The sequence below is a fragment of the Benincasa hispida genome, chromosome 6 (assembly GCF_009727055.1).
Source record: "Benincasa hispida cultivar B227 chromosome 6, ASM972705v1, whole genome shotgun sequence".
NCBI lineage: Eukaryota > Viridiplantae > Streptophyta > Magnoliopsida > Cucurbitales > Cucurbitaceae > Benincasa > Benincasa hispida.
This window is the reverse complement of record NC_052354.1, coordinates 268,686-340,774: the sequence shown is the minus strand read 5'-3', so window position 1 is coordinate 340,774 and position 72,089 is coordinate 268,686. Positions and strand designations below refer to the sequence as shown.

General features: G+C 32.3%; 4 protein-coding genes and 2 non-coding genes across 6 annotated transcripts; 3 read left to right on the top strand and 3 right to left on the bottom strand.

The window, feature by feature from the left end:
* Window positions 1-9,347: 9,347 nt before the first annotated feature.
* TRNAQ-UUG lies at window positions 9,348-9,419 on the bottom strand. Its single transcript has one exon. It is a non-coding gene; the product is annotated as a tRNA-Gln (tRNA).
* Window positions 9,420-17,125: 7,706 nt separating this feature from the next.
* LOC120080302 (putative UPF0481 protein At3g02645) lies at window positions 17,126-18,876 on the bottom strand. The gene has a single exon (XM_039034938.1). The coding sequence runs from the start codon at window positions 18,814-18,816 to the stop codon at window positions 17,200-17,202; it is 1,617 nt and encodes a 538-aa protein (XP_038890866.1). The 5' UTR covers window positions 18,817-18,876; the 3' UTR covers window positions 17,126-17,199.
* A 13,772-nt stretch (window positions 18,877-32,648) lies between these two features.
* Window positions 32,649-34,435, bottom strand: LOC120080096 (putative UPF0481 protein At3g02645). Its single transcript, XM_039034652.1, has one exon. The coding sequence runs from the start codon at window positions 34,386-34,388 to the stop codon at window positions 32,808-32,810; it is 1,581 nt and encodes a 526-aa protein (XP_038890580.1). The 5' UTR covers window positions 34,389-34,435; the 3' UTR covers window positions 32,649-32,807.
* Window positions 34,436-53,908: 19,473 nt separating this feature from the next.
* Window positions 53,909-60,742, top strand: LOC120080299 (GDSL esterase/lipase At1g71691-like). The gene is made up of 5 exons (XM_039034928.1): window positions 53,909-54,226; window positions 54,993-55,111; window positions 58,098-58,337; window positions 58,517-58,766; window positions 60,226-60,742. The coding sequence occupies exons 1-5, from the start codon at window positions 53,944-53,946 to the stop codon at window positions 60,450-60,452; spliced, it is 1,119 nt and encodes a 372-aa protein (XP_038890856.1). The 5' UTR covers window positions 53,909-53,943; the 3' UTR covers window positions 60,453-60,742.
* Window positions 54,579-54,650, top strand: TRNAC-GCA. Its single transcript has one exon. It is a non-coding gene; the product is annotated as a tRNA-Cys (tRNA).
* A 3,111-nt stretch (window positions 60,743-63,853) lies between the features above and the next one.
* LOC120080044 (GDSL esterase/lipase At1g33811) lies at window positions 63,854-67,190 on the top strand. Its single transcript, XM_039034584.1, has 5 exons — window positions 63,854-64,169; window positions 65,102-65,226; window positions 65,328-65,576; window positions 65,709-65,970; window positions 66,781-67,190. The coding sequence occupies exons 1-5, from the start codon at window positions 63,899-63,901 to the stop codon at window positions 67,002-67,004; spliced, it is 1,131 nt and encodes a 376-aa protein (XP_038890512.1). The 5' UTR covers window positions 63,854-63,898; the 3' UTR covers window positions 67,005-67,190.
* Window positions 67,191-72,089: the final 4,899 nt, after the last annotated feature.

Here is a 72,089-nt window from a genome sequence, read left to right as displayed (position 1 = left end):
GATGAGCATTAGCAATCGCAATTCCTTTTAGTTTGGCGCTTTCAAACATAATATCGCCTATTTTACCATCGCTTTCTCCCATTGTTTTACTAATTTGAGCTGTAATAACTTGTATTTCTACCAGTTATCACTATGGTGACAGATGGCGACGTTGAGGATCCGTTGTCCTATAAAGGCAATGGAGGATATTGACCGGGATGAATGGGTCAAAGCCATGAATATCGAGATGGAGTCGATGTACTTCAACTCGATATAGGATCTTTTAGATCAGCCTGATGGGGTAAGACCTATAGGTTGTAAATAGATCTACAAGCGCAAACGGGGTACTGTTGGGAAGGTGCAAACCTTCAAGGCTCGACTTATGGCAAAGGTTTATACCTAAAAGAAGGGAGTCGACTATGAGGAGACTTTCTCATTTGTTGCCATGTTAAAGTCGATCCGCATCCTCCTATCCATTGCAGCTTATTATAATTATGAGATTTGGCAATTGGATGTCAAGATAGCTTTTCTGAATGGCAATCTTGAGGAGACCATTTACATAGTGCAACCTGAAGGATTCATTGCCCAAGGTCAAGAGCAAAAAGTTTGCAAACTGAATTGGTCCATTTATGGGCTGAAGCAGGCATCTCGATCTTGGAATATTCGGTTTGATGTTGCGATCAAATCGTATGGCTTTGACCAAAACATTGATGAATCTTGTGTTTACAAAAAAAAATTAGTCAACAGTTCAGTAGCTTTCTTACTATTGTATGTAGACGATATACTACTCATTGGGAATGATGTAGGTCTATTGACTGCAGTTAAGAATTGGCTAGCGACCAAATTCCACACGAAAGATTTGGGAGAGGCTCAATTTGTTCTGGGTATACAGATCTTTCGGGATCGTAAGAACAAAGTGCTAGCGCTGTCTCAGGCATCATATATTGACAAAATCTTGCTCAAGTACTCAATGCATAACTCCAAAAAGGACCACTACCATTCAAGCATGGAGTCACTTTGTCTAAGGACATGTGTCCTAAGACGTCTCAAGAGGTTGAGGACCTGAGATGGGTCCCATATGCATCTGTCGTTGGCAGTTTAATGTATGCGATGCTCTACATTAGACCAGACATCTGCTATATTACTGTTGACGCCGAAGGAAATAGAATTATTGACAACCCAACGCCCAAAGAGCAAAAAGAAGTATTGAAGGTAATAGCACTACCTGAGATAAAGTGGACAGTCTCATCAAAAGGGGTAAATACATTGTCGCCACACACCCTAACGTTGGATGCTTACGTGTGGTTTTACTTCATTAAGAGAAAGTTACTCCCCACAATGCATGATCACTCGGTCTACAGAGAAAGGGTCATGGCAATCTTCTGCATCATACGGCTAATCTCGATCAACGTTGGTCTCCTGATTGCAAATTAGATTTGGGCCTTGTTCTCTAGACCAAGGGGGCAGCTCTTCTTCCCTTCACCCATTACGGAGCTATGCGTGGCTCAGGGGTGATTTGAAGAAGAAGAAGATTTGGCGGTGAAAAGCACATTGACAAAAAAATCTCTTCACCGCCTGATGAGGTTGCCTGCACAAGAAATTCAACCTAAGTAGCAGGTAAAGCGAAACCCTCAAACTCAGTCTACCCTAGAGGCATCCCAGTGCAAGAAGAGGAAAGTGTCTATCGCCTCAAAAATTGAAGAGCAAATAATCCCGTCGCCTCAATTAAGAAACTCCTCACTACATCAAAACCTTGAAGTTGTCGAGGTTGGCGTTGACTTCAAACTTTGCCCACCAACGCTTGAAAAGTAAGCACCACTAGCCCCAGAAGATGAACCACTTTTAATCCTTCCTCTTGCATCCAGACCGCAAAGCCCTCCACGTTTCACTGCTGATGACACAAACCTTCCAGTGCCTAGGATTGAAACAAGCGTTGGATCTGGCATTGGCGAGGAAAGTGAGCGCTAACCTGAAGAAGCGCAACAAGAGCAAACAAACGACTCCGAAGGAATTGACCCTGAGGCAGATGAAGGAACTTTTCTCAAAGAGTACCTATGAGCGGAAGCAAGATCATTCCAAATTCATTGTGACAGAAAAACAAGCATTCACAAATAAACAAACAAGTTATGCATTTTAGAACAAATTATGGCATGCTTTCAACGAATTAATACAAAGGAACAAGAGACTGACCTTTGAAGAATGTTTCTTCTCTTTATCTCTCGCTCTCACTTGGAGCAGCACCTCTCACCATCGCTCCAACTCCAAGCCAACTGTCTACTCAAATCTCCAAGCTAAACGAACTATCTTCTACACGAACTGTTGGGGTTTGTGCCCTAAAGTCTCGTGTCCAGTAGTTTGTAAACAAATTTGTATGAACACTCGTGATGTATAATATAAATGATATTTACTTCATTACTTGACTTTGCACATTTAGATTTTACCAAAAACCTATAAACTTAATATCCCTATTTATCTGTATGTAACTTAAGCATGTATGTGGTGACATACAAGTGGATCATGTCTTGAGTGATAACCAAAATGGTCTGTAGTATATGGATATAGAAGGGAAACCTTATCCTAGTAACGTGTGGATGCGGCCCGCTTTATGGAATTTTCACAAGTGTTGTGACTTGTCACATATGGTCTGATCCTAATCATTCATAGGGGACATGTGAGTGGGGTGTCCTATGCAAAGAGTTTGTATAAGACCTGACCACAAAGTGTTAACGTCTCGTTATATAAAACCATTCATAATTGAGATTTCACTTCACTAGGATGACCATAGGTAACATGACCTCAATCCTGAGTGAGTTGGGAACTCCTGCCATTAAGGACGGTCCTTTGATTTTCATGGGTGCAAGTGGCTGGTCAAAGGCTCTTATGCGATGAACGCAAGTGGCTGATTACCGCAACACCCATGCGTTGATCGAATGCATTCGCCTTTGCGATGGAGAGTTTCTCTACATGCGGTAGTCCGGCTTCCGTGTTTGCGTCCACTTTCTGCGTTAGCTATAAAAATAGATAATTTAACGCATAATAACGCATAATAATGGGTTAGCTGAGATTCTCAATGATGAACGCCGCAAACTCATTTTCTCATGAATTCCCAACATAATTGTCGCATATTATGCTTAACAGCCCTCATAATTCTAAATAAAAGGCCTAAGATGACATGCATTTCTGCATGTCATCAGCGACCTGGCCACTCGCCCCATACAAATCAAAGGACCGCCCTCATTGGCAGAAGCTCCCAACTCACTCAGGATTGAGGTCATGTTACCTATGGTCATCCTAGTGAAGTGAAGTCTCTATCATGAACTGTGTTATATAACGAGAGGTTAACACTTCGTGGTCAAGTCTTATACAAACTCTTTGTATAGGACGCCCCCGCTCGCATGTCCCCTACACGAATGATCAAGATCAGACCATCTGTGACAAGTCACAACACTTGTGACCATTCCACAAAACAGGCCACATCCGTAGCGTTACCAAGATAAGGTTTCCCTCCTATATCCATATACTACAAACCATTTTGGTTATCACTCAAGACATAATCCACTTGTATGTCACCACATACATGCTTAAGTTACATACAGATAACCAGGGATTTTATGTTTATTGGTTTGTGGTAAAGCAAATAAAACATACAACTGAGCAAAAAATAAGATGTGAAGTAAATATCATAGATTATAGAACACTAGGGTTCATACAAACTGTTTACAAACTACAGGACACGAGACTTTAGGGCATCAACCCCAACAGAATGGACTTCTAAGCGAGTTAAAAGAAAATTCTTTATTTGTGTGCGAGTCATGCCTTAAAGAAAAGATGACTAAAAGACCTTTTACTATAACAGATTATCGGGCCAAAGAATCTCTAAAGCTAGTACATTCAGACCTTTATGGTCCGATGAATGTGCGAGCCAGGGGAGGCTATGAATATTTCATCACTTTTACTGATGATTATTCGAGGTATGAGTATGTTTATTTGATGCAACATAAGTCTGAGTTCTTTGAAAAGTTCAAAAAGTTCAAGGCTGAAGTTGAAAATACATTAAGTAAAATGATTAAAATGCTTTGATTTGATCGAGGTGGAGAGTTTTTGGATTCTAATTTCCAAAACTATATGATAAAACATGGAATAGTTTTTCAACTCTCAACACTTGGTATACCTCAGTAGAATGGTGTATCAAATAGGAGAAATCGGACCTTGTTGGACATGGTTCGGTCGATTATGAGTTACACTTCCTTACTTGACTCATTTTGGGGTTTTGCAGTAGAGATTGCAACTTATATCCTGAACTATGTTCCCTCTAAGAGTGTTGCCATAACACCTTTAGAGTTGTGGAATGGTCGTAAAGCTAGTTTACGTCATTTCCAAACATGTCTAAGCCCACATCTTTTATTGTGATAATAGTGGTGTTGTGGCAAATTCTCGTGAGCCTCGGAGTCATAAGCACAGCAAGCACATTGAGCGAAAATACCATCTCATCTGAGAGATTGTGCATCGAGGGGACGTGATTATCAAAAGATAGCTTCAGAGCACAACATTGCTGATTTGTTTACAAAGGCCCTCACGACTACAATGTGTGAGGGTCACCTGCAGAGTATGGATCTATGGGACAGACCACGGTTGGACTAGGACAAGTGGGAGATCTTATACTGGGTTTGTTTATGCCCTAGTTTATTGTTTTTTGTACTTGTAATTTGATTATCTTATACACCCCACTAAGTTTAGGAAAAGTGGGAGATTGTTGGGGTTGATGCCCTAAATCTCGTAAGGTTCTATAGTTTATAAATACTTGTATGAACAAACATTTCAGTGATTAATAATATTTAATATTTCATTCACTTTTGTCTATGAAATATATAATATTTTAGTTGCATTAACCACAAACGAATAAACTAAGATCCATGGTTATCGTTGTAACTTAAACATGTATGTGGAGATATACAAGTGGATCGTGTTTAAGTGATAACCTAAATGGTCTGTAACATATGGATAAAGCTGGATACCTTATCCTGGTGACACTATGAGTATCGCTCGCTTTATAGGTATTACAAATGTTGTAAAGTGCTATAAATGATCTGATCTTGATCATTCATGTATTAAACATGTGAGCGAGGATATTCTATACAAAGGAGTTTGTATAAGACCGAACCACGAAATGTTTAGTCTCGTTATATAACATCGTTCATAATAGAAACTTTCATTTCACTAGGATGACCATAGTAACACAACCTTAATCCTAAGTGAGTTGTGAACTCCTGCCTATGAGGGTGGTCCTTTGATTTGCATGGGTGAGAGTGGCCAGATCGTCGACTCAACAAGCCTATCATCTTGGGGATTCATCTGATTGGGGAGCTGGGAACTCAGCTACACAAGATGGAATTCACTCCTTCCCCGAAGCAGGGGTAAGTAGATAAATTGCTCCCTTAAGGGCTGAATCTGGGTCTTGAACAATATGGCACCACACCCTCTCTTGGCCCAAAAGGGGTTTAGTCATAGTGGGACCATGATCTATTATTCATTAGAGGGATCAGTGGTACTTAAAGAGTTAGATGTAAATACAGGAGCAAAATAGTAATTTGGCCCAACTGTACTTACGAGCGATTTGTGAAGGGTCATCGTACTGTTGATTAGTTATATCCAATGGATACAAAAATATATCTGTAGTGCGAAGAGTGCAGCTGTCGGTCTTAGTGGAGCGCCTAGCAGTTAAGCATGCAATTCAAAAACATAATTATACAGGGAAGAAATCTTACCTTGCAAACCTTTTGACAGTAGAATTTCTCTATTGGAAATTGGGATTAGTGGGGCACCACCACTTGAAATCCTCCCTATTCTTGCAGAAAAATTGAGGAGATGAGAATTATGGGATTCTTTTTTTTTTTTTCTTTTGGAATTGGGAGGAAGAGGGTGGAAGAGGGAAGACAAAAAAAAAGCACAGAGTTTTTTAATATCGATCAATTGATCTTCTATGCTTTCTTTTCTTCTTTTGTTTTGATACAGAGAGAATGAGAGATGGAGTAAAGTGAAGAGACGTGAGATTCATCTCTAGTAACTCCTCTACGTGAGGAGTTACATTTTATTTAATTAAGATTAAATAAAATTATTAATTTAATTTAATTAAATAAAACTATTTATTTAATTTAATTAAATAAAACTGTTAATTTAATTTAATTAATTAAATAAAAATGTTAATTTAATTTAATTAATTAAATAAAAATAATAACCATTTAAATCATATTTAAATGGTTTTCTCTCATATTACCTATAATTTTAATGCGCATCTAATGTGCATTAATTTTAACTTATAGTTTTGATTTAATCAATTTAATTAAACTCAAAACTCAATTAAATTAAATAATTAATTAATTCTCCAATTAATTAATCATCCAATTAGATATCACATATTTAATTTAAATTTCTCATTTGAATCATATTCAAATATATTTCTTTCATTTAACCTATAGTTTTAATGTGCATCTAATGCGCATTATTTTTAACCTATAGTTTTCAATATGAATCTTATTCATATTAAATTAATATTTGAACTCCTTTCAAATATTTCGTTCTTTCATTTATTAATTTTGAATCATATCCAAAATTAATAATAAAGTCTAAAATTAAAATTTATATTAAAATGTATCAACATACATTAAAGAAATCTCAATTCTGAATTTGAACATCTCAAATTCAATCTAATAATAAATTACCACAATACCCTTTACAAGCTAGGAATGTGACCTAATGGATCTACAAATCAGAAACTCCAACGATGTGAGATTAATTGGCTAAACTCATTAACCAAATTAATCAATATTCATTAACTGTGGATACACTCTACTAAAGACCCAGAATTGCACTCTTCTCACTAAAGATATGTTTCTGTATCCATGGATATAGACCAATAACAGTAAGTTAGTCCTTCGCAAGTGTTTGTAACACCAACTTGGTCAAATTACCATTTTACCCATGGGTTACCTCTACATCCTTAAGTACCAGTGTTCTTCTAATGAACAACCTATTTATGGTCCAAACATTAAACAGAAATCACTCTCAAACCAATGAGAGGGTAGGGCCCTTTATTCAAGTCCCGGAGATACCACTTAATGGAACACTCATCTACTTACCCTAAAGTCGGGAAGGAGTGAAATTCATCTTGTATGATTATGCTCCCAGCTACCCACTCAGTCTTATCCCCAAAATGGTAGGCATATTGAGTCAGCAAACTAACCACTCTTGCCCATACAAATCAAAGGACAATCTCTCATGAATAGGAGTTCATAATATACTTAGGAGTAAGACTAAGTTGCTTAGGTCATTCTATTGAAATAGAAACCTAACTAGTTAATGGAGTTACATCTAGTGGTTACTATTTCACAGTCCAAACTTGTGCAAACTCATTGCCCAGGATACTTCCACTCACGTGTCTCCTACACGAATGCATTGGATCAATGTGTTTGTATCAAATACAAAGTGGGTCATCTCCATAGTGCTATCAAGATAAGATACTCAACCTTACCCCTATACTATAGACCCTTTAGGCTGTATCTTGAACATTGATCCCTATATGTATCTACATACAGTTCAAGACTCATAAGACAGCCTAAGATGTTAGTTTATTGGATTTTAAAGTCAATAAGACAAAATTAAATAAAATATCAATAACACTTACTAAGAAAAACATAATTTTTTTTAAATTTTAGGATGTTACTAAATCAATAATTAAGGAATACAAAAAACGTAAAAAGAATAAAGAATTGACACACAGATTTATATGGTTCACTAACAGTGTGTTAGCTACGTCAAGGGGCAAAGGAAGGATAATTTTATTAGAGTGAATGTTACGAATACAGAAGAAAAAATTGATGCATCTAGAGTTAGTTTATATAATGCACATCTCTAAATCCTAAGATAATAATTATAAATAATGCGGAATACAAAGATTTGTACCCATCAGAAAGATCAGGCATATCTGGATCAATTATTTCGCCAAATATTTCATGAGGACTAAAGAAAACGAAAGAAACAGGGGAAATAGAGTTACCGAAATGGTATAGCAAGACAGACAAGCAGCTTATATTAGGAGAGTTGGGTTGCAAAATGGATTTGAAGACGACAAGTGGAATTCGATTCCCAGCTTCACTACATCATTCAGCAACAAGTTTTGGTCATCAAAGTTTAGTAAAGGAAGAGTAGGAGTACTAATTTTACAATTTTCTATTTGAGTCGAGATGTTGACATACAATCCAAGGAGAAACAGAGCGTCGATGACCTTAATTTTAATCGAATGAGAAATGATTATCAAAGCTAAGGATGAAAAGATTTAAACAATCCTTGGAGAAATTATAAAACGAGGCCGACTTTCTAAGATGTTGATTTTGGTCTCTCAAATCATATTGATGTCATATTTAACAAGTTGGTGTATATGCTCACTAACTCCATATGCCTTGAAAGCATGCTCAATACTGATAACAAAAACTCAATAGTAGCAATGATCATTAACCTAACATATTAATCTATATCATATATGTAAACTAGCATGTACAAACAAAGTGTAGAATTTAAATAAAGTGTCATCTTCTTGGATTTATAGTTTATCTCTCTCTAATTTTTATAATATATAAAATTACTAATTTACTCTCATACTATTCATCTTCTTCATTTTTACCATAGTTGTCATCGGCTACCATCGCCCACCACAAGTCACCTTTGATGACAATTGCCTCCAACAACTTGCTCTGAAGATAATTATCATGCGACCAAACTTCGGTAACAATCACCATTCATGATGATCCCCGGTGATTGGCTCAAGCAACTAGCTCCCATGATCAAGTCTGATGGCTAGCTAGCACCAGCAACCAACTCTATCGATGCCCACTTCTGGTGACCAGCTCCAATAACGATCAACTCTCCATGACCAACTTTTGGCAACGATGAGCTTCAACAACCAACTATAACAATGACTAACTTTGATGACCAACTCTATATCGAAAGTATTTATAGTGACGGTGGTGTCCATTTATTTAAGGAAGAAGCACATATGACACAAGAGTTTAGCATGATATATCTTGGATGTGGAAGAATTGAACGTTTGAATAGTATACGGCTTATATAATTGGTGTTGTAATAATAATTATTGTCAACATTTCTTGTGGAATTTTAATTTCTTAATCACCACACAATAACTAAATGAGGTGTTGTGCATAACATTTCATGTGGAATTTCAATTTCTCAATCACTACAAGATAACTAAATGAGGTGGTGTGGCATGGGCAACTCCATTGGCCCATCAAATAAACTTTTTGAGAAAAAAAACAAGCAAAGGAGTAAATCTTGTTTATAAATAAAATAAAATAATAAGGTCCTACCGGGAGTCGAACCCAGGTCGCTGGATTCAAAGTCCAGAGTGCTAACCACTACACCATAGAACCTGTAGATGAGATACGAAAATAACAAATTAATATATATTCATTTCATATATGTCACTACTTTTTATATAACATAAGTGTGACATTTTTCCTGGCATCAATTTGAACTTATTTACCTGCAATATTTTTTTTTTCTGTGTTTTACTTTTTTTTGTTCTGGTTTCTTTTTAAAATTTTTATTAGGTTTCACCTTTTTCCTTTTTTTCTTGTTATTTTAGTTTTGTTTTATTTTTAAAATTTTGACAATGCCCAAAAACAGTTCCTTAGGGTATAAATTAGTATAATATTAATGTCTTTTGATCATTGGGCTGTTTGGTTGGAGGAAAAAAAGGGCGGGAATGGGAATGGGCTTGCAAATTCCATGTTTGGTTGGTAGACTTTGTTTATTTATCTTGAAAAAGACATTTCTTAGGCTTTTTTTAGCCACACAAGTGAAGGAATTACATATTCGTTGAGAAGTGTGGGTTTTCACTTCTTCTTCCCCTTTCTACCCTATGCCCTTTGATTAATTGCACATGTTTTTCAACTGAGGATTTTATCATCCATATATCTCCTTGGTCCCTATTGAATTTTTAGAATGGCTCTGTTATACATGGACAATTATGGATATATATATATATATATATATCTTTTATTATCGTTATCAAATGGCTTGTACTCCTTATTTTTAGCTATCATGTTAATGCTTACTAAGTATCTTCATTTTGAATGAATGTCGCACTGTATTCTTATTTGTAACTATGAATATTGACATAATATAAATGTTTATTTTGTCTACGTTTAGTATTTATACTTTGATATTGGTTATATTTGATTTTTGACATAAAATATAGTGCAGCTGCTTAAGGTTGTTTTTAATAATTTCATAATAAAAATAAAACTGCACAAATTAATTATTTAAAATCAATTAAGACAAGTTTTTTTTTATTAGTTATATGCTTTATAATTGCACAAAATTTTGAAAGTGATCACACAATTTAAACAAAAATAACATTTACTTGGGTGATCTAATAATATTCCCATACAACACAAAACACGTATATTATTTATTCCCAGGAAAAGTTGATAACATTTCCTATTATCTTTAATTTCCACACATACTATTTCCAAGCATTGTTTTCTCATGTACAACTAAACATAGTCATCCTTGATTCCCAATAACTTTATTCCAGACATATAATTCTCAAACATTCTTAATTTCTGGGCATTGAGAAAACCTCAATCCAATCCCAAATATAATCTTCAAAACTTAGTTATAAAATATAAATTTAAACTAAATTACTTACTAAAAAACACATGTTCACCACAAGTCTAAAACATGTGTTTTAGTTTTGTTGTTAATGTTTATATGATTATTAATATTTATTTCCATGTCATTAAATGGAATGTTACCAATAGATCGTATCAACCATGATATATTATTTGTAAATTAAGTTTGTTTGAAGAAGTATTTTAGTTTAAATTTGTTTTTTATGGTTAACTTTCAACTAAAGACTCTAATATTATAGAATTGTTAAATTCTAAATTTTGTAAAAAAAAAAAAAAAAAATGAATTTATACAGACACTATAAACCTAAGGATCAAAGAGAAATAAAAATTAATTTTTTTTTAATAAACTGAGGTTAGAATTAATCTAGAAAAAATAAATTAAAGGTTTGATTGTTGGAAAACATGGCCAAAACAAAATGGTCTTTTTGAAAAATGTCCAAACCATTTTTCTTTGTGAAAATAGCCGTATGACTAATTCTCTTACTACTTCAAATTTAATAATTGACAAAAATATTTCCTAACAAATCCCTAAGAATATGGTGTATTTAGAAAACAAATCTAATCATTTAAAATAAATCTAATAGTTTAAAACAAAACCTAATAATCAACTATCCAAATAAAAGCACAAAATTTTCTAAATTTTTAATGATAAATAATAGAATACAATATTTTCATTATTACAATATATATATATATATTTTTAAAAAACAAGTTTATCTTTGATCAAATTCAAAAAATTACAAACACGTTTCATTTTTATTTTTTTGTTTTACAATTATAAACATCATAAATAAGAAATAATATTTCTATGTAAATAGAGTGTGTATATAAAAACACACCATGAATAACATTTCTTAAATATGGTAGAGGAATAGTAGAATTAAAAGAAAATACATGATATTTATTCGCAGATCCATTATATATACCGAAAAATAATTTCCTCCATGTGAGACATCTTTAAAACGATAGGCAGATAATAAAAACAAAAAAAAATACATAATATTGAAAAGTAACTTCCTATATATTCGAAAATGCAGTATATATTACAATGCCTAAAAATTGCAAGTTATTCATATAGAACACATTGAATAGAAGAAAAGTGGGTGTGAGATGTGATTACCTGCAAATGTCGTGAATCTTCCTTCAATTATCTCTTTGGTCTTTTCAATTTGCACTGACAATTTTAACAAACTCATCAACTTTAGTTGGCAAAAGAAGCTAGTTCGAAGAGAAAAGCAACCTTTGTGAATTGGTGGGGCATGGATGGATCCAGATTTGATGAATTGGCCATTCGTATTCACCTATCTTGAAGGGACATCCATCTTATCTGACACAGGACTGGACAATGACGGTGAATTCCATGAACTTGATAAATCCGTAGAAGAAATCAATGAATATGGCTCCTAATGAATGTTGATAACTATATACTGGCTCATCAAAACGTTTCATATTTTCATATTCTTGCAATTGATAATTGCATTCCCTTCCAATCTTCCATATTGGGGGTTTCTTTAGTTTCAAAGTTGTCTTCCACATTCTTTGGTCCCTACTTGCTTCAAGATAGATGTGTAGAGATTTTCACAAACGTTCGTCTGTGCACAACTTACATTATCACTTGTAATAATTATTTTCAATAGATCTGTGCAACTTGAATGCAGAAATTGTTGATGTGAAAGTTGTAGATAAACGATTGAATATAACTAGAGGTTGCTGAGATTGCAATTTTTGGATTGAAAAAGAAAATATAATTGAATTTATAGAATGGAAAAATAAGATAACAATTTTGAAAATTTTGAATTTTTTTTTAATGAAAGTAAGATGTAGAAAGGTGAGATATAAATTTGAAAGCCAACATTTTAGGGGATGAGATTTCTCATAAATGGTGGATTGTCTATGACAGCATTAATATAAAGATAAAAGTGGAAGAAAAAAAACATAGAAGGAAGGGCCTGAATTTTTGAAAATGAGATTATTATTTGTAGGGGTTTTCAAAAAATCCGATGATCCGAAAAAGTTGATCAACCCAACCTAATCTGTGTGGTTTGGGTTGGGTTTGATTCAAATAAATGAAAATTTTATAGGTTGGGTTAGTTCACGGGTTCACCTAATATAACTCAAACTAACCTGAATCAACTCGAATTTATTATTAACTTAAAAATATATTTTTTTATTACTTATAACACAATTATTTATACGTATATTGATTTTAATTTTATTTAATTTCAATATTTTTTGACTAATTTATTCTTCAACAACTTTACATTTTAGAAAGAAGATTTTTCACTATATAAATTGAAATTGAATCGTTAATCTTAATTCAATATATGAAAATAATTAAATTAAATTTTTACATATTTACATTTGATTCTTTTTAGAACAAAAATTTAAATAAATGACTCGATTAACACGAACTAACCCAACCCAAATATTTCATGGTTGGGTTGGGTTGGGTTAATTTTTTATAGAGTTATTTGGGTTGAAAAAATTTACAACCCGAACAATTGGGTCGAGTCTAAAAAGTCTTTTAACCCAACCCATGAATACCCCTAGTTATTTGTGATCATTTCCTACAATTTTTTTCAAAATAATTGCAAATATAGCAAAACCCAAAACAATTTACAAACATAGCAAAACTTTGCTCCAGTCCATGTAAAAAGTCTAAAAAGTCCACGTTGCAAGAAAACACATGTGAAATCAACGCCTTTTTCTCAAATCCATGATAACAATGATAGTCTACTATTGTTGTCTATTAATGGTAAACCTATATCACTGTCTATCGTGCTAGATTTCAATCACTATCTTAGTAACAATGTATCTTCTAACTTTTATTTTCTTTCGGGAAACTAATGATGATAAAGAGAATCAAAGAAGAGAAATTAAAACAAAACATGCAAGTGATAAGAAATTAACTTTAGCTGAATAGTTTGATAGTTGTGTTTTTTTATATTATTGATAGAATTTGATATTATTGACGGAAGAGTGTCACTAGCTATCAATGATAGATGTATATCACTTTCTACTAATTTCAGAAATTGACAAACAATACAGATATATTCTATGTAATGCCTGAGTTTAGGAGAGATACATGACTGAACTAATGTCATGTCCAAATAAATGAGATCTTGAAGATATGACATTATGTTTAAAAAAGGCTTAAAAGAATTGATAATTACTACCTATATCAATAAGATGCATCTTCCTTTCCAATGATTCAATTATAGATTTTTCCTAGAAAATATGTGAGTGAGAGGCGACCTCCTAAGCTTTCTTTTAGAAAGCATCTGTACGACAAAGCATATAAAATTAACAGAAAGTGATAGAAATCTATTCACATTTAAGTTTTTTTTATTCGGCTATTAACAGCTTGTTTTTTATATTTTCTTGTTTTGATCGTCTTATTAATGATTAATGAAGGACTGTGCTCGTTTGTTGCTTTTTTTTTATACTTTTTGTAGCCTAAAGTATGAATTTTGTATGGCTTTTTTTCTTTACGCCCGTTGGATAGTCATTTTGTTTTTAAAAATTAAGTTTATGGACACTACTTTCACCTCTAAATTTCTTTTTTTATTATCTATTTTTCACCAATGGTTTAAAAACTAAGCCAAAATTTAAGAATTAAAAAAAATAGCTTTCAAAAAATTATTTTTAAAAATTTGGAATTTGGTTGAGAATTAAAATATAAATCATGGTAAGAAACGTGGATGAAATAAGCTTAATTTTCAAAAATAAAAACAAAAAACCAAAAATCAAATGATTAACAAACGGGATCTTAACGGTTTGTTCTACCCTTCCAACTACCATAAATATTTTCTCAAATTTTTAATATTGATTTGAGGGGTGAACTCAATAACTTTAAATATATTTAACGATTGTTTAAATGTAATTATTGTAATTGGCGTGAACAAAATACTAATTTTAATGTAATTGAAAACCTTACATCATATTTATATGATAATACATTAAATAATAATTGTCTTCATTAAATACTGATTTTGTTTAAAGATGAAATTGCCTGAATTTTTATTAACTTAAATTGGCTTAATTTTATATTTTAAAAAATTGACTTAAATTTTAATTAAATAAGAAGTTGCATCTCTATATTAAAAAAAAAAATAAATAAATAAAATTGTTGCAAATATAGACATTAAACCCAAAGTATTAGCAGATATAACGTAATGTAAAAAAAATTACAAATATGGACAAATTTAAATAATCTATCCGACCATATTATTGGTAGGAGTCTATATCACTGGTAAGAGTCTATAACGATAGGAATTTATCGCTAATAGACTTGTCCATATTTGTAATTTTTTTTAAATGATGTTATATTATTATTCTTAAGAATGCTACCAATTGCAATTACTCTCATAAATAATTGAACCAACCTTCCACGTCTCTTTAAATTGTATTGTTATTGTTTTTTTTTTTTAAGAAAAAAAAATCTTCCACAATAATGTGAGTTATGCATAAGAAAGTAATTAAATTATAACATATAATTATAAATAAAACAATTATTTCAACTCAAGAAGATGAATGTTTATTTATTAACGTTAATGACGATATTCGCACAACAATACTTTTTTCTGATGTGATGTTTATTATTATATAAATGGTTGATAATTAATGAGTGTATAGAAGAGATTAAAAGGGGAAAAAAAACATCACCACTGTTATAAAATTAATAATGCAAATATATATTCAATCATGAAAAAGATACAAAGGATAGGACTAAGTATAAATATTTTTATATTTTCAAAAAAATATACTATTTTTAAAAAATTTATGCATTAAACTAAGTTTTGAAAACTTAATTAAATTAAATAGATGCTAAGGTAAACAATATTTAAGATCTAGAGGTGTTATTTATAATAACTTTTAGGAAAAATATCAATTTATCCCCTTAAATTTTAGGGACTTTGTATATTAATTTAAATCTTGAACTAATAATTATATCAATTTATTGATCCTAAACTTTTCATTTCACACCTCTCATTACATTTTATTTGGGAAAACATCGTTTAAACTTATAAGTATTAATTAATCCCCTAAACTTTTCTTATAAGTATTAATTAACCCTCTAAACTTTCATAAATGGATCAATTTATACTCTTAATCAAAATTTTCTTTAAGGATCGTCCATGCATTTACTCTAATGATCCATTTTGTAAAACCGACAGTTGAAGAAGTCTAGACACATTTAAGAATCGATACACTAGATGATTTTCAAAGGTAATCGAAATAAAATTTATTGATTTATGAAGTTTTAGGAGTTTAATTGAATCAAGTCATTAATTTAACACGATATTGGTTGAATGAAATCTGGAAGAGTGTGTAAATTGATGAAATCTAGAAGAGTATGTAAATTGAGACTTATGAAAGTTCAATGTTTAAATTACACAATTATCAGATAAGGTTTTAAATTGATACAATTATTAGTCAAAGCTTTTAATTAATACAACCTCCAAAATCATGTATAAATTTGATACATGCTCCATTTTTAATTCATTTTCTTAAATAGAAATGAAAAAAAAAATTTAAGAAACATGATTTAAAGAGTTGTTTTCAAATATAACAAAATAGATCAAAATATTTACAAATATAACAAAATGTCATTGTCTATCAATGATAGACAAGATAGAAAATGATAGATTACTACCATCTATCGTTGATAGACACGGATAGATAGTGACATTTTACCATATTTAAAAATATTTTCAGCAATTTTGTCATTTAAAATAATTATCCTAATTTAAATAAACTTACCTAAAAAATATATTCTACTAAATAGGATAAATAAAAGATATATTAAAATAAGTCTAAAAAAATTAGATACGAAAGATTTTGAAAAATCACTCATTATGACTTCATAAATATTTTATTATTTTAAAAAATAAAATAAAATATATATTATTTAATCCTCACTCATTTTTTAATACAATTTAAATATTTCATTAATAAAAATAAAATATAGCCTGCGTGTGATTAAAACTAGTACTAATATAAAATTATGTGTAGATGGGGTCATAATTTTTTTGGTCTTTGTAGCAAACAAATTGGTATTATATATAACAGTTTATTATAGAGTAGTAATCAAAGATTAAATTAAAAATCGGGTAGGGTTTGTGTCTAATTAATCATTAAACATTAAAAAAGCTTTTAATTGGTTTCTTAATTTTCAATTTGTGTCTTGAATTTTAAAAGTATCTATTAAGTTCATAAGTTATACTTTTTTTTTTTTTTGGAAAAAATATCAATAAAATGTAAAATTCAATTTTATGTTCAATAAAACTCTAAACTATAAATTTTGTGTCTTATAAATTGGTGAATGATGAAGGACTTATAAGATTCAAAATTAAAAATTCCAAGATATATTGAAGATTTGATTAGACTTCTTTAAATTCATTTAAAGTTTGGTACCAAAATAGATAGAAACTAGGAAGTTTTATGGGTACTTGCCTTTCATAATTCTCCACTAATTTCTCATCATGTTCTTAGATGATCAACATGATTATTCTCAATACATCTGATGAAGAGCAATGACAGTTTGAAAGATTCCCACAGGACAGGTGAGAAACTTGCAAAGAAATCTAGCAATCACAAGAACAATGAGGAAAACAAGGACAAGAATGGCAAAACACTTGAATACAAGAGACATAAATTTCTTCATCTTCATTCTCCAGCAATTATCATAGATTTTGTTGATCCCCTCAGCCATAGCCCCCAATCCCAGTTCATAGTTCCTCTTGACATCTTGAACGAACTTACCCCCATACTCAGAAACGAAACCACCCTTCAGATGGATTTTCAAAAGTCTGTCTTTCTTCAAGCTGCTAGTTGAGTTCTCAACCCCATTAAACAGCTCCACAGCCTCTTCTTCACTGTTCAAATGGTTACGAACAATCTTTGCTTTCTCTAAAATCTTCAAGTCTTTGGAATTTCTCAATAGCCCATTAATTACCGCAGTGTATTTGGTCAAACAAGGCGGATTCAGCTCTGCCATTGCTTCAAACGCCACTAGATTCTTGAGAAAAACTTGAGAGAATCCATCAAGATGAATACAAGGCAATGTTAAAGTGCGGGTTTCCTTATCAAAACGAGACTTGAGAATACCAGCTCCGGTGGATTTGAAAGTGAATCCAGCAGTTTTCAAATCTGATGCAGAAGGAATAATCAAAAGAGGTTTTTTCTCAACCAAATTTGATTTAGTTATAAAACCCAGAAGTTTATACACGCGTTGAATTAAACCAAAGGTCTCTTTGACTTGTTGAATGAAGGCTAAATTAATAACAGAGCCCAAAATTTCGAAGCACTGACTCACAAATTCAACAGAGGAAGAAGAAGGAGAAGAATTCTCCCTATCTCTTCGCCTATGATTAGACACGTCTATCTCTTCGGGAATAAGCAAAATCAGATAATAGAGAAAATGTAGCAAATGGTGAGACAAATCGAAGATTTCAGGCAAATAAGAGGAGAATCCAAAGCATTCCAATCGAGGGTTGAAATAGGGCAATTGTATTGGGGAAACAGAGGCAGAGAATTGGTATAAAAGAGGAGCCAAGAAGTTGTTGGATTCTTTGGGGCAAATTTCATTGAGAACAAACAATGGAATCTGATTCTCAAGCTTCACCATATCACTAACAATCTCAAACTCAGACGATAACTTCCCATAAAATATCTGTAGAGGGAATTGAAAGGGACGACACCTATACTTATTTTGAAGTAGTAGATGAATTAGAAACAAACCATCAATGAGGAGTACCCATGATAAGGTTTCGCCACTAATTTCAAGGGCTTGATCAAAACAAGCTCGGATTTTGAGCTCCAATGGCTTAAGCTGATCTGCGAGCTCATGGAGTTGGGGATCCCAATTCAGATTCTTGGCTTTCCCAAGTTTGAACAGCTCCATCTTGGAAAGCTCTGGCCGGAAATGGTGGTACGGCCCCAGCGCGACATGGCAGGGGAGGTATGACGCCTGGTCGCCGTCGTGGACGGATTCCGGTAGTCGGAAGATGGAAATGGGGGTATGAGAGGCGGCAGGGAGGGCATTTTGGTGAATAAGGTCGTTGATTTGAAGAACCCAGTGAGATTTGTCGAGGGTCCCGTTGAGAATGGAGAATCCAGAGGAATCCATTCTGGAGTGGGTGGTTGAAGTGGGGGAGTCTGAAACAGCGGTAGTTTTTTTTTAGATTGGATTAATGATTCACGAACAGAGTAAGGAAGATTTATGCCATTTTAAAGGATTTTGTCACGTGTTCTTTTTTGTTTTTTATTTACTTTCTCTCTCCGGTTTCTTGTTTCTTTCATCATTCAATGAGTTTTTATTTCATTTTATTTTATTTTAAGAAAACGATTTTTTTAAAAAATATTTATTTATAAATAAATATGCTAATGAGTAATGACAACGACCATTGAAATTATTTTTTAAAAAAGTTGCTGCTGCATGCAAGTTACCATTTATTATTATTTTTTATTATTATTATTAAATCTTCACCATTATCACGGTAGGTGAGCTTAGACGGCAGATAATCTCATGTCCGTCATATTTTATTTACACTGTGAAAAAAATCTGGCGCTTGACAGATTTTTACCGTTGTCTAGACGGTAAAAAATGGGTACAACCCAAAATCCATCTGGGTGTTTTTTCTTTGGAAAAATTAAAAAAATATTGTCCTTTTAGAAACTATTTAGAAAAATATCGCTGTTTTCAAACTATTTGTAAAAATATTGTTGTTTTTTTTTAAAAAAAATAAGTCGAGGGTTGAAAATTCGACCTAGATAGGTCGAATTTTTAACCCTCGACCTTCCTTTCATTTGTATGTCGAACTTTGAACCCTCGACTTTACCCTTCCTAACATTATTATTAAGTCTGTTTAATTATCATTCCGAAGACCTTCTTCTATCAAAAGATACGTATTTCTAAATTTTCATAAAGTCCCCCTGGAATTCCTTCCAAAGCTTGTTAAATAATTTTTACGGATTCTGTCATCTCAGCAAGTCTGACTAAATAACGAGCTAATGAATCTCCTTTTTGCCACTGAACTTCCCAATCAAATTCACGAGCGAGATTATGAGAGAGAGGAAGAGCGAGATTTTGAGCGAGAGCGAGATAGCGAGATTTTGATAGAGAGCGAGAATACCATACAAATTTCTCCTTTTTTTTCCTTTTTAATTCTTACACATTCCACCTTTTTCTTTCTAATCCTTTTTTTTTTAATTTTCCATTTTATAAAAATAATTTCTAAAAATATTTTATTATTTTATTTAAACTCTAAAAAGAATAAATTAAAAAATAATAATAACTCATAAAAATAAAAAAATATAAATTAAATATCTCATTTATATAAAAATAATTACAAAAATAAATGTGTCTCACAAGGCGGACGTCGTCGATTTCGAGCTGGTTGTCGTTGTCGTCGTTGACTTCGAACTTGAGGTTGCTCGGGTTCTTCTTGATGTTGCTCTGGTACCTCTGTAGGCGCTTCATAATATAAATATTCATTATTCTCTCCACGACCCCAACCATGTTCATGCATGTATGAAGACGAAGGACCAGCCTCTGAGTCATAATGTCCTGAACCAAATACTAGCATCATCATCATCGAACTAACATAATCAGTTTGACTCTACGTCTACGTCATAGGGGGCAACTCTTCCACATTATGTGCAATCTCATCAAACTCATTCTCTTCCCGAACAGGTCCTCTACGTCTAAGAGCTGGTTGAGGAACAATAGGTATATCGTACATATAATGAATTTTCTCCATATAGCTTTAGTTGTCACTACATATAGCAAGAACCTGGTTCGGATCATTTACAACCTCACGGAGTCTACTGTTGTTCAATCTCTATGAATTATAAAACAATTAGACAACATTTAAAATAAATTTAAATTAAAAAAAATTAGATAGTATTCATTCATTTACTAGATGACACACAGCTGCTCCCGGACGAGTGACGTAGCGCCTTGTGATATTATTATACCAATGAATATATTTTGGAGTAACATCTGTGTCAAATTGTTCAAGAGAAATTCTCACTGCAATAAACCTTGCACGATAGTGCCATCGAACTACCAAATGTACAATTTTTTGGACCAATCTCCAGCCTTAGGTCAATATCATGCAGTATGGGTTCAGTATTACAAGGCGATGAGACATCCAGCTGAAAACCGAATTGTCTCATCACCCAGTCAGGAAGATACCACTCACCAATGTGAAAACATATGAGAGGACTCATCATCCGCCATATGTTTTGACCATTCGTACAAAAATTAGGCAAAGTATGTATAATAATTTTGTACAACTCTCAAATAACCTGAAACACAAAATATTATATTAGAGAATATTAAAGACAAATACAATAAAAATGTGAATAAAATAATCAATTAGGTTTAGTGTAATGTACCTGTTCAGGTTGAAGCAGATCAAACATGTATCTATACTGGTTGACTATATGTGTGGCTGTCCTAGTCACACAAAATTTGTCTCTCCACCTAAATGTTTAAATTGACAATTTAGAATTTAAATTAACTAGATTAGTGATATAAAAATTAAATTGAATTAAAACAACATACCGAGAACCGTAGGCTCATCCAACTAACTGACCGTCATTAACATGATGTAGCTGTGGAGCCATTGTTGGAAATCGCTCCCAAGCCCATAGTTGCAAAAGTATGAGAGGCCTAGCTATCTCTCGAACCTCAGGTCTTGTTGCTTTGCATAGTTGTCTATACAATCATGCCAAGCATGCTCCACCCCACGAATACCGCCTCGCATCATAGAGGTTAGCTAACAGTGGCAGGAACATCAAGTGAATAAAATCACTTAGTGATCTCGAACAAGCCATCATACCGAGCAGTATTGTTCATATAAGAAGTGGCAAGCATTCGACATTCCATGCTCGCATTTTATGGCCGTTTGCTCACATTTTAACATGAACTACGAAGATTTTATTGAGGACTACTACAAATTGTCAACGTATGTTGAATGTTACTCTCCTCAATTTCAAACTGTACCGCATGAAGATTACTGGATCATGCACCCTCATATGTCTGTCTTTACATCCCGATCATCGTTGTTGAGAAGACCTGGTAGACCGAAAAGTTCACGTTATCACAACGAGATGGATTGGACAGAACCAGCCACTCAAACAACGATGTTGATTTTGTAACCAGTTAGGACATAATCGAAGGAAGTGTCCTTCGTTACTAAGACGGTTCCAGATAGTTAGGGATTGAATAATAAATAAATTTTTTTTATTATATATTCATTTTATTGTATATTCAATTTTTTTATTATAATTTTTTATATATTCAATTTTTTTTTTTTGTAATCAATAAAGTTTTACATTATATAATAATCTAATATATTCAATTTATAGTATAATAATCTAATATATTCAATTTATTCAATTTATTGTCTAATGATTATTCAATTATAGTTATATAATCTAATATATTCAATTTATTAGTATAATAAATCTAATATATTTCATTTATTCAATTTATTGTCTAATGATTATTCAATTATAGTATAATAATCTAATATATTCAATTTGTTGTCTAATATGATTATTCAATTTAAATATAATAGTCTAATTATTCAATTTGTTGTCTAATGATTATTCAATTATAATATAATAATCTAATATATTCAATTTATTGTCTAATGATTATTCAATTATAGTATAATAATCTAATATATTCAATTATAGTCTAATGATTATTCAATTATAGTATGATTATTAGCTATTTTTTTCTCTTTTTTTTATATATATATTTATATGAAAAGTTCAAATAAAGTGAAGACTCTCGTTCTCTCCTAAGATCTAGCTTTCTCACTCTCACTCTCTCCTAAGATCTCGCTCTCTCTGTTATTGTTGTTATTTTTCCATTAATGATTACTAGCTTTCATTTCTTCTGGAACAATCACAAACACTTTTTTGATTATGGATCTACTACCAGAAACTCAATGCGTAATCTTAGCATTCAATGTGTATTCTTGAATAATCTCATTTTTCAATTATTCAACCATTTCATTTTACCAAGTTCAATGTTAGTCAGATTAGTCAATATAAACTAAATCTCGCTCTCTCCAACATTCTCGTTTTAAATATCGCTCTCTCTTAAAATCTCGTTCAACATCTCGCTCTCTCCTACTATCTCGCTTTGAATCTTGCTCTCTCCTTAATCTATTTCAGCCCACTTATCTCCTTAATCGCTTTGAAGTTTCGACATGTGTGTAACCTTCGACAACCTAATATACAAAATTTTGTTCGTAGACAAAGCTAATTCGGAATTGTCTTTCATTCCAAGACATAACTTGTATCCATGCGTTTCATATTCGCCTGGAGTTCGCTCCCAGAAATATAGCCATCACCACCCCCTCACGTCAATCCCACAAGCCTCCATCTAATTCGAAATGATAACAAAATGCATAGGTTGTTAGAAGTAGCTCGAGTACACAGATACATATAGTATACCATCTCATTACTTTATTTCCTCTATGAGGGAAAAAGAAAACTAATAAACCTACGATCTCGAGGGTGGATGTGTGTCGAAACTTCAACCTTCGACAACCTAAGCGAGATTCGCGAGATTTCCCTTGTTGAGGGTTGAAGTTTCGGCTTATATATTGTTTCCAAACTTTTCTTTGTTCGTCGAGTTCTCAACGTTCGACCTCTAGCCTCGAACTCCCAAAACAACAATATTTCTCTAATAAGTTTCAAAACAACAATATTTCTCTAATAAGTTTTGAAAACAACAATATTTCTCTAATAAGTTTTGAAAACAACAATATTAATATTAAAGGTCCTTTTTCTTTTGTCGTGTGCTTTTTTTAGTTTTTTATTTACTATAGAAGGTTCATTTACCATTTTTTTAATATGTCACCCTCCCTTCAGTCTCTTGCTTCTTTCATTATCTAATATGGTTGTTTTAAAAGAAAATGAATTTTAAAAAATTATATTACTTATATATAAATATGCTAACCACTACAATTGTTAAAAATTATTAAAAAAACAGTCGTTACTGTTGTGAAATTGAGGAGTACAACGAAGCTAAGAGGAACGCGGATATGGAGAAAATATAACATAAGAATATGTAAAGATAATAATAAATAAATAAATCTAATATAATCTAATAATATAATAAAATAACTAAAATTATGAAAATTGGATCATATGAAAATTTGAGTGAAATTTTGAAGTGGATTTTCTCACCAATATGTGTGTTTTTCATGATTTATCAAATGATATTATTTATAGGCGAAGTGACAAGTAGAATGTGGTCTTACATGGACACCAAACATGAATAACTACAAGGCACATAGACAACATTAATATTGACACATGCCTTTTAGGACACTAAGCATTGGACATCTATTTTTATAATATTTATGATATTCCCCCTTAGATGTCTATATATATATATATAATATACCTCGTTAAAATTTTACTAGGAAAAACTCAATGGAAAAAAAAATTCTAGTGAAGGAAAAATAGTAAATAATTCATATAATTTAACAATCCTAAAATAATATAATATATTTTCTCCCCCTCATGGAAACATTAATTGAGATTCTGAATCGCCGCATTCCAATTTTGTATACCATTTTTTCAAAGGTTGCGGTAGGTAATGCTTTTGTAAATAAGTCGGCCAGGTTATCATTTGAAAAAAATTATTGTACTGTGATGTCACCATTTTCTTCGAGATCATAAGTGTAGAAAAGTTTTGGTGAAATATACTTTGTTCTATCTCCTTTCTTTTGATTTGGGTTATACAATGTTGTGTTGTCTTCGTATAATAACATTGAAAGGTTTTTACTAGAAGACAAGCTACATGTTTCACGAATGTGTTGAGTCGATGATCTTAACCATATACATTCTCGACTAGCTTCGTGAACTGCAAGAATTTCAGCATGATTTGAGGAAGTGACCGTTATGGTATGTTTCATTGATCGCCATGATATAGCAGTTCCTCCACATGTGAATAGATTTGAGATCTAATTTTATGTAGATTAGATAAATATACAAAATATGCATAAAAACTTGATCAAAATTTGATTTATTTGAATAAAACAAACTCATATCATTCGTTCATTGGAGATAACAAAGTATATTCTTAATTTCATTCCAATGTCTTTTTGTTGGAAAATAACTATATCTAGCTAATAAGTTTACTGAAAATGCAATATCTAGTCTTGTATTATTAACAAGATACATAAGTGCACCAATTGCACTAAGATATGGTACTTCAGGACCAAGAAGTTTTTCGTTATTATCTTGAGGTCAAAATATATCTTTCTTTACATCTAGTGAACGAACTTCAATTGGAATGTTCAATGGACATGCTTTGTCCATATAAAATCTTTTCAAAATTTTTCCTATATAAGTTGACTGATGAATAAATATCTCATCTGCTAAACGCTCAATTTGAAAACCAAGGCAAAATTTTGTTTTTCCGAGATTTTTCATCTCAAGTTCTTTATTAAGATATTCTATTTCCTTTGAAAGCTCTTCAGAAGTTCCAATTATATTTAAGTCATCAACATATATAGTTATAATAGAAAATTTTGATCGTGATTTCTTTATAAAAATACAATGGTATATTGGATTATTTTGATATTCTTCTTTCAATAAATATCCACTCAGACGATTGTACCACATCTGTTCTGATTCTTTCAATCCATATCGTGATTTTTGTAACTTTATTGAATACAATTCCCAGGAATTTGATCTATATGTGTCAGGTACCTTAAATCCTTTTGGGATTCTTATATAAATATTATTATCAAGAGATCCATACAAATATGGTGTGACTACATCCATAAAATACATACCCAGACTTTCATACACAGTTAGGTCAATTAAATATCTTGGTGTAATTGTATCCACCATTGGAGAATATGTCTCTTCATAATCAATATCAGGTCTTGTGAAAAATCTTGTGCAACTAGTCTTACTTTATATGTTGTGGCCTCATTATTTTCATTTCTTTTCCCCACAAATACCCATTTGTATTCTACAGATTTGACGCCTTCTGGTGTTTGAACTACTGGTTCACAAACCTGACGTTTGAAAGTGAGGTTAATTCTGCCTTGATTGCTTCTTTCCATTGATGTCATTCTTTTCTATGTTGACATTCTTCAACGGATTTTGGTTCAGAATCCTCATTTTAAGATATAATATCAAGAGCAACATTATACATAAAAATATTTTCAATAACTACATGAGTCCGGTTTCATCTTTTTCCTATCATGACATAGTTTATTGAAATTTCATTATTATTTTAGGCATCTGACCTTCCTCACTAGTCATGTCAAGGATTTCTTTATGGGTATTTACAACCCCAACCAAGTCTTTTTTATTATTAATTATTTTTTGTTTTCGAGGATTTTAATCTTTAGAATCCATTGGTCTACCACACTTTTCAAACTCATTAGTGACAACTTGCTGTGTTGGGATATCAATTTTCAATTGAACATGTGCAGCTGGTATATGTGATTTAGTTACTTTCTTAGCATCTATAAATGCATCTGGTAACTGATTTGCTATATTTTGCAAATGAATTATTTTCTGAACTTCAAGTTTACATTGATTTGTATGGGGATCTAAATGAGACAATAACGATGCATTCCATGTAATTTCTTTTTTCAATTTAATTTCTCCCCGCAATGTTGAAAATTTTGTCTCATTAAAATGGCAGTCAGCAAATCAAATGTATCACCTGTCAGATGTTCAAGATATTTAATAATTGATGAAAAATCATATCTAACATATATTCCTAACCTTCTTTGAGGACCCATCTTAGTGCGTTGTGGTGGAGCTATTAGAACATATACTACACATCAAAAAATTCTCAGATGAAAAATATTTAGCCATTGGCCATAAGCTAATTATAATGATGAGTATTTATGATAAGCTACTGGCCTAATACGTACAAGTGACGATGCATGTAAAATAACATATCCCTATACATATGAGGAAGCTTAGCTCTCATTAGTAATGGTTTTACAAATAATTGTGGACGATTCATAAATGATTCTGCTAAACCATTTTGTGTATGAAAATGAGCTACAAGATGTTCAACACTTATCCCAATTAACATACAATAATTATCAAATGTTTGGGATGTAAATTCACCAACAGTATCAAGACAAATGATCTTAATTGTATAATCAGGACATTATGCTCTTAACATAATTATTTGAGCAAGTAATCTTGTAAATACAAGATTTCGACTTGATAACAATAACACATGTGACCATCTACTGGATGCATCTACTAATACCATAAAATATCTAAATGGTCTACTTAATGGGTTAAATTTGTTCTAAAAATGCAGGTGATTCAGTTCCCACTTTAGCTGGCAATGGTCTAATTATTAATTTACCTTGAGAGCAAGCATCACATGATAATTCATTAGATTGAAGAATCTCCTGGCTCTTCAATGGATGTCCATTTGAATTCTTAATAATTCTTCTTGTTGGGTTTTATGTCCTAAAAACTCGCAGTTTGTAAAATGATAAACATTTTCTATTATCAATATACTTGTTATTGATCTCATAAATTGTATGAAAGTCTAAATCCAATAAACTAAGACCCATGACTATTGTATGAGTACTTGAACTTTATGTGGAGACATACAGAGTGGATCGGGTTCGAGCAAATAGTCAAAATGATCTATGGTACATAAATGAGGTTGGGTACCTTATTCTGGTAACACCATTGGATGCGGCCTACTCTGTAGTTGTTACAAAGAGTTGTAAAGTGCTACATACGATGTGATCCTAATTCGTACATATTATGACATGAGTGATAATGGGCAGAAATGCACGTTATCATAGTGCTAAGTTTATAAACAATGTTAGATTGCGTTGATGAAATATGATAAATTGCGTCCATTAAGCATAAATTCTATAATATTGCAGTCGCATGCGTCCAACGCATTAGAATAGTTGATCTTTATATTTTTGTGTAGAATATGCGTTAACGCAATGCAAAGATGGTGATCGTAGGAATTCACTGGTCGAGCGCAACTTCACCGCAAAGCTTTGCATTGATCTTGCTCGCAAACATTCGCCAGAGAAGGATCACCGCAACTTGGTCAGCGCAACATGGTGGACGCATCCGGGCGAAAGGCCAATTAAGAATGATGGGACAGAAAGCTGATGATAGTCGAATCCAAATTAAGATGACAGCCGATAACGATCACGAAGTACATTCAGCCTTATCGGTGATAATTATTCGGCGCGTCAATCAGGAATTAAAGTTGTCCCATCTGTACAACTGGGAGAGAGAAGCCGCCTTTCACCATGGATGCTCTATAAATACCAAGTGCATTCTTCAGAAAAGGAGTTGATCGGTTGACGAGTTAACTAGTTGCTTCTGTTCATAGTTTTCTTTTCCATCTTACGGCAGATCAAAAGAAGAGTGGTGGCACCAAAGATCGCCCAGGGAAACTTGAGAGAGAACCTTGGGGCGTAAGAGTAGGAAGCGAACCGACTCTTGCGAGAGCGAGATTATCTTTAGAGTACAAGAAGAAACAGTGTAAACGCCTGGCAGCAAGAAATTGCTACCAGGCTTCTTATTATACTTGCATTGTTATTTGTACTTCATCTTCATATCTATTCAATGGAAGTTCTATTTTTACATCTGCTCACTCTCTTAATACGCATGAGTAGTAAGCTAGTCGAATGGGTTGAGAAGAACTAAGCTAACATGACCTAGAAAGTTCATTGCTTGCGATTGTCTTGTTCTATGCTGTGTAAAATACCCTTTAGAGTTACTCGAGAGAGAGTCTAAAGAAAGAACCTAATGTCTCGAGAGAGCTAAGTTAGAATCTGGACTCGAAAGAGCAAGATTAGGCTTGCATAAACAAGAGATAGGGACTTAGAGATAAGCTCTGTTTGTCAACATTGCATCGCATGCACCCTAGGAATAGGTATGATATTATATGGTCGCATATTTATGTGGATGTCATTTCGTCATCGCATAAATAGGAACAGAGGTTTATGTGTAAACCCTGTAGACTTATTGCATATATATTGCATGCGTTCTAGTATTAGAAGACGTAGCATTCATGCCGAGAGGTGGTTTACTATTGTATACATGTTGCATGATCACAAAGCATGAATGCATTCTAGGGAGTGTTAGCCGAAACTTTTCTCAATCCATTCACCGCATATTCATCGCATTTCCCGTTTACCAAATCTTTTCAAACTCCACCGTATTTGTTATTTATTTTCATCAACGCAAACAACAAACCCAACGATTTATTTATTTAACTGGTTATCGCAAGTCTTCATAAAAATCACCAACGCAACTATTTTCACAAGTCCCTGTGTTCGACCCTGGACTTACCAGGAAACTCAGAGGAATTTACACTTGAATTCCGCTGGGAAACTTGAATGAACAACGCAATCCATCAACATATATCATCCATATTTCCACTTCATAAATAACGAGCATCAAGTTTTTGGCACTGTTGCCGGGGACTTCGACAAAATAGTTTGTTAACGGTAATTTTTGTGATTTCTTTGCAGAACTCTCAATCTCTAGCGAACTACGACCCGGAGATTGAGAGAACATTTCGAAGGAGATTAAGAGACCACCAACAACAACCACAATCAGACAAAGAAGAGATGGCGAAGCAGCCTGGAGGTAGAGCACCAAATGATAATAATGTCATGGCGAATCCGATTCTGTTGGCAAATGATCGTAATAGGCCCATTAGAGACTATACATCGCCAAACCTCTACGATTTCTCTCCAGGAATCATGAGGCCTGCCCTCGATGAAAGTAGATTCGAGATGAAACTAGTGATGCTGCAGATGATCCTGACTGCAGGTCAATTCGGAGGAAGGCGTGGCGAGGATCCGCACGCCCACCTCCGAAGTTTTATTGAAATCTGCAATACTTTTATGTTCCCGAACATCTCTGCTGAGGAAGTTCGACTAACGTTGTTCCCATTTTCTCTCTGTGATCAGGCTAGGAAATGGGCTTATTCGATCGAACCAGGAGAGATTACTTCTTGGGAGCAGGTAGTGGAGAAATTCATGAAAAAGTATTTTCCATCTACCGAGAACGCAAGACGAAGGAAGCTTATTACAAATTTTGAATAAGATATGGATGAATAGCTCAGTGATGCTTGGGTGAGGTTTAAAAGGCTGGTTCAGAATTGTCCGCATAATGGGTTATCAAACTGCCTTCAAATGGAAATTTTCTATCACGGTTTGAATCCCGCTTCACAGACCGCTGCTAATGTGGCAGCTGTTGGTGGTCTGCTTGACAAAACTTACGATGAGGTGAAGAATATCCTGGACCGCATCTCCAAGAACCATGAAGACTGGAGGGAGAGTGACCAGAGATTGAGACTTAAAGATTCTGATGCAAACAACGGTGCAATTATTTCATTACAAAACCAAATGGCCGCAATGATAAATTTGATTCAAGGAATGGCGATTAGCAGCCCAACACCGCAAGGTGGCAAATCAACGCAATAAGTCAAAACACCACAAGGTGTGCAACTTGCAGTGATGGGCATACGATGGAAGATTGCTCGCAAAATCCACAGTATGTATATTTTGTAAAGAATAATCCCTTTTCAAACACTTACGACCCCAGGTGGAGAAACCACCCCAATTTTGCCTGGAAGAATCAACAACAAAATTTTCAATCTGTGGCGCAAAAAGAAGGGCCACCAGGATTCTTCCAACGCAACAACAATCAACAGAGCAATCAAGCAAGTAGCTCACAACAACCATCGCAGTCTATTTCTCTAGAGAGCCTATTGAAGCAATATATAGAGAAAAACGAGACAGTGCTTCAAAGTCAGGCTACGTCCATCCGCAACCTCGAATTGCAAATGGGCCAGATTGCGAGTGAGCTGAAAAGTAGACCGCAAGGGGCGTTGCCAAGTTCTACCAAACTTCCACGCAACTCAGGGGGATCAGGTAAGGAGCAATGTCAGGTTGTGACATTGCGCAGTGGAAAGACTGTGGAGGGGGAAAAGAAGGAGCATAGTAGAACAATGTCAGGTTATTATATAAATATTACTTTTAAATTTCAAATTTGATTATTTATAGGGAAAGGTAATGAATATGTTTAAAATTAATATTTAAATTTAGTTATATATGTGAATAATTTGATTTACATTTATTTCTTTCTACTAAAAATTAATTAGTTTTTTTAGGCTAAATTTTGAGTAATTTATCTTTAAATTCAAATTGTCATATAAAACTAACCATAATAAACAATTTAATAGTAAAAAATTTAGTGATAAAGTTAATTATTTAATTAAAATTTGTTCACATTAGTGATTTAAATTAATTGATTTTTTTAAAAAAAAAATAAAAAAAAAAGTAACGGAGAAAAATTCCCATGGGAACCTAATGGACATAGCTTGTTAAAGACTTGTATAGGTTTTGGAGTGTGACATCATTTTGATCGTTTCTTTTTAGATAACTCCGTTTTTGTTAAATGACTACTTGTTTATTAAATAATCTTCTTTATTCCTCAAAATGTTTCTCTATCATTCAAGAGGAATCTGAAAGACAATTTGGGTCATTGAATCTTATATTTAGTTCAATATCAATTTGTGACCCATTAAATCGTCCATATTGTCTAAGGCTAATTTGTGACTTTAGATTCTTCATATTGTGTAAGGTGAATTTTGAGTTATTGGGTTTATTTGGGCTACTGCCAGATCATCCCAAATCCTTCAATACATGAACAAAGTGTGAGAGAACTAAATAGAGAGAGTTTATTCTTACAGGAGAGCTTGTTATTTCTTCATAAGATAGAACGTTTATAACTCATATTTTATATAGTGGGATTTTTCTATTTTTGCCTCTAGTTTTTTCCATAATTTGTCTAGGAGTTTTCCACATAAAATCACTGTGTATTTTCTTTCGCCCTTCTTCTACTTCATTATTATTCTCAATTTATTTTAGCTGCGATCTTACCATATTCGATCACAATCCTTTTGCAATATTGTTTTTATATATTTTACTTGTTCTTTGCGATCATGCTTACAAACTGAGTAAAATGTTAAGCATCTTGATGTTTAAATGATCTTACAAAATTTAGACTAAGATCATTTTGGCTTTCGGATATTAAATCAAACATAAAAGAACATAAAGAACAAACACAAGGAAATTGATAACCTAGCTTGGTGTAATCACACCTACATCAGGGGGTAGAGTACTCGATGAAAAGAACTTCACTAATAAGAGTTTAACGATTACAAAGTAGTACTTATCTAATGGAACTCCACTACCATATGATTTCCAAAGAGGTTACTCCTAATGAAGAGTTTAGACTCCTCTTAAACTTGAAGCTTTCTCTCTTGATGCACAAAACGTTTAGGTCCCTCTAAACTTGGGGCTCATTATCTTGATGTCACATCACTCTTTTCACCTATTAATTGAAACATCCTTCAACCAAGTTTGTTTAGGCTCCCCCTAAATAGACTCTTCTAAGTAAGAATCAATACAATAACTTTTCTGCAAAATCACACCATCGAAAGAATATGACTTTTCAGCCGTACACCAAGTGTATACGAAACATCCCTTACGTAGAGGGATACACACGACTCTTTATCTTCTCACGGACCACATTTTTTTCTCTAAAAAATATTAAACAAGACAAGAATATTACAAATATATAAGAGGGATAAAAGGAAATAAGTCCATAAGGCAGAGAATCTTCATGGTTACCAAAACAGACCCTTGTTGAAAATCTGCAACAAATAAGGAAAAATATATTCTCCAGATAGAAATAATGGAGACGACCGTAACACCCTTAACAAGAGTAACAAAATGATGTACAACGGTTTTTCTAGAGAAAAACAATAGCCAGTATAACTATACTAACAAGGTTCGTCAACTACTTCGTGATTTCCAAATAATATTCTTAGTGCAAGTAGTCATACTAATAGGTGAAGTTAAATTTAATATTACAATACTTTAACATTCTATAGATATAACATTACAGGGATTTGAACATAAAATTTCTTGAACTTGGATTTGAACATAAAATTTCTTGAACTTGCTATCCTAATACTATCTTAGATCAATTTATAGGTGAAGTTAATTTTAATATTATACCGATACTTAATTAACCTCAGAACATCTTATGAAGAGCAATGCTAGTTTTAAATATTCCCAAAGGGCAGCTAAGGAAATTGCAAACAAATCGAGCAATCACAAGAACAATGAGGAAGACAACAAGAAGAATGGCAAAACACTTGAATACAATAGACATAAATTTCTTCATCTTCATTCTCCAGCAATTACCATAGAATTTGTTGATCTCCTCAGCCAAGGCCCCCAATCCCATTTCATAGCTCATCTTGACATCTTGAATGAACTTACTTCCAGTCTCAAAATTAAGACCACTCTTGAGATGGATTTTCAAAACGCTTTCTTTCTTCAAGCTTCTGGTTGAGTTCTCAACCCCATTAAACAGCTCCACAGCCTCTTCTTCACTGTTCAAATGGTTATGAACGATCCCTGCTTTCTCCAAAACCTTCAAGTCTTTGGAATTTCTCAACAACCCATTCATCAGCGAAACGTAATTGACCAAACAAGGCGGATTCAGCTCTGTCATTGCTTCAAATGCCACTAGATTCTTGAGCAAAACTTGAGAGAACCCATCAAGATGAATACAAGGCAATGTTAGAGTGAGCGTTGACTCATTAAAAAAACACTTCAGAATCCCATTTTTGGTGGATTTGAAAGTGACTCCAGCAGATTTCAAGTCTGATGCAGAAGGGATAATTAGGAGCGGGGGGTGGTGTTTCTCTGCCAAATTTGGTTTAGTTATAGAACTCAAAAGCCTAAACAAGCGTTGAATTAAACCAAAGGTCTCTTTGACTTGTTGAATGAAGGCTATGTTAATAACAGAGCCCAAAATGTTCAAGCTCTCACTTAGAAGTTCGGCAGCAGCAGCAGAAGAAGTATCCAATCGCATACAATAAGCCACAACTACCTCATCGGGAATAAGTAAAATCAGAGAATAGAGGAAATGTAGCAAATGGTGAGACAAATTGAAGATTTCAGGCAAATTAGAGGAGAATCCAAAACATTCCAATTCAGGGTTAAAAATGGGCAATTGAAATGGGGAAACAGACGCAGAAAATTGGTACATAAAAGGAGCCAAGAAGTTGATGGGCTCTTTGGGGCAAATTTCATTGAGAACAAACAATGGAATCTGATTCTCAAGCTTCACCATATCACTAACAATCTCAAACTCAGACCACAACTTCCCATAATATATCCCTAAAGGAAACTCAAGGGGATGATTGTTATACTTATTTTGAAGTAGATGAATTAGAAACAAACCATCAATGAGGAGTACCCATGATAAGGTTTCGCCATTAATTTCAAGGGTTTGATCGAAACAGGCTCGGATTTTGAGCTCCAATGGCATAAGCTGATCTGCCAGCTTATGGAGTTGGGGACTCCAATTCAGATTCTTGGCTTTCCCAAGTTTGAACAACTCCATATTGTAAAGCTCTGGACGGAAATGGTGGTACGGTCCGAACGCGACATGGCGGGGAAGAAACGCCGCCGGGTTGCCGTCGTGGACGGATTCTGGCAGCCGGACGACGGAAATGGGGGTCTGAGAGGCGGGGAGGAGGGCATTTTGGTCAATAAGGTCGTTGATTTGATGCACCCACTGAGATTTGTCGACCGAAGCCATTTCCGAGAGAGTGAAGGTCGGGGTATGGCTGTGTTGGGGAATCTAAAGCAGCGCCAAATATCTGATTTGATTCATGAATAAAGTGGATAAGATTTTTCTTTTCAGAACATTTTGTCACGTGCTTTTTTAGTGTTTGTTTTTTACGAGAAAAATATTTTTTTTAAGTAAGAAAAATATATTTTTCATTTTTAAATTTTATGTCTAAGTTTTAAAATGTTACAAATTTAGTAATCTCAGTTCATCGTCCTTAGATTTACGGCATTATCCTGTTAATCTCAAATTTTCATATTTAGTGTTAATCTACATTAATAAATTTTAAAGAATTTAAGAATTATAATTAATTGCATTTGACTACTTTTCATCACGTCTAATATTAAATTTAAAATTTTACTCACGTCTAATATTAAATTTAAAATTTTACTGCATAATTATTTTAAATTAATAATAAACATTGAATTGAAAGTGGGTATTTAATTACAAAAAGAAAGATAAAAAATGTAATATCTTGCAATTTATGGATCAAATTGAAACAAAATTCAAATCTCAAGGTTAAAATTGTATCGTTTTGAAACTTAGGGACTAAATTGAAACAAAAATCAAAACATAAAAACTAAGACTCCGTTTGGTAACAATTTTGTTTTTTGTTTTTTGTTTTTGGAAATTAAGCCTATATCATCTACATTTCTTACCATGATTTGTATCTTTTTTAAAAAACAATGGTTGAATTCTTAGCCAAATTTCAAATACAACTTTTTGGAAGCTACATTTTTTTTATTCTCAAAATTTAGCTTAGTTTTTTAAACCATTGGTGGAAAGTGGATAACTGTTCGAAGTCTAAGTGTTGCGTTCTGCTTGATGCGTTTAAATGAATGCAACACGTTGAGGCGTTAGTATTATGCACAGAAGGCACACAACTCCTTATAATAACGTTCAAGTTTTCCTAGATTAAACCCAAGTATAAATCTAATATTGGTTCCTGGCAAGTCTAGGGTCGATCACAGGGATTCAGTTTCACTAATACAGATTATGCGTTGTACTTGCAGTAGGAGGTTTTTCCTAAATAAATGTGAAAGATGTATTATTTATACTAACATGCCATGTCTGTACAAGACAATACAAAAGAGTTGAGTGAAAAATGAAGGATCGTGTGAAAATGGAATTTAAGTAGGTGGATGTATCGGTTAAAGATAATTGCACACAACTGATGTAATGTGGATGAAATGGGATGGGTTGCTTATCTTTCTGTTCATGCGTTAAACATCATTCAACACTTCTCAATGCGAATAACATACACGCCTATCTCTACGGTGCATGCATCTAACTTAGAATGTAAGAAACACCAGTAAATCTATCTCTAGCTGTATTAGGCGTTCTACTTAATGCGGCTTAGCTATTCTTTCGAACAACTAAGTAAAGAAACTTTCACCAAGTTGGTTTAGGCGTTGGAATAGAATTATGCATGAAGTACTAATGCTTTCAACATAAACAGAAGATAAACAATAGTAAAAGTGATGATCAAATATATGAATTTTATAAAGGATCAATGAGTCTTTACAAAGAACTATATTCAATCAAAATGAAATGAAAATGATATTAAGAGAGAAACTGAGTCAAGCCAAAGAATACAATCTCTTGTAGTTCTTTGGCTCAATCTTGTTGTGTACAATCACTTTAAAGAGCCAAGGACAGAGTATCTTTCTTAAGAATAACTTTCTCCACTTCGTGGCCAGCGGTGGTGGTGGTTCTCAGCTCCTTCAATCGTCTTACACCTTGGCACAACTTGTACAAACTAAAACTAAGTGTACAAATTTACAGAGAGTATGGAGCTTCTAATTGTCTGAACCCTTAATTTTGGAGGGTCTTTAAGTATTTATAGGCGTTGGTCTCGCCACTTGGAGGATGGGTTGCATTTAAATCCATGCCCTGGTTAGCATTAAACTCCATGTTCTGGTCGGCTGCCTGACCTCTGGAAACTTTTCAGATGCCGCCTATTGCAGGTACCCATGCTTGCCGTGGTGATGTGACACAATCAGCCCGGAGCAATGAATCTTCTATGCATTGAATTCCCTCCGATGCATGGCTCATGTGTTAGCGTGTTTCCTGCGGCACTTGTCTAATGCGTTATTGTCAGTTCTTGCGTTGAAATCTTGCAAAGTAGTGCGTTAGTGCCGCGATTTTTAGTGATAAACTTCTTTTACATGAAATTACTATTGTTTAAGTAAATCCATGCGTTTTTATTAAAAATGAGGAGAGTTTATCATTAAAAACCCTAATTGTTCTAACTTAAGAGTAAAGATAACTTGTATTTTTACAAGTTATCAATAACAAAGGAAAGAAATTTGGAGGTGAAAGTAGTGGTCATAAGCTTACTTTTCAAAAATAAAAATAAAAAAATAAAATAGTTACCAAATAGACCTAAATGTGTAATATTTTGAGACCTAAGGACTAAATAGAAATTAAATTCAAGAGCTAGGGACCAAAAATATATCTTCCCCTTTTATTTACTAAGGGGGCATATGGGCCTCCAACTTAAACAAAATTCAGATCTTAAGTGTAAAATTATAGTATTTTAAAATTTTACTAGCTAAAAATTGAAACCAAAATAAAAACTTCAGAACTAAATGTATAATATTTTGAAACATACCGATTAAATAGAAATTAAACTCAAAACCTAAGAACCAAAAAGATATTTTTCTCTTAATGGGATGTTTGGTTCTAAAAAATGAGTTGGGTGGACTAAATAATTAGAGTCACCGGAGTGTTTGGAGTCCAAGTTCAACTGAACAATAAAGGAGAAATTGCAGTGGATGACCAAAATAGTGCCCTAGTTTTGAACTTTGGCCATTATTTGAAAATACTGACATATGGCCATTAGATTCTTTTGGGGACCATCACTATAATTTATGCTACTATTTCTTTTTCCTGCCTTAAGCTTCTTGTTTTTGCTTCATCCTCTTCCTTTCTCTTCACAATGTCTCAATTTATGATGAAAATTTTAGCTATAAGATGAAAAGGTATGGTATAGTGTTAGGGTAATGTCATTTTGATCTTGATTTTCTTCTTTATGTTTGTCTGTGATTCTAAACTTTTAAGAACATAAAGAAGAAAACTACTAAACCCAAAAGTAGGAACACTATTAAACATAGTGAAAATACAAGATATTTGCACACAAATTTATTATAATTATTATTCGAGAGTCGTTTTTTGTCCAAGTTAATTGTTCCTATAACATCTTAACTTTGTTAGTACAACGTATTTGTGTGGCAATTTTATTTTAGATAATATTCAAGTTATTCTTAGAATATCGTAACTTGTTAGTACAAGGTCACTACAAGAAAATACCCTTTTTACGACGTTCAAAATCGTCGAAAAATGGTAAAAAAATGCATTGGGAGACCCACTCCTGATGACAAACCAATTGTCGGGAGTTTCATCGGGATATATCTGTTGAGAGAACATCTTCCGACGTGGCAACATATACCGTCGGAGTTTATATAAACTTTCGACGCTTGTTCTACGACATCGGGAGTTTTGAACTCCCGACGGTGTCTATACATGCACTACAAGAAATCACCCCTTTTTCGATGCCTAAAATCGCTAGAAAATAGTAGAAAATGCGTCGAGAGATCCACTCCTTACGACGTATCGGTTGTCGAAAGTTGGGTCGAGAAAAGTCCGTTGGGAATAAAACTCCAGACGCGCAAAACCAACCGTCAGGAATTTGAAAGAACACCCGATGTATAATATACGACGTCAGGAGTTTGTTCATTCTCGATGCATATATAATCATCGTGGGGAGTTCTGTAAACTCCCAATGGCTTATCGTGGGGAGTTCTGCAAGCTCTTGATGACTGGTAAGTCGTCGGAAGTTCAATTTCAGTATCTAAAATTGGAACTCACGACGATGTACTTGAAGGAACTCTTTGAGAAGAGAACCTTGAGCAGAAGAAAGATCGTCCTAAATCTATTTTTCATTGAATGTAAGTTTTACCGTAAATTAAGAACACAATATGCATTTCTATAAATTACGACATGCTTTAATGAAAGAAAACTTAAGGTTTCAAAAACCCTTACCTTTGAAGACTATTCTTTAAGAATCCTTTGAACACTACACAAACACCTTGAAGACTTTCTTCAAGAAAACCTCGATCAAGTACACGAACACTATCACAATGGATTCCTCGGTATTCTCAGGTAAAAAACCCAGGAGTGGTGGGCTCTGGCTATTTTGAAATGAGGGAATTTTTGGTAGAGAGGGGGAAAAATTTGAAATCGTTCACCAACAACTCAAATTTTTTAGAACAATTCTGTCTTTCTCATATTGTCAAAATCGAAGAAGAAAGAAGAAGGATCAAATCTCTTATCTTTCAAAAGTCAAATATATCAACCACTCACAGAGAAAAGAGAGGGAGGGAGTTAATTTTTATTTAAAATAAAATTAAAAAAAGATATTTAATATATATAAATATAAATATATAAACTAACTCATCAAATTATATATAATATATAATATAAGATATAATATATATAAGTATATATATTAAACTATATGTTATATTTGAAGGAAATCGGAGATGAGGATTTTCATGAGTAGTGGAAGGATCGTTCTAAATTTCAATCATATATGAACATTAACAATTACAATCAAGAATGAAACATACGGTCATGCACAAAACGAAATTACAGCATGCTTTTCTAAAGATCAAGGGATAGAACAAACATACCTTTGAAGATTCATCTTCAACACCCTTGATCACGAACGCTCGAACAACCCGCATGACTGCAACACTCGAACGTTCGTACACCACGACAACTACACTGCACGATCACAACGAACTTGAACACAACAATCTCCAAAACGACGAACACCACGAATGGCCTCCAAAAACCTCAACAATGTTGAGTTGAATACGACACCACCACAATGGCTACCTTGGTATTCTTGGTGTGAGAATTCAGAAGTGTGGGCTCTGTGTAGACTTAGTTAGAGGAAGAGACCGGAGGAAGAACAATCATGTAAACGATTAAGCAAGTGGGAGATGTCAAAGTCTATCGTATAGACGATGCCCAATCGTTTAAACAAATGATATGCGATCGTTTAGCAGAAACTGCACAATCTTTTAGCTAATTGGCCAACTGAGTGATCTATCGTATAGAAACACTCCACGATCGTCTAGTCTCTCTTCAGCTATCGTTTAGCAAATCTAATTTACTTGACAACCACAGTGAGTAATTTTTTAGAATAGTAATCTCAATACAACAACTACTAAGTTTAGGAAATCATTTTTTCTTTTATCTCACGGTTACCATGAAACCACCAATAACCTCCCACTCAATTGATTATTAGAGAAAAATAGATAATTATACAATAATTAATATTATTATAAATGTATATGATAACCAACTTACCATACTATATTTATAACCTATAGTTTTAATATTTCATCTCATGAAACCTATAAACCATAACTCTTTTTCTATTCCATGGCACTTAATGTAAATCTTATTTTCATTAATCCTCCACTTGATGTATCTCATACATTACAATGATCATATCATATATAATCGAATTACCTCTTGTCAATTTGAACATTTCAAATCAACACCAAGAATTAATCCTCAACTTGAATCCATTGAGCTACCAAGGGGACCTTATGGACTTGTAACTCGAAGCTCTAACGATACGTGAATAACTAACTAAACTCTTTAGTCACGGGATCCACATCCATTAACTGTCAAGCACTCTAAAGGCTGATAGTTGAACTCTCCTTACTACAGATATATTATGTGTCCATATCAACCAATTAACAGTGTGATAACCCTTTAAAGATCGCTCATACGTACAACTGGGCCAATAACTGTTATGCACCTATAGTTACATCTAACTTCTTAGGTACCATTGATCACTCTAATGAACATAAATCATAGTCCTATTATGACTGAGTTCTCTCTTCTAAAGAGAAGTTGTAGCCACTATGTTCAAGCCCCAGTATACAATACCTTGGTGCTTGCTCAGTGATCGTTTAGATGATTGTGCTTCATTGCATCGTTGTCGTTAGATGATCGTTTAAGGCTTGCATTATGCGTTGCACGCTGCACGATCACGTGCCTCATGCTTTATCGAATAGTCAAGGTACTTAGGGTATATGATACTTCATTTATACCTCTTCGAGTTTCTCCCTTTATGTTCACACTGTGAGATCTATCCTCGACCTCGAGGCACCTTGGGAGTGTCCCTCTAAAGGATGGTGTTTAGGTAGGTCAATATCAAGGTGAATGGAAAGAATGTTTAAAGTAAATAGGAGCGAGACGTGTGATAACATATCCCATGGTCTCTCTCATTAGGTTGGATAACGTTTCAATGCATCGCCTCGAGGCACCTTAAGAGTGTCCCCCTATAGGATGGTAGTTTTGCACGACTCTTTATCTGATCTCTTGTATAGGATAAGGTCACTTTATTCTCTTGTCCTGATATGCTTTTTCCCTACGGTTGGCACATTAAGGCGGGACTTTAGGGCCGAAAATGAGGGGTTACACTTCAGTGGAATTATTAAAGGTTAACAGTTCTGGACCGAAAAATGGTGACTGTTAGGGTCAATTACAAGAGTTGTTTCTGCCTAATGGTTGAGAGTGTCTCATTCCAGTGAAGAGGCATCTGATCATCCCATCGGTGACGTTTATCCTGCCTCGCTAGGGCATCATTATAAAATAGATGTCTTTTCACTTAGGGTACATAGAAACTATTTTTCTAAAACTAAAATTGGTGTTAAAATGTGATATTACATAGACTTATTAAGTTTATTCGTTTATTCAGCAACGTAATTATGGCTACAGCCACATTAGCTCTATTAAGCGTCGACAAACTGACTAGCGAAAACTATGCTAATTGGAAACACATGATCACAACAATTTTAATCATCGATGATTTACGATTCGTCCTTATAGAGGAGTGTCCTCCTTTCCACCTCAAAACGCCACTCGAAATGTTCGAGAGGCTTATGAGCGTTGGACACGGGCAAACGAGAAGGCCCGAGCTTATATCTTGACCAGTCTTAACGATGTTTTGGCCAAGAAATATGAGCCTATGGTCTCAGCGTGTGAGATCATGGAGTCCCTGTGGGGAATGTTCGGACAGTCATCTGGACAGCTCAAGCATGAAGCTCTTAAATGCGTTTTCAACTCTAAAATGGAGGAAGGCACCTCAGTTCGTGAACATGTGCTTAACATGATGGTCCACTTCAACATGGCAGAGATGAATGGGTCACGCATCGACGGAGGCAGTTAGGTTAGCATCATCATGCACTCATTGTCGGATAGCTTCTTGCACTTTGTTAGTAACGCTATATTGAACAAAGTGGACTATACCCTTACAACTCTCTTCAACGAGTTGCAGACATTCCAATCCTTTCTGAAACGTAAGGAGAAGAAGGTTGTTGAGGAAAATGTTATCTTGTCATCAAAGAAGTTCCATAAAGGTTCGACCTCAGGAACGAAGTCTGCACCTTCTACTTCTAACACTTCCAAGTGGAAAAAGAAGAAGGGTGGTAAGAGGAAGGGGAAGGCACCTACTAGCCTACAGCCTGTCGCCCAGCGGGGAAAGCGACCAGCACCTGTTGACAAAGGAAAGTGTTTCCATTGAAACTAGAATGGAAACTGGAAGAGGAATTGTCTTCACTGGATCAAGAAGAAGAAGAAGGCTAAGGACAAGACAAAACAAGGTAAATATGATTTACTAGTTTTGGAAACCTATTTAGTGGAGAATGATGATTCTACCTAGATGATGTTTATGATTCTGCTTGGAGAGATGATGATACGAGTAGTTACCGGGCATGTCGTCTCAGCTATGGCAGTGGGAAGGATCCAGTTGACTTTACAGAAGAAGTTTATTATTTTGAATGATCTTTATGTAGTTCCCGAGCTATAGAGGAACTCAATTTCTGTAAAGTGTTTGGTTCAGTGTAAATATACTCTTAATTTTGAATTAAATAAAGTGTTTATTCATAAAGATGGAGTTAATATCTATTTAGCAAAACTGGAAAATAACTTGTATGCCCTAAACTCTCGTTGGGTCCTATAGTTTGTAAACATTGTATTGAACAAACACTTGTGATGGAATAATATATGATATTTTCTTCACTATTGTCTATGAAACATTGGATGTTTTATTTGCTTTACCACAAACTAATAAACTAAGATTCCTAGTCTTCGTTGTAACTTAAGCATGTATGTAGAGACATATAGGTGGATAATGCTTATAGTGATAACCAAAATGGTCTGTAGTATATAAATATAGGAGGGAAACCTTATCTTGATGACACTACAAATCCGGCCCGCTTTGTAGAATAGTTACAAGTGTTGTGACTTGCTACAGATGGTCCGATCCTGATCATTCATGTGAAGACATGCGAGCGGAGGTGTCCTATACAAAGGAGTTTGTATAAGATCGGACCAAAGTGTTATAGTCTTGTTATATAACGTCGTTCATGACAGAAACTTCACTTTACTAGGATGACCATAGGTAACATGACCTTAATCCTGAATAAATTGAGAACTTCTGCCTTTGAGGGTGATCCTATGATTTGCATTGGTGCGAGTGGCCAGAGTGCCGACTCAAACCTACCACTTTAGGGATTCTTCTGATTTGAGAGCTAGAAACTCAGTTACACAAGATGAAATTCACTCATTCCCTAAAGCAGGGGTAAGTAGATAGATTGCTCCCTTAAGCACTGATTCCGGGGCTTGAACGATGTGGCACCACACACCTTCTCATGGCCCAAGTGGTGTCCACACATAGTAGGACTATGTTGTATTGTTTATTAGAGGGATTAGTGGTCTTTAAGAAGTTAGATTTAACTACAGTATTAAAATAGTAAATTGGCCCAGTTGTACTATGAGCATATGTGAAGGGTTATCGTACTATTGACTGGTTATATCCTTTGGACACAGAAATATATCTGTGGTGAGAAGAGTGTAGTTGTCGGTCTTTAGTGGAGTGTCTGATAGTTAACGGATGGTGGATCTCATGGTTAAAGAGTTTAATCAGCTATTCGCATACCATTGGTGCTTCAAGCCACAGGTTTATAAGGTCCCTTGGTAGCTCAATGGATTCAAGTTGAGACTGCCTCAACGTAGTGACAGGGTTATGAACCTATCGGATCGATACATGGATTTGACTGAAGTCCAGAACATCAGTTCTGATGATGGGGTTGAGGATCCATTTTCTTTTAAGCAAGCAATGGAGGATGTTGACAAAGATGAATGGATTAAAGCCATGAACCATGAAATAGAGTCTATGTACTTCAATAAAGTCTAAGAACTTGTGGATCAGCTTGATGGGGTAAAACCTATAGGATGTAAGTGGATCTACAAGCAAAAACGAGGTGTAGATGGAAATGTGCAAACCTTTAAGGCTAGACTCTTGGCAAAGGGTTATACCCAGATTGAGGGAGTGGACTGTGAGGAAACTTTCTCATCTGCTGTCATGTTGAAGTCTATCAGGATACTCCTGAGCCACATTTTATGATTATGAGATATGGCAAATGGACGTCATGACTGCCTTTCTTAATGGTAATCTTGAGGAGACCATCTACATGGCTCAACCAGAAGGGTTCATAGTTCCAGATCAAGAGCAAAGAGTTTGCAAGCTTAATAGGTCCATTTATAGGCTGAAACAAGTGTCTAGATTGTGGAACATTAGATTTGAAACTGCGGTCAAATTATTTGGCTTTGATCAGAACGTTGATGTGCCTTGTGTTTACAAGAAAATCATCAACAGCTCAGTAACTTTCTTGGTACTGTATGTGGATGATATCCTACTCATTGGGAATGATGTAGGGTTTCTGATTGACATTAAAAAGTGGCTAGCCGCCCAATTCCAAATGAAAGATTTTGGAGAGGCACAATATGTTCTAGGGATCTAGATCATTCAGGATCATAAGAACAAGAGATTAGCCTTGTCTCAGGCATCATACATTGATCAAATGTTAATCAGGTACGAGATGAAGGATTCCAAGAGGGGTTTATTACCCTTCAGGCATGGAATCGTTTTGTCTAAGGATCAATGTCCTAAGACACCTCAAGAGGTTGAGGAGATGAGACGGATTCCCTATGCTTCAGCTATTGGAAGCTTAATGTATGCAATGTTATATACCAGACCTGATATTTTCTATGCAGTAGGGATTATCAGTTGTTATCAGTCCAATCTAGGATTAGATCACTGGACGGCGATCAAAATAATCCTCAAGTATCTTCAGAGAACGAGGGACTACATGCTCGTGTATGGAGATAAGAATTTGATCCTTACAGGATACACAGACTCTGACTTTTAGACTGATAAAGATTCTCGGAAATCGACATCAGGGTTAGTGTTCACTCTGAATGAAGGGGCTGTAAAATGGTGAAGCTCCAAGCAAGGATGCATCGCGGACTCCACTATGGAAGCCAAATACGTAGCTACTTGTGAAGCAGTTAAGAAGGTTATTTGGTTGAGAAAATTCCTTACAAATTTGGAAGTTGTTCCAAATATGTCTTTGCCGATCACACTCTATTGTGATACCAGCGGGGCTGTGGTAAATTCAAAGGAACCTTGGAGTCATCGTAGAGGCAAGCATATAGAACGGAAATATCATTTGATCAGGGAGATTGTGCATTGCGGTGATGTGATAGTCACGAAGATCGCGTCAGAGCATAATGTTGTTAATCCGTTTACAAAGGCTCTCACGGCTAAAGTGTTCAAGAATCATCTAGAAAGTCTGGGTCTACGAAACATCCGACATCTTGTCTAGGGCAAGTAGGAGATAATACTGGGGTATAAAGTATGGCCTAGTTTATTGTATATTGTACTTGTATTTTTCATGTATTGTACGTTAGTCTCCTGAGGAAGGAAAGTGGGAGATTGTTGGGATTGGTTTCCTAATTCTCCCGAAGTCTTGTAATTTATAAACATTGTACACATTGTTATGAATAAAATAAGAGTTATTTTATTTGCATTTACTCAAATCCAATAAACAAAGTTCCATGGTTATTGTATGTACACTTAAGCATGCATATGAGATATACAAGTGGATCATACCTTAAGTGTTAACCTAAAAAGGTCTATAGTTTAAGGATAAAGAGGGATACCTTACCTAGTGCACTACGGATACGACCTGCTTTGTAGAGGTTTGCAAGTGTTGTGAACTATTACAGATGGTCTGATCCTAACCATTCATGTGGAGACATGCGAGCGGGGGTGTTCTATATAAAGAGTTTGTATAAGACCGGACCACGAGATGACTAGTCTCTTTATATAATGCCATTGATACTTGAGACTTACATCTCACCTAAACGACCATAGGTGACATGACCTTAATCCTGGGTGTTTTGGAAACTTTTGCCTTTGAGGGTGGTCCTTTGATTAGTATGGGTGAGAGTGGCCAGATTGCCAACTCAACATATCTACCTTTTTAGGGATTTGTTTGATTGGGGAGCTAGGAACTCAATTACACAAGATGGAATTCACTCCTTTTCCAAAGCAGGGGTAAGTAGATAGATGGAATTCCAGGTCTTAAACATAGTGGCCACAACCTCTCTTTGGAAGAAAGGACTCAGTCATAGTAGGTCTATGACTTATGTTTATTAGAGGGATCAGTGATACTTAAAGAGTTAGATTTAACTACAGAGGCAAAACGGTAAATTGGCCCAACTGTACTTAAGAGCGATCTGTCAAGGGTTATCCCACTGTTGATTGGTTGATATAAACACAAAATATATCTGTAGTGAGGAGAGTGCAGTTGTCGGTCTGTAGTTAAGTGCCCAATAGTTAACGGATAGTGGATCCCGTGACAAAAAAGTTTAGTCAATTATTCATGTACCGTTGGAGCTTCAAGCTACAGGTCCGATCCCCTTAGTAGCTCAATGGATTCAAGTTGAGAATCAATTTTTGGGGTTTATTTGAAATGTTCAAATTGATAAGAGAAAATTCAATTATATATGATATAATTGGTGTGATGTATGAGATACATCAAATGGAGGATTAATGTGAATATGATTTACATTAAGTACCATAAAATAGAAAAAAAAACTATGGTTTATATGTTTCATCAGATGAAATATTAAAACTATAGGTTATAAATATAATATGGTAAGTTGGTTATCATATATATTTATAATAATATTAATTATTTGATAATTATCTCTTTTTCTCTAATAACCAATTGAGTGGGAGGTTATTGGTGGTTTTATTGTAATCGTGAGATAAAAGAAAAAAGGTTTTCCTAAAATTATAGAGTTACTCAATCCGGAAAGCACTCACGAAAAAACTATCAAGTGAAAGTGTTTCACTAAGCGATAGTTAGTAGAGAGACCAAACGATCGTGGACATTAACTATACGATAGTTCACTCAACTGGTCATAGCTAAACGATCGCATGGCATTGTCTATAAGATAGGCTACCATGTTCTACACGATCAAGCATATCGTCTATACGATATACAACATACCATCTTCCACTTGCTTGATCGTCTACACAATTGTTGTTCCTCCAATCTCTTCCTCTAACCAAGTCCATATAGAGCCCACAACTTCTGGATTCTCACACCAAGAATACCAAGGTAACCTTCATGGTGGTGTCCTCACTTAACTCGATTGATTTCGAGGTTCTAGAGGTCGTTCGTTGGGTTCGTGATTGTTGCGTTCGTTGTGTGCGTGCTGTGCACTGGTCATGTTGTTCGAGTGTTGTGTATTTCTGTCTTGGACACTTGGAGATTGATCAAGGGAGTTGTGAAGAATGTTTCTTCAAAGGTATGCATATTCTATCCCTTATCACTCTCTTAAAGCATGCTGTAATTTCTAGTTGTGCATGACCAATTAGTTTTTGTTTCTTGTACTGTAATTGTTTATGCTTAATTTCAAATGGAATTTGGAACGATCCTTTTGCTGCTCATGAAAATCCTCATATATGATTTCCTTCATGTTGGTTGTATAGAAAAGAATATGCAGATGCAATTGAATGTCCTAAATGTAGTGAATCAAGGTGGAAAAACGGGAAGGATACAAATTAAGGGAAAAAACAAATACCTTCAAAAGTGATATGGTACTTTCCATCAATTTCACGTTTCAAAAAGATTTTTAGAAGTATTGATTGCGCTAACAACTTGACTTGGCACGTTGATGAAAGAATTGTAGATAGTAAGTTACGACATTCAGCAGACTCTCCGGCTTGGAAGCTAGTAGACTCTAAATGGCTAGACTTTAGTTCTGAACCTAGGAAACTTTGTTTAGCATTGTTAACCGATGGAGTTAATCCACATGGTGAAATGAGTTTTAAATATAGTTACTGGCCTGTAATGATGGTTATTTATAATCTTCCACCATGGTTGTGTATGAAAATAAAGTACATGTTACTATCAATGTTGATTTTGAGTCCAAAACAACCAGGGGACAACATTGGCACATACTTAGCACCACTAATTGAAGATTTAGAATTTTTATGGGAAAGTGGTGTTGAATGTTATGATGCTTATCGAAAAGAACTATTCAACTTACGATCAGTTTTGTTATGGAAAATCAACGATTTTACTGCATATTGTAACCTAAGTGAATGTTGTGCGAAAAGTTATAAGGCGTGTCCAATTTGTGGAGACAATATGTCTTCTATAAGATTGAAATGTGAGAAAAAAAAAGGGCATACGTTGAACATCGAAGATTCCTAGCACAAAATCATCTGTACCGGCACAAAAAAAAGTCGTTTCACGGTCAAAAGGAACTTGGTACAATTCCAAAACTACTGTTTGGGAAGGCTATATATTTAAAAATCAAAGATATATGATTATGTATGGTCCTCATCCTTCCTGAGTTAGAATGGAAATTCTCATGATAGGTTGTAACTAAGCTTGAAATGGGAAATACTTAAGTTTCAGATAACTTGAGGTGGATTTCTCATGGTCCTCATCCTTTTATTATTACCTATGGAAGTTACATAATTAATGGATGTCGTTATCACACAAAATCTTGTGATAAAGATCGAAGTGTACAAAAGAGTAGAGTTAGTTAGTTGCAAAAACGATGCAAGTCTCTAGTTCAAAAGATAAAAATCCCATCATTGGAGATATGTCTTTTTGTAGAGTGGTACAAGGGATATGGGAACTAAATTATTATACATTTAATGTTGTTGTGTTTAGATGTGATTGGGTTGAGAACAATAGTGGTATCAAAATCGATGAGCTCAGTTTTGTCTTAATTGATTTAAATAGAATAGGTCATAAGTCTGATTCTTTTATACTAGCAACCCAAGTGAGACAAGTATTTTATGTTGAGGATCCAAGTGATGTTAGATGGTCAATTGTGCTTACCCCACCATAAAGGGACTTTGAAGATAGATATAATGACGACGAACTTGGAGATACGATATTACACTATTAAGGACTACCCAATGATATGTCTAATGTTGATGTACATAATGACTTGGATGAGAACATGCCAACATATATACAATCGAATTGTAAAGTCACATGGATACCTACATAATATTTTATGGGTAGGTTCTATATTGTGTGACATGATAATTATTCTTTTAATTTATAATTTTTATCAATCACATTTGATTTTTTGTTTGCTTAAATTTGATTGTCAGTTTTTTATTTATACACCACATGGAACATAGTACAATGGGTGACGAAGATTTAGAACTTGGTGACAAAGAAATAGTAGTTGTTAGGTCAAATGAAACCACCAATCAAAAGAAGAGAGAATGGGGAGCTACTATTATGTTTGATGTAATATGTATTAGGAGTGTGGGAGAAAAGAAGTTTGTGGAATACAATGTCAAGTTAACAAAATTTCTTGTTGTTTTTTCCTTGTCAAGAATGCCCATATTCTTGACATTTCAAATATGTCAAGTGTCTGTGTTTCTTGATATTTTTCAAATGTCAAGTGTCACTTTTCTTGATGTTTTTAAAACGTCAAGAAAATCGAAATTCTTAGTCATTCTTGACATTTAAAAAAGGTTAAGAAACACTGTTTTTGTAGTAGTGAATACACTATATCGATATACACTTAATATACTACTAATATACGACTGATACACCTGTTACACTACTGATAAGCATTTAATACACTTGATAAACTATTGACATACAATTGAAAATGACTAGTTATTTAAGTGTTTTAAAAAAATAATAAAAATGATTTTTATGAAAAACATTTTTTCTCAAGTTATTCAAAGCACGGCCAAATTGTCACAATGAGTATAATAAACTGGGTGTTAATGAGTTTTAGGTTGAATCTCCCGGGCCTATTGTACCTTTGTACTAAAAAAATGAAAAAACAATATAATTTAAAAAGAAAAAAAACTAAAAAGGGATAAAAAAAAATGTAGCAAATATAAAAATTAAAGTGTATAATAACTCATATTGCTGCAAACAAAAAAAATACAAAAAGTATACAAATCAAATGAAGAAAATACAAAATTAATATACTTTATATGTAGTATAATAGTTGATTGATATAAAAAAAACGTGGGTTTATTAAAAAAGTAAAATTGGAATATGGAATAAATAAAAAAATTAAATTTAAAATTTTTATCATATCTACAATTTTTCTATAGTGAAGACATATCTCAAATATTACTTTTTAGATTTGTCATCGATTATAAATTTTCTATTTTCTATATGTGAAAATTTTATCTTTAAATTACGCGATTTCAACTCATTCTCGTTTCAGTTATGTAAATAACATGAATTAAAATATCCTAACAATTTCAGTCCATTTCAACTTTTAAACGACTAGCTACAAGTAAACCAGACCTCAGTGGTTTCCACCTTGAAGAAGAAAGATTCTTCACCTTTAAAACATAGCACAATGGTGTCCATTAAAGCCTCTCATTAATCAAGGTCGAGAGTTGTATAACGTGGTGGCTCAAAACCGGATTGCTTTTTATTGAAGTAGTTGACTGCAACTAAATTATTGGTAAAATTACCATTTTGATTCTTTAATTTTCGGTTTAATTTCCATTTAGTTTCTATATTTTAAAATGTTATATATTTATTTCTTTAAGTTTTGAGATTGGTTTACATTTGAGTTTTCTTTCAATCTAATTCCTTCATTTAAAGATTTACACTTTTAATTTCGATTATTCCCTAAATACTCATTTTCCGTCTTTAATGTTAATTTATGTTAATAGATTAAAAATCATCAAAAGAATTATAATTAATTAAATTTCTGCATTTTTTTATTACTTTTAAAAATAAATTAAAATTTTTTCTCCATAGATTATTTTTAATTAATTAATAGAAGTTGACCTCAATGATTGAAAGTGAGTATTTAATGAAAATTTGAGGTTAAAGATGGAAAATCTTAAAATCTAGAGGCCAATGTCAAGATTAAAATTATAACCTTTTGAAACTTAGGGACTAAATTGAAACAAAACTCAAAATTTAATTACCAAATGTATAAATTTTGAACCCTGAGAACCAAATAGAAATTAGATCTAAAATCTAATGATCAAAAAGATATTTTTCTCTTCTGAGGACATTGTGTAATGACGTTAGTCAATACAAATATTATTCCAAGAAAAATAACTAAGTATATCTATCATCATATAGTCTATCTACATTAGGGTGTTCAAATAACCCGACAACCCGAACAACTCGGACTACCCAACCCAAAATGTAAGGGTTGGGTTGGGTTGAATTTTTCTATTTTTTATTGGTGTTAGGTTGGGTTGTGGGTTGGCTAAAAAAAATTGGGTTGACCCAATTCAACCCGATTTGTGTATATATATATTAATATATTACATATATATATATATCTTTGTTTAAAGTTTGATTTCTTTGTATTGATTAATTTTTGAATTTTTAATATTTTTCTTTTAAAATTGTTATAATATTTGTCTTTGTTTAAAGTTTACAATAAATATGATAGATATTTGGTATTTAGCATTTTAATTTTATGTGATTTTAGTTATTAGTCATATGTTGTATATAAATTTACATATTTTTCATTGAAAATAAAAAAGATAAGTTATAACCCTTGGGTTGGGTTGTGTTAGAAAACTTTATTTTGGTCATTTGGGTTGGCAATCAAACCAACTCGAATTTTTGAATTGATCCAAAAAATATCTTCAATCTAACTTAATCCAATCCATGTACATCTCTAGTCTACATGTCTAACTAGAAGTTGCTACTTCATAGTGAACTTTTTTATATTTTTTTCTTTTATTATTGAAAAAATGTAAAGAAATGAATGTACGAGATAGTATTACTCTTATTCAAAGGGATGGAGTCAAAGACGAAGGTTTTCTTGTAGAAGAAGAATGCAGTTAATACACGATCAGTTGACTTCTTGTGGATTGGGAACTTGAAAAGGCATCTGCTAAATAATGTTAAGTCTTATTTCAATTGTCAACTTCACCAACATTTGCCACATCCTCAAACTTATTCAATTTGGCATCACAAATTTCCATTTCATCCAAATTTTAACTCTATCTTCACGTTTCCCAATGTATATCACAATATGAATTTTTATTCTGTTGTATCATTTTTACTGCAGTGGATAAAATTATATTTATCATGATGTAACCCAATGTATAAGAGCCAGAGATTTAAAAAATCAAACATCTTTTTATTATTAATTATATATATTCTGCATCAGTAAAATATAAAATTAATGTGTTAAAAAAGGTGAAGCCTTGAATTTTCCCATCTTTTGCTTTACCATGATATTATTCTAACTTTTTTTCTTTTTTCTTTTTTCTTTTTTTTTTTTTTAATTAAAACAATGCGAATTTAGCTTTTTAAATTATGCAGGTCGTGGACATTTGACGTTAAAAAAAATAAAAATTATCTATATAGGAAAAAAAATATTTTTCCAAGATTTTGGATTAATTTCTATTCAGTCTATAGATTTCAAAATCTTACCCATTTAGTCTTTAAACATTGAATTCGGTTTCAATTTAGTCCATAATTTTCAAAATATTACACCTTTGACATTTGAGTTTTACTTCAATTTGATTCTTATGTTTTAAGATTTACACCTTTTAACCTTGATTTTTCACTTAATACTTCCTTTCTATTTTTAGAGTTAATTTATGTTAATAAATTAAATATCTTTAAAAGAATTACAATTAATGAAGTTTCACTATTTTATCACTTTTTAAAATTAAATTAAAATTTTATTTCATAATTATTTTTAATTAATAGAAATTAACGACAATGGTTGAAAGCGAGTATTTAATGAGAATTGCTAAAAAAATGTTAAATTTTGAAACTTATGGACCAAATTGAAACAAAACTTAAATTTCAATGGTAAAATTGTAACATTTTAAAACTTAGGGATTAAATTGAGACAAAACTCAAAACTTAAGGACTAAATATGTAGCATTTTAAAACATCTAAGAATTAAATAGAACTAGAGTCAAAACATAGAGACCAAAAAGATATTATTCTCTACCTATTTTTATGTATTATCAGGTGATTATTGAACCTCATTCTATGGATATTGTTATAAAACTTGATGCAAAAAATTGAAACTCGTAATGCATTGCTGATGAAATTGAAATTGCTCTCTATATATATCTCTCAGGAATTACCAAATAATAATTTTACTGTATCAAATAATATTTGTCTACCATCTTGCTTTGTTATATGAGCATGTTTAAAATATTATTGATGCGAATTTTATACAAATATTTGTAAGATTATTGATAAAATATCGATGTTAATGGTTACTTTTGAAAAAATTATGAAAAAAAAGTTATTTTTAAATATAGAAAAATGAACCAAAATATTTACAAAATATAGCAAAATTTTAGAACTATCAATGATAGATGCTGATAGACTTCTATCAATGACATTGATAGACACTGATAAAAGTGTATCGATATCTATCAACGTCTATCATTGATAATTTTAAAATTTTGTTATATCTTGTAAATATTTTAAGTCGTTTTACCATTTAAAATAATTTTTTTTAAAAAAACAAAAGTTAAATATAAATTTTGTTGTTTTTAAAAAAGTTAAAATGTCTATTATATTTCTATGAAATTCACATTAGTGACCATTTGTTTCTTATTTTCATATGTTCAAAAAATAATGAAAATGTCAATTTACTTAAAATCTATCTAAATGTAGAAATATCACTAAAAATTTAATACGATGGATATTCAAATGCACCTGATGATCCTATATTTGTTTCTTGTAAAAAAAATTAAAGCAACAATCATACATATCTAGCTCTTTTTGTTTTTAAACAATGATTGTCGATTAGATGATATGAAGTTTCATTTTAAAATCAAGTGACAAGTAAATCTATGTATTTCTAATCATGCAATAAAGTCCATCGATTATTTAGTTATTTATTTTTATTTAATTGATTTTGGATGGGGAGACGATCAACAAAAAGCGCAAATGATAACTAACAATTAATTACTTTCATGCATAGGCAAGGGACAGATGAAGACATTTATTACTTCTGAAAGCCACCGCCTTGTTGATCCTACAAGTACCAATTCCTTTGTCTTTCTCAGTTAAGTGATAAAACAAAAACAAAAACAAATATCATAATAATAATAATATTTTCCATGGCTGAGTTGAGGTTGAGGGTATCATCAATGTTGTTGCGTGTTTTGGTAGTGGTGATTACGGTGGCGGCGGCAGTTTCCGGCCAAAATGATAGTACATACAGTGGAAGGAGGGCGGCGATGGTGCCTGCTATGTTCATATTTGGAGACTCTCTTATTGATAATGGGAATAATAACAATCTTCCTACCTTTGCAAGAGCAAACTATTTCCCTTATGGTATTGATTTTCCTTATGGCCCAACTGGGCGTTTCTCCAATGGGTACACTATTGTTGATGAAATTGGTATGTCTTTTTTCTCTCCAACTAAAATATTTACACAAAAATTTTAACTCTAACGGATTGTCTTGTATTACATGAATAATATCGTCCTTCGGGTATCTTTAGATTCTTAGATTGGAATCCAATTTTTTTATAAAATTGAATATCTATTTGAATTTCATGAACTTGCACACTAGATTAGATAAATATTAAGGTTAATTTTAAAATCAATAGATAACGAGATGAGTAATCTATAAATAGATTAAGTGTTCTTAATCACCGTCCAACGATTAATACTTGATAATTTAAAATGATCAAGATTATTTCTCATAGAAACAATAGGATAATATTACTGAGTAGAATACCAGACAACAAAGGGTCCATAGCTCAGTGGTAGAGCATTTGACTGCAGATCAAGAGGTCACCGGTTCGAACCCGGTTGGGCCCTAAAATTAATTTTAATTTTTTTGAAACACAAAAGAATAATAGCCACCCAGTATAATAGTAAAAGTTAACTTCATTGTATCACAATATTTAACAACAAAATCTTTTGGAGGTATTTTGGAGGTACTATTTAACAACAATTTCAATGATTGAAAAATGAAAATGCACATAAATAACACAATGAATTCTACTAAGGATGTTTGGGATTAACAAATTAGAAAATGATCCATTGGTTTGGGATTAACAAATTATAAAATGATCCATTGATTAAGTTGTAAAGTTTATATAAAGAATTTAGATAATTGATTGAAGATCAAAGATCATATTAGAATAATTTTTTGTGCAGCGGAGTTGCTAGGACTTCCTTTAATTCCTCCAAGCACAGCTCCAACAAGCGGAGCCATGCGTGGACTAAATTATGCCTCTGCAGCCTCTGGAATACTTGATATCACTGGAAGAAATTTTGTAAGCCTATCACTCATTATTCTTTGACGGAAAATAAAATCTTTCTTGTTGATGTGTTTTGATTTTGCTAGAATTTAAATTTTTATGGTAGAATTTGAATAGGGAATATATATTTCATTTAGCTTAAGTAATAAGCATTTGACATAAATAGTCTTAAAACTATATGTATTTTGTTTTAGGTTAATTTAATATGAAAATAAAATAAATTGGACATAGTTGAAAATCTTTGGAATATAAATTTTTATGGTAAATGAATATACTTTCTTTAAGTGAAAATTTTAAAATAATGGAAGGGATAGAAAATAGAATAAAATACCTATGATGTAATTGAAATAAAAATTATATATTAATTAAAATTTATAAAGGGGCAACATAATAAAATATTAAAGAAATAATATTATATATTTTGAAAATTAAAGAAATTATATTACATATTTTTAAAATTAAAGAAATTATATTACATATTTTTAAAATTAAAGAATGAAACAAAAGTGAATGGCTTAGATACAAAATCTTATTTTATTTGAAGAAAAAATTGAATATTCATAAAATCAAGAGGAGGAACACAAATAGATTTTGAGTTATATTTACATATATTTTCAAATGGGTTATAGATAATAATATCTTCTTAATAGAATTGATTAGATACATAAACTTGTTTTGAAGATTAAACGTTCATAAAATGTAAAAATAATAAACATATCCATATGAAATTTCAATACAAAAATAAATTAAGTGGCTTAAGAAAAAAAAATGTATATATATATTAGAACCGGTTTGGTTTTAGAATATTTTTCTAGGGAAAACATTCCCAAAAAGTAATAAAAAACAATAAACAAATCAATTAAACTTAATGCTTAAACTAAAAAATATATAATCATTTTTTATGGGAATAAAATAGATTTTTATAAAAAGGAGAAAAAAGGGAAAAAAAAATGATAAACCTTAATTTGATTATTTTTTTCACTATCAAATCTTGGAAAAAAAAAAGCATACTGATTAAAAGATGTATACAAAAATATAATGAATTTCTTAAAGAGAAAAGGCTGGTTAGATATAGAATCTTGTCTTCAAGATTTGAACGTTCAAAATGTAAAAATGATAAACATATTCAACTGAACTTATTTAAATCTTCTTCATTAACATTAAAAATAAATAAATTTCTTTAGAGATAGCATCTTATTTTGAATTAATGTGGACGGTCAAAATGTAAAAATAATAAACATATTCAACTAAATCTCTTCGAACATGAATACAGTACTAAAAATAAAACCCTTTCATCATATAAGTTGTTCAATCAAATCTTAAGATATATATATATATATATATATATATATATAGTTATTAAAGAAAGATTAGGTGTTCCAACTTCTAACACAAACAAACGTATATCAAAATAAAACGAATTTGTAATACACATTTGATAATAAAATTGTACTAAAAAGATAGAGAACAAATAAATGAAATATCTTATATGATGATATATTTGTCACCGTCAAATCTTGAAAAAAAGACACCTTGTGACTAAAGAGAGACACATATAAAAATATATAAAAAAAAACAAAACAAAACTTATTGGGCGTTTCAAAATGTATATGGGAATAAAATAAATTTTTAAAATTGTTTATTATATATTTTAAAATGTCACAAGAAACAAATCGACACATCATAATATTTAAAGAGATGACATACAATACTTAAAAAAAAGAGAAAAAAATAGATGCAATACCTTAATTTGATGATACATTTGTCATTGTCAAATCTATTTAGAAAAAAAAAACCCTTTAGTAATTAGAGTGAGACACATACAATAATACACAAAATACAAACTTATTAGACATTCTAAAATGTATATATGAAATAAAATTAAATTATAAGATTGTTGATTGTATTTTGAAATGACTTGTGAAAAAAAAAAAAAAATTTAGACAACATCATAATATTTAAAGAGATGACAAATAATTCTTATAGAATAAATAAAAAACAGATGAAATGCCTTATTTGATGATGGGTATGTCACTGTCAAATCTCTTTAAAAAAATCTTAATGATTAAAGAGAGATACGCAAAATAGAGAAGAAAAAACATAGATGACGATGTGTCCCAAGAAATGTGCCAAGAAACAATATAAAAAATAGGAAAAAATATTGATGACACACCTTTGTTGATGATACATTTTCTCAACGTGTACTATAGTATTGAGTAGATTTTCAATTGGAAGAATTATTTATATTCAAATATATAGGATAGTTTCGTTGCATATTTCCTTTGTAGAAGAGGAAGATATGTATTTCAAATGCACATGACGATTATGTTCAGTTTGTAGAAGAGATACTTAAAAGATGTGTTTGTTAGAGAGAAAGACATAAGCATTGCCCCTAAATAGGGTTGAGGGGTAAAATAGAGAGAAAAGATTCTCCCTCATTGTCTATTTTAATATAATATAAATTAATCATCGATTAATATTGAAAATTGAACCGACAGTAGAAATTGTAACATTTAATCAATTCAATAGTTTCATTTGATGAAAATTAATATTCAATGTGACAAGCTTAAAGGTTATTTCAATGATTTGGTAAAAAAAAGCAAAAATGATATTTCGTGGAAAAGTCAAACCTTTGATTTCTAAGTCCAATAATATAAGCTCTGTTATGGTTGAGTTTGCTGTCATCTAAGCAAGTTTTGTTTTGTTTAAAAATTTTTCTTTTGAGAAAAGGCAAGTAGTGATAAATGAATTTATAGTGATTATTTTATGAAAAATTGTTTTAAATGATAACACTATTGAAAATATTTACAAATGATAGTAAAATATCAAAGTATATCTGCGATAGATCATGATAGATTGTGATAGACTACACACAGATAGTAGTCTATCGCAGTCTATCACAGATAGACTGTGATATTTTGCTATTACTTGTAAATATTTTGATTCATTTTTCTATATTTGAAAATAGTAAATGATGATATTATTAATGACATACGTGCAGATAGGTCGTATCCCCTTCAACCAACAGATAAGGAACTTTGAGAACACGCTGGATCAAATAACTGGCAACCTTGGGGCCGCGACGGTAGCTCCGGTGGTGGCTCGCTGCATATTCTTCGTTGGAATGGGCAGTAACGACTACCTTAACAACTATTTAATGCCTAATTATCCCACTAGGAGCCAATACAATAGCCGCCAGTTTGCTGATCTTTTGATCCAACAGTACACACAGCAACTCACCGTAAGCCTAACCTATACTTTTTTACATATCAAATTTTAGCCACTATAATTTTAATAAAGGGCAATGATTAACTGCAGCCCAAACAGAACCAAAGTATTTTTCTTACCTGAATTATTATTTTAACTATATATCTCCCCCATACATAAAATTAGGTCAAAATAATATTTTGGTACTTGTAGAGGCTTTACAATCTTGGAGGTCGGAAGTTCATCATCCCGGGGATTGGAACAATGGGGTGCATTCCCAACGTATTAGCTCGTAGCTCCGATGGAAGATGCTCAGAAGAAGTAAACCAATTGGCCCGAGATTTCAATGTAAACGTTAGATCCATGATTGCAAACCTTAATGCCAATCTTCCTGGTTCAAGATTTACTTATCTCGATATTGATCGCATGAACCAAGATATCCTTGCAAACCCTACAGCTTATGGTACTGCCTTTCACATAACTTTAATTTATTTCTGTCCATCCCTTATTAATTTTCTTTGTTCAATTTGTCACTTTTGTTTGGATTTTGTTGGTTAAGGCTGCATTTTATAACTATTTGGTTTTTTAAAAGGGTTGTTATCAAATATAGAAAAATGTACCAAAATATTTACAAAATATATCAAAATTTTAGAACTATCAATGATAAACGCTGATAGACACTGATAGACTTCTATCCGTATCTATAAGTGACATTAATAGACTCTAATAGAAGTTTATCAAGGTCTATCTCTAAAATTTTCTATATCTTGTAAATATTTCAACCATTTTACCCTTTGAAATAATTTCCCTTTTGAAAATTAAGCTTATAAATTCATTTTATCTCTATATATTTGGCTTTTTCATCTACATTTTACCAATGTTTTCAAAAACCAGAAAGCCCAAATTTTGAAATCTGAAAAAAGTAAGTTTTTACAACTTGTTTTTGTTTCTGGAATTTTGCTAAGAGAATTCAACTCTTGTATGATGAAAGAAGAAAATCATTCTAAAAATTGAGAGAAAATAGGATTAACTTTCAAAAAATTGAAAAAAAAAAAAAAACGAAATGGTTACCTAATAAAGACTTGATTTTTGCGTGGCTATACATATTGTTGCTAACTTTAAATTTGATCTCTTTTCTTCCCGAATTTTTTATTTGTTTTAAACTTGATTTAATTAATTAGAAACTTGATCTTGTGATTTTTAAAAGTTTTCAAGGCTAAATTACAAGTTTAGTTGAAATTTGTAGGTATGTTTCCAAATTAGTTCTTGAACGTAAAAAAAATGTCAAATAGATCTCTAAACTTTAAAGTTTGTATCCAATAAGTCTTTAAAATGTAATAATTAAGTTTTTAAAACTACAATAGGTACATGTAGATGTTTTTAATTTCTACTATTAAAACCTCATTTTGATAGCCATTCCGTTTTAGATTTTTAATTAATATTTGAAAATTAAACTTATTTCTTCTCATTTTTTTACAATAGTTTTGCATCTTTTCTTAAGTACGAGGGACTTGAATTCTTAACCAAATTTCAAAAAAGAAAATAAGTTCTAAAAGCTACTTTATTTAATTTTCAAATTTTGACTTTGTTTTTGAAAATATTGATTAAAAAACTAAATAACACAACAATAATTTTAGAGGTGAAAGGTGTGTCGAATTATAGGCTTAATTTTCAAAATAGTTACCAAACGAGTCCTAAATTTTTACGTAGTTTGACATTTTTTAAAGTTCACAAACTTACTAGATACAAAATTGAAAGTTTGAAGGTAGATAAATTTGAAATCGTATCTAATAGATTGCGTACAGTTGACACTTCTTAAAGTTTTAGGGGTAAAAACCTAAAAGTTTAGGGCGTAGACATAGAAATTAAACTAAAACTATTGTTATAGAGATGTTAAAAGTTGTGTCTTTTTTAATTGGTAGGATTCAGAGTGGTGGATCGTGGGTGCTGTGGGATTGGGAGGAACAGAGGACAGATAACATGTCTTCCATTCCAAATGCCATGTCTAAATCGAGACCAGTATGTGTTTTGGGATGCATTCCATCCAACTCAAAGAGTGAATATCATCATGGCAACGAGGGCTTTCAATGGTGACTTATCCGTTGCTTACCCTTTCAACATACAACAACTTGCCACTCTTGATCTCTAGTTAACTTCTGTTTCATAAATATATAAATATGTGTCTGTGTGTGGAAGATGGAGAGGAAACAGAGATTAGAGGCTTAAATTTTAATTAGCTCTTCTGTGTGTTGGTTTGGTTGCAATATATCTGCTTTGTTTCTGGCTGTTTCTTTTTCCCCTTATTTTTCTTAATTTTTTAGTGTTAAATGTGTATATCTAAACATGTATTCTTTGAATACTCGTTTTGTTTTGTAATTTTCTTTCTTTTTGTAGAAATATGTTCATGTATATATAATGTGTTATGAAACTTTCTGTGTTTGATTTGGGGTAGTTATATAATTTTTTTTTTCTTTTTGAAGCAGAGATAAATAGAAACCACCAACGATCAAACAACAATCTCTCTAGAGAATAAGGGACAAAATTATAGGAGCTTGAACATAGGACCTCCCTAGTCCATTGCTTTGATACCATCTCAAATCATCGATTAACTTAAAAGTTTAAGTTAGTGGGTGAAAACAAATTTAATTATATCATCTAACAATGACAAGATTAATTGGGAAGAGAAACTCCGATCATAAGAGAATTAATCCCTGAAAAATTAGACTCGAATTAATTTAGGAGTGTGTTAACTTCAAGCGGGTTATAATCCAAATTAATCAATAGGCTAATTGATAATATTCTCTTGTGAGTTATGCAAATGAATTGTTGATTCTTTGTAAATCCACCACCAATTTAGCCAATAAAAAAAGAAGAAAGCTTATGGGTTTATTGGAGTTTTGTATCCAAATTTCCTAACACAACCATCAATTTTAGTTTTGGTAAGCACATTTGTTCCCCAGAAAGAATTCTACAAATCCTTCGACTCTCTCCTTGGAATGAGAATGAGAGACACTTTGAAAGTTGAGCAAATTCATTCCGAGGAGATGGGTACTCCTAATAGAAAAATGTTCCTTTACTATCAACTCCCCAGATTATCTCATCCTCCAAACGCCAACCATTTAGAAGGATTTTGAGAATGTCACCAACATCATGGGGAGCGAAAGCTTCAATAACCAACTCCCTGTTCCAGTGTTGCCCTTTGAAGAAATAGAATTTGAGGTTCTCTTGAGGTTGAATGAGTAATGAACCCAACAGGGTTTAAAGTTCCCTGAAGTGGGTATCCAAGGGTCCCTCAGCCATGTAAATTTGCTTGCCATAACCCATCCGAAGCCTGTCTAAAACAAACTCCCTTCCCCAAATAACCATGATCTGCCTTGAGAAAGGTTTCATTGTGATAACATCTCCCTTTAAAGACTTTGGCCAACTCCATTAAAGTTTAAAATCCCTGAAACCCATGCCACCTTTCTGCTTCCGCTTACAAAGCTTTTGCTAATTTTTCCATTTAATTTTCTTGTTTCCTTGCATTGTTCCTCACCAGAAGCACTCGCACATCATATCGAGCTCATGACACGTGTCATTAGAAAGCTTGAAACAACTTATTGTATAACCAGTTGTCCATGGCTGCCTCATCTTTTACTCTTTCTTCCCTTCGTAATTTTTAATCACTTTACTGTATCAATGCTGCTTCTATTACATATATACACACACATTTAGAGGATAATAATATTTCATATATAGTAATATATATTTTGTTCAAAGAAAATCATATAAGATCTCATGCAATCAAATTGACAAAAAGTCATTAAGATAATATTTCGTATATAATTATAATATTAATCAATAAAAAATCGTATAATATCTCATGCCAAAATCAATTTAATAAAAAAAAAGGTATATTTTCCATTGAATTTGACTAACATAATATTTACCCAAACCAACTTGCACATAGAAGAAAAGTTATCAAGATAATATTTCATATATACATTTATATAGAGAAGGTAATATTTACATAAAAGAAAAATATTTACCCACAGCTTGTCTTATCGCATGCCCACAACGCATGCTAACCTCTAAAGCTCCTTGTCATCACGCACTACCCTCAACACACAAGCTCTCGGCCACCGCTCACACTTGAACGCATGCGCTAGAATCATCGCCTAGCCTTGTGGTAACACTTGGATAGTTGCCTTGCCTTACATCCTCACCATGCCAACGCTTATCACACTCTTGACGCATGCTTTACTAACCTAAACAAGTTCTTGGTTGTCGCATACCCTTGTCAACGCATGGGATCACATGCGTCCATCTCAACCACCATGGTGTTCACTATTCCAACGACTAGCGCACAACACTCGGTCACACTTGGCCCCACAAGAGCTCGCCAAACCTCAAAGAGCAAGACCAACGCATATTGATCTCACCTCCAAGCCCAACATAAGGCCAACGCATATGGCAACTACTATGGCAACACTTAGCCAAAATTTTCCTCTTGCTAGGTTAACTCAACCTCACCCGAGAGCCATGCTTCAATACTTAATTTTTCCTTCTTTACTTTCTTATTCTTCACCCATTTCCCTACAATTTGATACTAACTCATAAATTAACCTATTTATCATACAATCACATCAATAAACATATTTAAATAGGAAAAATAGGGTTCGGAGTTTACAAAATTAGATTTCAAATCCAAAAAGTATTATTCTCTTGGGTACAACAGAGCTGAGAATGAGTTATAAGACTTTTAAAATGATCAAAGCAAGAAGTTAAGAGTGATCTCCAATGAAGAAGTTTTGTATAAAAACAAAACACAATTAGTTCATCATAGTTAGATGAATATGGAGAAGAAAAGACTCGCTATATAAATATTCCTAATTAATAGAATGAGATATGAACAACAAGAATTGAAGATCGTAATACAACAAGAAGAAACAAATTGTGGAATCTGAACTAATACAAAATAATAGCAAATCTAGCACGATCTAAAAACAAATGCAAATATGGCACGATTTTAACTTTTATCAATACCTGTCACTACCAAAAAAATCAATTTTAACTTCTATTAATGACAAGTCAATTGATAAAAAATAACCATAAATTACTAATAGCAATTCAATAATAAACATAAAAATGTGTTCTATCAATTATAAACATGTATAAATCGTTGTTAGTAGACAAAAATAGCCCATCAATAACAAAGAGTTACCAGTAATGCACATATTAATAGTTTATCGATAATATTTATCAAGAAATAAAGTCTTAAATCCAAATAATTTCAAACTACAGTTTGCTCTTTTGCTCTCCATAAAATTTGTTCATGAGAAGAATGAAAAACTCTTCCCTCCAAGTAGCTAGTAGCTAGCCATCACGAGAAACACTGCAAGATCTCCAACCCACCACCGCTGCTAAACACTTTTTTGTGAGTGAAACACGACAACCATCACATAAAGTATTCTCCACTTCCATGAGACCTCCATTAATGCAGTATATGCCACTAGGCATCCAGCTCAAGGCGAACTGAATCGTCATATAAAAGCCTATAAATGCAGCATTTTGAGAAGAGAAATTTTGTGGGGGAGGTTGAAAATTTGAATAAACATGGGGATGGTCAAAAGATCTGAGCCGTTGATTTTGGCTTCAGTGATTTTGACGGTTTGTTTGTGTTTGAGTACTCCAAAGGCTTGTTCTTCACAGGATCAAGGGAGTGGAGTTCCTGGTTTCTTCATTTTTGGAGATTCTTTAGTGGATAATGGCAATAACAATGGATTGCTTACGCTTGCGAGAGCCAATTATAGGCCTTATGGAGTTGATTTTCCTCAGGGCACCACTGGCCGCTTCACTAATGGTCGAACCTTTGTTGATGTCTTAGGTAAATGTGTTTCTTAGCTCTTCTTTTTTAATATTCTATGCCTTTTGAAACAACATTGGATTTGAGGTCATTTTTTTTTTTTTATCATATAACCTATAAAGGGAAGAATTGAACTTCTGACCAGTCAATAGTTCATATTTTATGTTTTTTTTTATAATTTATTAATTGTGGGTTTATGTGATTTAGTTCTTTTCTAAACCACAAGTAGTGAGTTTGGTTTTCGACTTGGAAATAGGTCAAAAACTCTTTCATTATGGTAAGAATTGATGGCCACACGGAAAAGAATGTTTTTGAATTTTTTTTCCAACAAAATGTGGGATGGGAAAATGGAGCCTCTAACCTCGAAGTCAGTAAAAATTTCATACTAACTGAATTAGGCTCATTTTGACGAATGTTTTTGAAAGTTCACAAACTAAGAAAGTAAATATTTTGAATTTTGAGATAACAAAATGGGGAAGTTGTGGATAGAAAACAACCCACAAATACCTTAAGAAAGAGAACGTTTCGGTCTTATTTTATACTTAATTAACTTGGCTATTTTATTTTGTGATTTCATCAAATGTGACAAATTTTTCTTACTTATTCTCAAAAATAAAAATATTTTTCACCTTTTCCTTCTTGTGTGAGATTATAGGGTAGGATGCACCCAGTAGTATTTTTGCATTTTTTTAGTGAGTTGGATTTGGGCCTTTGAATATTGAGCTTAAATAAAAAATTGAAATTAAATTAAATATAAATTTGTGGCTAGATGTTGGGTATATTGAATTAACTTTGAAATTATTTTAAACATCTCAATTTTTGAAGGTCTGAATTTGTTGTATCATTTATATTCAAGATTAAAGATGAAATAAAAAGATTTTAATACAAGATAATTGAGAAGATATAAAATGAAATATAGTGAGTGAGTATTGAATTGTATATAATAATTGCAGCTCAGCTACTGGGGTTTCGGACATTCATTCCTCCATACAGTAGAACTCGAGGAAGAGCCCTTCTTAGAGGAGTCAACTATGCATCTGGTGCAGCAGGAATTAGAGATGAGACTGGAAACAATTTGGTATAATTTTAATTTATCATAAAATTTTACCAAAAATTAAACATAAACATTATTATTATTTTGAAATTGACATTTTGGGTATGGTTGTTTTGAATTTGAAGGGTGCTCATTTATCTATGAACAACCAAGTAGAGAATTTTGGGAGAACAGTGGAAGAAATGAGTAGGTTTTTCAGAGGAGACACTGAAGCTCTTAGTTGCTATTTAAGCAGATGCATTTTCTATTCAGGAATGGGAAGCAATGACTATCTCAATAATTACTTCATGACTGATTTTTACAACACCAAATCTCAATACACACCTCAAGCTTATGCCTCTGCCCTTCTTCAAGATTACACTCGCCAACTTAGAGTAACTATTTGTTTCCATTAACTCAACTTCCCTGCTTTCTATCTTAATTATATTCCAAAACCTTTAATTTCATCTCATGTCATTTCGATGGATTTAGTTTGATCTTAAAAAAGACTTGCATTTTTGTTGTAGCAATTGTACCAACTTGGAGCACGGAAAATAGTTGTGACCGGGGTTGGTCAGATCGGTTGCATTCCTTACGAGCTGGCTAGATATCAAGGCAATAGTAGTCGTTGCAACGAAGAGATCAATGGTGCGATCACCCTTTTCAACTCCGGCCTCCGCAAGCTTGTCGACCATTTCAATAGTGGTCGTGTTCTTCCCGGAGCTAAGTTTGTGTACCTTGATACCTACCGAAGCAACATCGACTTGATTGAAAATGCCGCCACTTATGGTATAGTAAAATGAATGTAAAAAATCCCTTACACGAAATTTTAAAAACCCATTTTAGAATCTGTTGCTTTTAAATATAGAAAAATAAATCAAAATATTTACAAAATATAGCAAAATGATAGACAATGATAGAAGTCTATCAACGTCTATCATCCATGTTTCTAAAATTTTGCTATATCTTCTAAATATTTTCAACAGTTTTACCATTTGAAATAATTTTTCTTTTAAAATTAATTTCAATAATTATACCTCCAAACTTTGTAATATTTTATTTTAACCCTTTTATATGTTCGAAGTTTTTTCAAAACAACCCTCGAGGACTTCTGCTATTAAATTTGTGATAGAAAGAAGTATTTTTTTTTTAAAAAAAAAAAATATATGCTTATGTATTGTTTAAGTAAACAAATCTAAACACATGCATAAATTAAAATTGGGGGTTAGGGCAAGAGAAAAAAATTATAAATGAAAGAACAAAAGAGGAAGATGATAATAAGTATACAATTCAAACATCCGCCATTTACAAACTTTTCTATCTATGAATTTGTTAGAAAAACCCTACCAAAATTATTTTTGAAACAAACTTCAAAACTCCAGGGTTAAATAAAGCTTTTAAAATTTCACGGATGTAATTGAAGACAACCCTATAGTTTAAGGGTACGGTACTTTTGATAATTTAACCTTGAAAATTTGGAAAGATGAAGAACAAAAGTGAAAATTATATAAAGTATTAGGGACTTGTTATATATGTATATTGTATATTTAAGCTAATTTAAACATGAATGGAAGATGAAGTGTGTGTATGAATGAACAGGGTTCACAGTTGTAGACAAGGGATGTTGTGGAGTGGGGAAAAACAATGGGCAAATAACATGTTTACCTCTTCAGCAACCATGCGAAGATCGAAGAGGCTACTTGTTTTGGGATGCATTTCATCCCACAGAGGATGCAAATGTAGTGTTGGCCAAGATGGCATTCACTTCCCCTTCAAGAGCCTATGCATATCCCATTAACATACAACAATTAGCAATGTTGTAAAGTTACCTTAATTACAAACGACCTATGTCAGATGTGTGGGATTTAATTGTATTCTCTTTCATTACTTCTTGTTGCTTTCTATTTGTATGTCATCCATCTCCAGTTTCTTCTTTCAAGCCTTGTTTTCTTTGTGTAAGCCATGACTGATTTCAAGTGTAATAAAAAGATTGGAACTTTTGTGTTTAACACCATTGTCTTTTTATATATGTGAAAGAAAAAGGTGGGAGAGGAAAAACATTATGATTTGGCCCATGGGTTAAATTTGAATAACTCGATTAAGTTTGCTTTCCCTGAGATAATATACGAGTTTGTTAATTAATCCTATAAATTACATATGCATCTAATCATATATACATTCCCGAGATGTCACCAAGCTGTGTAAATTAGCATTTTAGATCTTCTTTTTAGGTTAATTAAGGGGTTCCATACATGTTCTATTCTTTGTGTATACGTATCCTAATATCCGCATCGCCCTACTAAGTGACGTCTATATCCACTATTGATGTTCTGACTGCGTCGTTCTACTTTAATCCTACCTTATCCAGATCATCGTTTCATCTCAAAACCAATCGAAAACAGAATTAACACCCATTTATCCTATAAGGGGTGTGAGGTCTCTTGATCACGCCTCCTCAAGATGGTGCCTCTTTTGGGTTGACTATTCTTAATCGGAGCACAATTTCTTTTTATTCGATCGAGTAATTTCTTTTTATTAGATCGAGTATTGGTTCGGACTTTATGGGCTCTAATACCATATTGATAATATGGGATTCCATGGAACCCATATCTATTTTATAAGGGTGTGAGGTCCCTTCCATTTTTCCAATTTGAGATTCTCAACATACTGTACCAAGTTCTAATATGGTGATCGAGTTCAAGTACTGTCCAATAAGATTGAGCCATTAATTTAGCTAAGTACCACAACTATTTCTACCTTATTTTATATAGATAATTAAACTTTAAAGTTGATTTATTTTAACTCCGAGTGGATAACAAATATTGGAGATTAAAGCTTTTAAATAGAAATCATGCTATGAAAAAGTAATTGCAATTTCATAGGCTGAGAAGGTAAAACAAAGTATTTAAATTAGTAAACTATAAATTATTATCATCACCCATATGGTTATTTTTCTTCTTGGCCATTACAAGTAGTAGTCTCATCCTTGTTCAAAGAAGAAACAATATGATGTATCTTCTTTCTTACAACTTTATTTGTTTAAAGTAGAACTAGAAATAACGGCTGGACATAGCTGCAACAGCAAAGGGGCTTATAAATTTGGGCATAAGATCATGAAGAATTGCAGCAATGGGAGATTTGACATGAGGAACTGCTGCTTTTCCAATGATCACATATGGAGCAATACCATGTAAGACTGCAGAACACAGGGATATATATGTGCAACATTATTATTATAAAAGAATTTGAGTATGGTTATTAACATCACGGATGAAATTTATAGAGTTTTTGGCTTTGGGATAATTTATGAGAAAAAGAAAAACAGAAAAAGAATACCATTTTGGCCCTTAAATTTCGATTTCGTTTCAATTTAGTCCATAAATTTTATTTTACCCTATGCTAGACTTGAGTTTGTTCGATTTTGTTTCTAGATTACAATATTTACGTTTTTAATCTCGATTCTTTACTAAATATTCATTTTTAATCATTGATGTTAATGTATTAATTAATTTAAAATAATTATAAAGAGAAATTTTAAATTTAATTTTGGACATTTTTTAATATAAAAAATTATTTAAAAATATTTATACTTTATAGCAAAAAGTTTCTAAAGTACAAAACACTTTTGGAACTTTTTGCTATAAAGTATAAATATTTTTGAGATTTTTTATATTTATAAGAAATTTTCTTTGATTTTAATAATAATGAAAAATAGTAAAACTTAATCAATTATAATTTTTTTTAATTCTTTTAAATTAATGAATAAATAATTACACATCTAAGGTAGAAAACGAGTACTTAATGAAAAATTAAGGTTTAAAAATGTAATTCTTGAAACTAATGTATAAAATTGAAACAAAACGCAAATCTCTTACAGATAAATTGCGATATATTCTCTATTTGGTAACTTTTTTTAAAAAAAAAAAAATTAAGCTTATAGACACTACTTCTATCTCCAAATTTCTTAATTTGTTATATATTTTTCACCAATAATTTAAAAAATCAAGCAAAAAGTTGAGAATTAAAAAAAATGTAGCTTTCAAAAAGTTGTATTTGTTTTTAGAATTTAGTTAAGAATTTAACCATTATACTTAAAAAAAATATACATCATTATAAAAATTTGAATAAAATAGACTTAATTTTAAAAAAAATAATAATAATATAATTATCAACGGGACAATATATATATGTATAATATGAATCAGAAACTAGATTAAAAAACTAGGAGATATAGCTAAAAATCACTTTTCTAGGTAATCATGAAGCACAAAATTCTTACTCTCTGTCTAACATGCCTAAGGCCAGCGTTACCGATCTTCCTCTCTGTCTTACATGCAAGATGACTTAACTCCTTCAATGGTCTCTCTTCTCTCTCTAACATGCAAAACTTCTCTCTCTTACATGCAACACCATTCTTAATCTCCACTTTTCACTTGTCAAATTCAAAGCAAATATGTACTAAAACAAATTAAGAAAAAATGAAAAAGAAAAATATTTTAGTGCTTCTAGTTCTGATAATTTAACTATTGTCGTTGAATGATTTATTAATTTATTTTGTGGATGCTACATTATTATTAAATATTACTTTCGTGTCTAAGGAAATTTTTTTATAGTACTACAAATTTTCTTGTAACTATATTGTCCAATTTAAACCGTCAAATCTCTCTAAGCTACCATCACTCATATCTCTTTCAATGTGCAATAAGATGTTATTCGAAGGGACTTCTATAATGTGACTAAAAGTAGTTTTACACCATTTGATGTTGGAGAAAATTTATAACTTATGGTGTTAAAGAAGCAATTTATTATCAAATAAATGTTAATTCTAGACGGTAAAAGAGAGGAAAAAATAGTAATTAGAAGCTAATTTAATAAAGATGTAGATGATCCAAGAATTCATAATAAATATAGGGGGAAAAGTTGCAGCAGTATTATATTCGACTACAAGCACAAACTTTAGTTTGTTTTCAGTAAAAGATCATACTGGGAGATTCATGCCAAGAATTGAAAGTAATATTCATAATGACTGTCATAAATTTGGATACTAATAACATATCTTACATGTTTATTTTATTTATTTAAAATGGAATAATAAGAGATGGAAAATAAACTTAAATCTGTTTGTTAAATGTTGTAGTAGTAAGAGTAGAGAAAGGAATTAATTCGGTGAAGTTTTACCTTTAAAGTGAAGAATGGGAACAAGGATGAAGAAGAGAAGCACAGATACAAGACGAAGCAAACTAAACTTCTTCATGATCACTTGTGTTTTTGTTCTTTAATTTGCTGAATTTTTTCTCTTTTCTTTCACGCTCTTCTTGGGCATATAGATATTGCTATATATAATGTTTCACGTTTTATGTACTATTTTGGTATCTATACACCTTTTAAAAAGTCAATTTGGTCCTTGTAATTTTAATTTTAACTATCTTTCAAATGAAATGGTTTTATTAGTTTTTAAATTAATACATACTTCTGGATCTACTTTGTGATGATAATGTTAAGGATGTGCCAATCTAGTTGAAATCATATCTTAGAGCATCTATTGATCCCTCGTATCTCTAGTATATTATTCAAAAAACAAAATGGTTATTTTGATTCCTTTACTTTTCAACTCTCAAAATGTTAATTTTGTATTATTTAATTTTATTTTTATTTCAATCACACCATCAACATGACAACATTAAGGCTCTATTTGATAACTATATTTTGTTTTTTTATCTTTGAGAATTAAGTCTATTTTCTCTCATTTTCTTACCATGTTTGCATCTTTCTTAAGTACAAGAGTTGAATTCTTAGCCAAATTCTAAAAACAATAAAAAGTTTTTAAAAATTATTTTTTTGATGGAAAAATGAAAAAATGAGATAAAAATATGATATGTTAATAAATAATATTCATAAAGAATATTAAAAAAAGTTTTATAAATATGATGTGCTAATAATGTATGAAGTAAAAAAAATTAATCACAATAAATAGTTAACTAATTATTAATAAGCAATAACGATTATATGTTTATAATGAATGATCAAATTAAAATTATGGGAAAAATAGTTTTTTGGTCCTTAAGTTTTGAAAAATAGATTTGTTTAGTTCCCCATATTTTTAAATGGTCAATTTATTTCATAAGTTTCAAGAATATGTTTAAAAGGTCTCAAATAAAAAATAATTAAATTTAAACAAAAAAATTGACTATATGCTTAAGTGACAAAGATGAATTAGAAGAAAAAAAAAATACTCTTTTTAAATCTACTCTCATCTATCTTCTTTCTTGCTTCGTCCTCCCTCATTCTCTCTCTCTTTTTCTTTTTCTTTTTTTTTTTTTCTTTCTTTTCTTTTTTTTTTTTGGTTGACAAAATACATGCACTTTTAGTAGCCTTTGAGATTTGAATAGATGTATATTTGGTATCTAAAATTTCAGAATAGACACCTTAATTCTCCAAAGTTTACAAAATGATTCTAAATGATTTTCAATTAAACTTTAACATAACAGAATGACGAGTGAACTATTATTTGCTAACAAGGGTGAGGTAACATATTGATTTTATTTGATTACTGAGCAAATAGGCCTTACAAGTTAATAAATAGCTAAATTATAATAAATACCCTTAAATTTTACTCTCTGTTTATGAAATACCCTTATACTTTCAAAAGTTCCAATATTACCATTGAACTTTCATAAACGTTTTAAAACTATCATAGGAATTATATAAATTCTTGAGAATTTCAAATAAAAATTGAAACATAGAATTGTATGCCTATAATCTAAAATAACATGCTGATCTAAATTTTCGTTTTATATCAATGTCAGACTATATCTCATTTTTGTTAAAATTATAAAAATTTTCTATCTAGGGGTCACTACAAGAAAGTTGACCATTTTTTAAGGGCACAACTTTCGAAAAAATATTTA

Excerpts from the sequence above, each read along its gene's own strand:
- LOC120080302 (XM_039034938.1), bottom strand. The coding sequence starts at position 18,816 with ATGGATTCCTCTGGATTCTCCATTCTCAACGGGACCCTCGACAAATCT.
- LOC120080096 (XM_039034652.1), bottom strand. The coding sequence starts at position 34,388 with ATGGCTTCGGTCGACAAATCTCAGTGGGTGCATCAAATCAACGACCTT.
- LOC120080299 (XM_039034928.1), top strand. The coding sequence starts at position 53,944 with ATGGCTGAGTTGAGGTTGAGGGTATCATCAATGTTGTTGCGTGTTTTG. Across the intron at positions 55,112-58,097 it reads ATATCACTGGAAGAAATTTT|ATAGGTCGTATCCCCTTCAA; the intron begins GTAAGCCTATCA and ends ACATACGTGCAG. Across the intron at positions 58,338-58,516 it reads AGTACACACAGCAACTCACC|AGGCTTTACAATCTTGGAGG; the intron begins GTAAGCCTAACC and ends TGGTACTTGTAG.
- LOC120080044 (XM_039034584.1), top strand. The coding sequence starts at position 63,899 with ATGGGGATGGTCAAAAGATCTGAGCCGTTGATTTTGGCTTCAGTGATT. Across the intron at positions 64,170-65,101 it reads AACCTTTGTTGATGTCTTAG|CTCAGCTACTGGGGTTTCGG; the intron begins GTAAATGTGTTT and ends TAATAATTGCAG. Across the intron at positions 65,971-66,780 it reads TGAAAATGCCGCCACTTATG|GGTTCACAGTTGTAGACAAG; the intron begins GTATAGTAAAAT and ends ATGAATGAACAG.